Below are 66,616 nucleotides of genomic sequence, written 5' to 3'. Positions count from 1 at the left end.
CCACGTCGAAGCAAATGGTGGGTATTTGTGGTTTCTAATGGCTGAGGAATATTCCATTGTATACATAAACCACATCTTCTTTGTCCATTCCTGATGGTTTTTATTGCACTTTAGAATGGATCCCCAATTCCTTATTGCCTTATGGAGCCCTACATATCCAGCTGCCATATACTTTTCTCACTTCATATTTTACTACACTTTCTCTCATCCACTTCACTCCAGCTGCCCTGTTCTTCTTTCTGTTCCTTGAATTCTCCAAATATCCTCCTTCCTTGGGCCTTTGTATAAGATGTTCTTCCCCGTGGGCCACCTTCCTCGTGGCCTGTGTCAGGATGGCTGGATCTTCTCATGCAGACCTCAGCTTTGCTGTTACCTCCTTGGAGAGGCCTCCCTACCTACTCTCATCTATACCACATCAACTTCTTTGTTTCTCTGCTCTGCTCTTATCATCATTTAATATTGCTCTTGTTTCTGTATTTATTAATTTATTTATCTCTTTTCTCCCTCCCCTCCTGCAGGTAGAATGTGGGTCCCGTGAGAGCAGGGACTGTTTTTGTCTTAGCTCCGTCACTGCTTTCACCACTCTCAGATCAACATCTTGGGGCCCGGTTGACCCTGGGCTGGGAGCATCACCTGGCAGCATTTGATCCTGCTGGCTGTATCCATGGGCACCACCTATTGTTCCCTCAGATGAGTGGCCCAAGTAACATCTCTGCTATATTTAGCTATTATAGTTTTTATTTAGCTATTATATTAGCTTTTGTATTTATATTTACTACCTTCGCAGGGATTCATCTTTGAATAAATTCCTTGTCTGAAGTCTAGTGACCACATGGAACTTGCTTCAACAGTTCAACTAATCAACAGACTGGATTTAATATATTGACCAGATCCAGCCTTGGTTCATTCACTCTCCACCTCCAAACTATATCTGTCTCTGTTCATAGAATTACCAGAGATTTTCTAATACACAATTTCCATGACTAAGTTTATGAGAATAGCTAACAGTTATAGGATACTTATAAGGTGGCAGATACTGTGTCAAGTGCTTTCCATGTTTCAACTCATTTAATCAATTAAGATTCCCATTCTACAGATGAGGAAAATGAGGCACAGAAGGCTACGTAAATTGCCCAGGGTCACATAGGTAATAAGTGGCGACACTGGAATTTAACCTCACAGTCTGATTTTAGAGTTCTTGCTGCCACTCACAGTAGATGAACTTCTTGCCACTCATACTCACGGTAGATAATCTTTTGCAAAATCCCTCCATCACTACTTAACACAGAAACAGGCAGGTTCCCAGACCCATGCAATTCCCACCAGGTACTTTTTTCAAAAGTATGCACAACTTGGAGTCTCTTGATTTGTTTACTATCTTCATTAACTCTCTTTCTACCATTTTAGCGACTCTGTTTCAACTACCTGGGAGAGGGAGAGAAGAAATGTCAAAATGCAACGCCAGAGTGCTCATTGCAGCCACCATGTTACCCAGGGTGCAGACTGCCTCTCCCTATCTCTGAGATCCTCCCTGGCCTGTGGTCGTGGGAGGGCTTTCAGAAGTTTGTCTGGGTTTTTTGGCAGGAAGAGAGCAGCTGTTATCTTGGTTATAACCCGAAAAACACTCCCTTGCTCTAAAGATGTTATGGCTCAGCGATACTCCCCATGTTCCATCAGCGAACATTCCTCTTGGCTGTCCCCATGCAGGCTTTACTGTGGAATAGTTTCACTCCTTGTGCATGTGGAGCTATACTGACCCCCGTGGCTCCACCACCGCCTCCTTGCTCTCCTGCAAATTTCTCTCCACACACATTTGGAGGTTTAGCTAGTCATTATCCAGCAAAGAAATTTCTCCTGCCCTGATGATAATGATCAAATGGCAGGCAACAGGGACAGCACCTGTTGCCAAGTATTGAGATGGAATAAACATCGCCCAGCTTCTTCTGAGAAGGAATAGCGATGTCTTGAGAGTCAGGAAGAAGAAAAGTGGCCAAATAAAAATGGTTTATTGGAAAAATATTCAGGGTCCCTCAGGGAGGACTGTCACAACTGGAGTTATCTCCTCAGGGAGCCAGCCCGCCTGCCAGCTGTATGCAGAGGACCTGAACACGGGACCCATCTTCTTTGGTGCACACTGTCTCTGGGTAGGAAGAATGCTATTTTTTGTTTAGGCGGAACACTCACCTGAACAAATAGCAGATGTTGATGAATATTAATTTGTGCTCAGATTAATGCTTCAAAGTGTCAATTTAATTTCTGTTTTACTATTCAGCCCTTGATTGTAATGAGCTACTTCAGGATGTGGGGAGCACACACCTGGCTTGGGGGCAGGGCTGGAGGTCTCCAGGGAGTGTGGCTGGGTCTTTGAGCTTTTATCTCTCTTCAGTGGGACAATTCCAGCGGGGTCCAGGTGGCCCTCAAAAGTCACTCAGCTGCTCCCTGGCCCAGCGGAAAGCTAGCAACTCCTCAAGGAGAGACAGACAGACACACACACACACACACACACACACACACACACACATCAAATGGCCATTTGACTTTCAGGGGAGGCTGGGAGCTAAGTGCATGCCCCAGGTGGGCTCTGGGCTGAGTGGACTGGTGGCTAGATGACACCTTCACGGAGTCCTTGGACTCTACCTCAGGCCATCTCTATCACTGGATTTTCATGTTCCTGAGAAATTTCATTCTAACCGATATCCTTATAGGTCCACATGGTGAGGGGAACAGGGCCCGCTTTGGGAGGCAGGCAAATTTGGGTATAAATCCCAGCCCTGGATCTTGCTGTCTAAGGCACATTTCTTAAGCTTTCCAAGCCTTAGTTTTACTGCTTATAAAATGGGCCCATTTAGAGATGAAATGAGAAGTCTGTGTCTTCCATGCTTCACAAGGGCTTGGCACCAGGTTCCCATCCTCCTGTCCTTCAGATGGATAAACCTGTTCCCAAATAATGTGAACATTGAACTTGTTCCTTACTGAGTTTTCAAAATTCTGTTATAAAACGCTTCTCTGTGTTGCCTGATTTCCTAATCCTCTCTGTGCCTCATTAGTAACTTGGTAAGTAAACATGACAAATGTTTCTATTTTGAGTTTTCTGCCAAAACAATGTGAATGCTGTGATTTTTATAAAGAATACAAATGGCACCATATTCTACGTTTGCCTTGTTTCTCGTTCATCTATGTTGCTGTTTCTCTGTCAGTTGGACAAATGGAATGGATTTTTCCCTCATAGGAAATCACCCTCTGCAGCCCCAGCCTCTGGCCTGCCTGGGACTTGCCTTACCACTTCACCTTCTTCCTCCTACCTTGCCTGCTGTCGTTCCAGACACACTGGTCGTTGTTGCATATTATTAGCTGCAATCAAAAGAATCCTGAGTAGTGATAACGTGCAGAATTGCGAGGTCAAGTTGTCCTGTTGTCGAAACTGTTGACGGTAGGTTTAGGTGCACAGTATGGATTTCCACCTCCCTCTTGATATTTTTCTGAACTTAAATGTTAATTAGTTTCCCAGGGCTGCCTTGACCAAGTTCCCTAACTGGGTGGCTTAAAATAACAAATTTATTTTCCAGTCTGCCTTGACCAAGTTCCCTAACTGGGTGGCTTAAAATAACAAATTTATTGTGTCATAGTTCTGGAGGCTAGTAGTCCAAAATCAAGAAGTTGGCAAGGCTTCTTCAGAACTGTGTAGGAGAGAAACCTCCCTGGCTTCTGGTAGTGGCCATCCATCCTTGCTATTCCTCTGCCTGTGACAGCATAATTACAATCTCGACCTCCGTCTTCACATGGTCTTCTTGCTGCATCTTCTTATCATCCTCCCTGTGTGTGTCTGTGTCCAAATTTCCCCTTTTATAAGGACACCAGTCATTTTGGATTAGGTCCCACCTTAATGGGCTCATCTTAAGTTGGTTAAAGCTACAGAGACCCTATTTCTAAGTAAGGTCACATTCTGAGATATTGGGGTTAGGACTTCAACATACATTTTTTTGTGTGTGTGTGGGAAGGTGGTGGGAGGAAACACAATTCAACCCGTAACATGTGTAGATTCTTTTTTTTTTTTTAATGGACATAAGATTTATTTATTTTTGTATATTTTTTTATTGAGGTTTGATTTGCCAACATATAGTATAACACCCAGTGCTCATCCCATCAAGTGCTCCCCTCAGTGCCCGTCACCCAGTCACCCCCACCCCCCGCCCATCTCCCTTTCCATCACCCCTTGTTCCTTTCCCAGAGTTAGGAGTCTCTCATGTTCTGTCACCTTCTCTGATTTTTCCCACTCATTTTCTCTCCTTTCCCCTATAATATCTTCCACTATTTTTTTTCTTAGAGTTCTGGTCAATCCTTTAGGCTTTATGTCAGTTGTAAACCAGATCAACAAAACTTTTCACAATCTGGCCTTTATTCATTCATCATTCATTCATTCATATAAAAATATTTATTTAGTATTTTTGATACTCTTGGTCCAGAACTTCTGTATCCATCATCTCAAGCATCCTAGACTTTCAAGCATCCTGGAAAGATGGGTAGCACTGGGGATCCCTGGGTGGCTCAGAGGTTTAGCACCTGCCTTTGTTCGGCCCAGGGCATGATCCTGGAGTCCCAGGATCAAGTACCACATCGGGCTCCCTGCATGGAGCCTGCTTCTCCCTCTGCCTGTGTCTCTGCCTCTCTCTCTCTCTCTCTCTCTCTCTCTCTCTGTGCCTCTCATGAATAAATAAATAAAATCTTAAAAAAAAGAGGGGTAGCATTATTCCCATTCTACAAAGCTGAAAACAAAAACAAATAAATTAAGACTATGGCCTTTCTCCTCACAGTGGATGTCAGAGCTCAGTGTTTGAGCTGATGGCTCCTGACTACCAGCCAGTTGCATCAGGTCAGAACCATATTGACTCAGCAACATTCTTTACTTTCTATTTAACTATATCTCTCTACCTTTGACTGCCAGAAATCCTGTCTGTTCTTGATCTCTTCTCTCCCTCAGCACTCTCTGGTCACCCTCTCTCTGGCTATTCGGTAATGTTGGCCCCTGTCTCATGGCCAGCTCATCAATACTGGCCCCTACTGGCTGCTTTCTTCCTTGCCCTTCAGTTCTCTTCCCTTCCAAGGACTTTTTTCTTTCCTGCCTCTCCCCCTTCTGTCTTACTCTCTTTGTTCACTTAATTCTTTAAACATGCCAGCATCCTGACTCCTGGTGTCATTCATCCACACCTAAATTTAGCGGGCAGTCTCTATCCTTGACGTTTATATATTCTGGACATCAACATAGTTCCTTACCACTTGACACTCCTGTTTTTTTAAAGCAACACTCATAGCTTCTGATGTATTTTAAACAGCCTGAAGACACCACTTTATACTGGCACATAGCCCAGTTCTTTACCTCTGCTGCTGCTTCCAAACATGACATTGGTCCCCTGGGGGATATTAGGTGTTCTTTTCCAAGCACTGAGAGGTGGCCTCCTGCTAATGTTATTGTGCAGTGCTTTTTCAACACAATGTAAGGAGTCTAGGTGTCTGACCGCTCTTCCAACAAGCTTAGTGCTCTCCCTGGGAGAGCTACCTAAACTCATTTTAAAGATTACCTGGCAGATAGGTCTGCCTGTTAGAATGGCTACCCCAAACTACTGCAGGAAGATGAAAGCCTAGTGTTAAAAAAAAAAAAAAAGCCAGAAAAGGAGATTTAGTTACTCCCTTGATAACATTTTTTTTAAAACTCCCAACTACGGAGCTCCATATTTTCTTCTGTCTGTGTTGTACCTGTTCATGTCCTGAGTGATCTTGTCTTCTTTATTACTTTTTAGGTGCTATTTATACACAAAAATGTCAAATCTAATTCTTCATCTTGGTACCATCCCCACGCTCCAGATCTGTATTTTTAGCTCTCTGCTATCCTCCCGAATGTCCTGCAGGCATCTCCCAGCTAAGTGTCCTCTTCTTCTTCTAGTCTGTATTTGATGAGACTGGCGTTCATCCTCCATCTCTCAAGCTATGCACTATCATTCCTGATTCTGTGGCCAATCAGTTAAGGACAGCCCTGCCATTCTAGCTCAGAGATGCCTATATATCTGTCTGCTGTTGATCCTTATCCTCAATATTGCTCATCAACCTTGAGAACTTAGGTGGACTTTCTCTCCTGCATCTCTTTGTTCTGATCCCAAGAGACTTCTTTGGAGAAGGTAAATTTGACACCTGGCTGTCTTGTTTTTGAACTTGCTTCTAGCTTCCCAATGCCCTGGATAAATATCTAAACACCATAGGTTGTTATTCCAGGCCTCCATTAATCTGACTGTGACTGACTTCTTATTCCTCACACTCCGTCCTCCTAATCTCTCCCACCCCAAACATACCCAACTTCTGTCAAATGGGGCCTCTCATTCCCTTTCATGTTTTTGTACTCCTGCATGTGATGCTTCCTCTGCTGGGGATAACTTTTTCTTCTCTCCTTCACCCGATGAGTTCCTTTCCCTATAGGATTCCCTATAGGAATCCCCATAGATAGAGTTGGTGGCTCTTTCTATTTACATCATGGCATTTTGTTCATACTTAGGTAGTACCACTCTAAGCTCTATAATAATTTATGTTTTCTCATCTGTCTCCTCTATTGGACTGTAAACTCCACAGCAGCCAGTACGGTGCCTGGCATGCCATGAGAAAACACTAATGTTTCTGAATGATTGAAAGCTTCATAGCATCTAATTCAACTCTCTTTATCTCTTTCCACTCATTCTTCTTTTCTTTTTTTCCTCCATTGAGAAGGATCTGATTGATTATAAAAATCCACAGTGCACAAGCTATAATTAAATATGTAAATAAACAAAGAAACAAGCTGGAGTTAAAAACAGGAAAAGAAGGCAACAGGCTAAAGTCAAGGGTAGGGTGAGTGCTTCATCTGCCTGCCTAGGGCAGCACAGGTACTAGAGGCTGGTTGCAGGACTAATCCTGAGCTCCCCGGCAGCCCCAACAAAGAGTGCAAAGTTGGCTTATCCAGTTATTTGTTTCTGTATAATAAAATGTTGCTCTGGGGAAGAACAGTAACTCTAAGTCTTAAGACCCAAGAGAAATTTCTCAGAAAGGCACCATGAATCCAGATAGCACCACCATCCTCTCCCTCTGATAAAACAGCTAGCACATAGCAGGATAATTCCTAGCTGAGCTATGGGAGGGAAGTATAACATTTGCCCAGTGTCCACATTCATGAGTTTTAATTACAAACTGTGACTATATTTCCTCTTAGTATGTGTGTGATAATTAGGAACAAGAGAGAAAGCTGAGAGGGGAGGGTCCCGTCCTATGACTGAAGTCCTGACACTGTCACTCACTAACTCATTAACTCACTCATTCATTCATTCTTGCATCCATCAGGCAATAATTCTTAATTAAATGTCTATTTTATATAAGGCTGTCTGGAGGATTTTCCCTCCAGCTCCTACTGTGTGATCTCTCCCATCCGGAGTTTGGCTGGAAGGTGTATTACCATCTATCAGCTCTTTCAATCAGAGGCCAGTGGATGCATCTGCCTAAATTGCTTCATACAGGATTCAGCACTCGAGCTGGAGGTTTTTCAGTGGCAGCTAATGGTTGTCATAGGGAGGAACAAAAAGGGCTCTTGGACATGCTTCTTTTTAAGCGTCCAGGGAACATTTTCTGGCTCTGGAAAGACTGCTTTCACAGAGCAATTTTAGCCATTATCAACTGAGAATAAAACCTACTTTACGAAATTAAATTAGCCAGTCTTCCCTCCCAGATTCATTTTTCCTCCTTTAGTGTGGTGAAACCCATCTCTATTTAGCAGGCCAAGTAACCTCTCCTACCTCGTCGTTCAAATCATTTAGTAAAATAAAAAGGCTTTAAAAAAGGAGGTTGCAAATATAAACACGACTGCAATTAAGATCTCAACTCCATTACATTAATATAACTACTTTGCATGGAGTTCATTATGATGCGCATCAGGGTTTTAATGTTTTCTCCAGTTTAGTGCCATCCTTAGTTAGGAGGAAACATCGTGCTATAGAAAACAATTGCCTCTTGGGCTGGAAAATAGTTTGAATAGGATTCCATTGTGATTAATTAAGCTCACACACGATAAAGTAGAAGGAACCAAACAGTTGTTCTTCAAATTGACAGCATATTTGGTGAACAAAAAAGATTTATAACACTAAATTTAAATTTTCCTGATGTAATAATATATTATGGAAATTACTCATCTTTTTTTTTTCTCTCTCTCTCTCTTTTTTTTTTTTTTTTGCTGGAAACATAGTGAGCCCTTATGTTATTTTCTCCTGATGCAAAGAATAGAGCCACAAACAAGAGTGAAGGGAAGAGAAGCGAAGGAGACTCATTGAACAAGCGCAGGCGGGACAGTATGGATATAAGCCTCTATTTTCTCTTCATTACCCTTGAATTATTTCCCACATTTTATCTGACAATTCTTCTTTGGAGTCAGCTCTAAATGCAGGCAGCTTTCTCCTGGGATAACAGCCCCCCTTCCTGGATGTTACTCTCCAAATTAAAAAGCAGCTTGCTCCTTTCCAACCTTTTCCTTTCCAATCATCTGCTGGCCTCACCCAGGCTCTGCTCCACTCTACGGGCCCTTCAGGAAACAACCAGGGCCAGCCTGCAGCATCCGAGGCCTGCCACGTCAGTGGCATTAGAGACCTGCAAGTCGCATGTCTACAAAAAGAATAATGAGCTTTGAAAAACATTTCTGTTCAGTCTACTTGGTCTCTGCTTTGTTCCTTCTGTCTTCTCTTTGTATCTGCATCTCCTGTGTGTGTGCCCCTCTTCAGTTTGCCAGTCCATTTCTTTCCCTGACCCTCCTCTCATCCTGGCCTCCTCTTTTGCCTGCTTCCCACCCCCTCAGTCCCACCTCCTCTTCAATTGGGAGTCTTCAGTTTGCAATCAAGATCCTTGACGCCAAATAAGGAGTGATGGCTCAGGTCTCTGGAGAGTGTCTTCTATTAACTGGCAAGACTCAGGAACTGCTGTTAATGAATAAAGGCAGCTCCCCAGGGTTGGCCTGGGCTACTCAGGCAGCACGCTCAAATACTTTCCGTTGTTGAGAACACGACTGGGCTTCCAGCACTGATTTCTTGTCTGCTGGAATGATGCTTCCAAGGCTGCAGCAGGATCAGTGTGATACTTAAAAAGTCACCTCTCTTGGCACCATCCTTTGTCAGTGCTGTTGTCGTGGGGAGCCCCAGAGCTGATCCAGCGAGAGAGTAAGATGGGCCCAAGCTGGGTGGGGGATCCAAGGTAAACTTCCCCTGCATCTTCAGGAGGGACCAAAGCAATAATCCCCTTTAAACTAGTCTCCTATGTTTGGGGAGAAAGCTGACTTCTCACAGGAGGCTGGCAACTTTCGGATAAAGAGCCGAAGGGGCTAATCATCCTCATTTGCTCAAGATGTGCCAGCTTGAGAAGTGGAATTACCAAATCATTCTGTAAATCCAAAGAGATGAAACATGATAGAAATGTTATTGATTTGGCAAGCTTGTTGCTTCCTTGCTGAGCTCATGATGAATGTCTGGAACAAATGTATAACAAACATCCGTGGGCCAGCAGCTGGCCCCTGGTTCCTGACTCTTTCTCCCTCTGCAACCTCACAGGCCTTGTTTTACACACTTTTCAAGACAGTTTAAATCATCGATTTAAAAAAAAAAAAAATGAAATAAATCCTAAACCCAGGTTTCAGCCTTCTTTATCTAAGGAGTTAAAAATACTTTTTAAGTCAAACAATTAGCCTTCCTCCTTTGCTTTTCATCGTTTTTCAGTCTGTGATGCCATTTGTAAAATTAGAAAAAAAACAACAATTGGAATACCTCAGGTCAGTTTACTTAAATACTTATTTATTAACTATTATGTAGCAAGTATTAATGCAAAGCAGGGATCATGGGGTGAGGAGGACTTTGTTTTTATTCTCAAAAAGCTCATAGTCTTCATGGACATGGATTTTTTTTTTTTAATAAATGTCACATCTCTTCCCCACTAATTGCAAATGCCCCAATCTCACCTTGCCCCTAATAATAAGGACTTTCTCAGCAGGGTGAGCAAACACACCTTAAAATCCTTTCTTAGCTCAGATGGTTCAGTTTCTTCCTACTTCCTCTGGGTCTCCTTGGTAGAGCGGTACCATCTCTGTACTCCCATGAGACTGCATATATTTTTACCTTCCAACTGTGAGCAGGGGATGTTTATCGAATGAATGAGAGCCTGGATTATTTTTCAATTATTTGACCGATCTATCTTTCATTTTGGGTTCTCTGAGCTCTTTCAGCGAGGGAGAGCGTGTCTCTCTCATCTTTGTGTCCCCAAATTAAACGTGCTCTCAAAACTCCTTGAATTACATTCAGTTTTATGCCCTTTGTTTTTGGTAAGAAGGGAACATTTTTCTTCTTGCCCTCATTCCAGACCCTCTGGGGGTAGGGTCATTGTCAGGTCACATAAAGTGTGGATCTCAGCAGATTTGAGTTTGGAAGGTAGGGGGATTCCAACCGGGATCAAACATGGCAGCATGTTTCTGACCTGAGTGCTCTGCTCTGAAGCTTCTCTGTGGAGGCTGATACTTAGCAGCGATAGTGGAAGCATTTTCTTCCTTCCCCTGCCAGCTATGAACTGAGGGTATTGGCAACCTTCTGGCCTCCTCTAAAACTTCAGAGCATGCCCCTGTCTGGGTTGCAGAGATCCTTGTTGGTCCTCTGTAGCTGCTTGTTTCTTGGCTCCATAGAGTTTCTTCAGGGCTCTCCTCTCTTCCTTCTGCTCTGAAACTCTTCTCTAGTTGTAAGCTTCTGGCAGTTTTCCTCTCTCCAGGCCTCTTACTTTGTCTCACTCTTCTCTTCTTGCCTGACCTAGACATGGTAGCCTGATTTTGGAAGACTGGCTTTTTGAGTGACTTGAAAATTTTCAGGATACTGCTGCTACAGACAGCGCCTACACTTTACTTCCTGATAGTGACCCAGAGACATTGTACCCTACCCTCAACTCCAGTCCATGGGATACAATAAATAGCCTACACTCCTTGACCTTGTTCTGTATCCATGGAGAAAGCCACAGTTTCCCTAGGATAAGCTGTTTTCTCTACTGGTTCCAGCTTCCTGAATTATGGAGGGAGATAGTTCATGGATCTAAGATAAGCATCTCTTCTGTCTCACCTAAAGGACATGCAGTTAGCCCTCTTTCTCTATGCACATAGGGGGAAGAGGTTTGTGGGTGCTGTCTGCATCTGCCTGCTAAGGAGCCAGAAAGCTCACATGCTGGCTCTTGAAAGGAGCTGGGCAATGTCACAAAGGACCTTCTTGGTATAAGAAACTGGTGAGAATGCTAGCCTCATTCTAAAAAAACATTCCAGAATGGATAAGTATTTTTTTTAAAAAAGGTGACGGTGCCTGGGTGGCACAGTTGCTTAAAGGTCTGACTCTTAGTTTCGGCTCAGGTCATGACCTCAGGGTCCTGAGATTGAGTCCTGCATTGGCTTTAGACTCTCTCTGCCTCTGCCACTGCCCCCTGCACTCACTGTGCTCTCTAAAATAAATACATAAATATTAAAAGAAAGCCCCAACATTCCAGAATGGGACAAATATAAGGAGATGCATCTGACACTGGACTTTCAAAGTTAAACCCTCTACCCCCAATCATTTAATTCAGGAGGATAATCTCAAGGACAAAGGCAGAAAAAAAAAAAAAAGGCTCCGTGGATCTGGCAATGCAATACTTTTTTTTTTTTTTCATTTGGGGGGTTATTCCTTAGACTTTGGGAGGCCATCCTTGGATATCTGAAGAATGGGTTATGTGTCCTTCCAAAGCACTTCCCTAGCACACTGCGTCATCCTTTCTGCAGCGGCAGGGCCCGTGTGTGTGAGACCATAAAGACACTGAGTACAGGGGCTCACACAGACATACCAGGCACTCGGCATGGACCTGCCGAGTGAGCAGAGTAAGCCACCCCTTTATGGCATGGGTAGTCTACTTTGGGAAAAAAACCCCTGCCACCTCCAAATGTTTACCAGGTAACTTGTACCCAGGATGTGACTAGTTAAGTGTTGACTTTAGGATTTAATTTTTTCCTCCCAGTCTTAGGCAAGCTCTGTGAATGAGCACAGTACCTTCTCTTCATGGATTCATGAGGACACTCTATCCTAGCCCCTGGCAAGTCTTCAGTGAGTGGCAGTACCGTTCCTATTACATGCAAACAACCCTGGATGATGTGGCATTTCATAATGTCCAGCTGGAATGAGATAGCAATCTGGGGAAATTTATGGTGAAGGTTGTTGTATCAGCATAGGGCATGTAGAGAACTAAGTATTTGAAAAGCACACAGTAAGCACTATATGTGTTCGTTAAAGAAATAAAACAGTACTGCTACCACTATTATTACCAGACACTAAGACATCATGCGGGCCAGGACATTATTTCTTAAACTGCTGAAGTTCTGATGGTTTAAAGAAAAAAAAAACATATAGTTTACATTTTGGAAGCCAAGCCCCCAAAATAAAACATGGAAGCACTCTTGGCTCGAGGTTTATTCTATTTAACACCTTTCAATAGGGCAACATCTGGATGTTATCATGGCTTGGCAAGACGCGATGCCGAAATTACGAATTCTGAAAATGCTGTGCATTAGGCCCTCTTGTCTTTGCCTGTAATTGCCTTAAAGATATAAAAGAGCCTGATTGTAATAACTCCCCTAGTGTAACTAGTCTTTGTGTCTATTCTGCACTAGAAGATAGCAGGAAGTGGGATCACTCTAAGGGTGTGAGTGAGGAGAGAGGGGTGTTAATTCTTAAATACGTGTGCCCTGCATCTCAAATAAGCCACGAACAACAGTGCAGAAGAATTACCGGTAATCATATATATGTATATATATATGCCTTAACCTATTACCTGGAAAAATTGCTGCTCCAAGATAAGAAGCCCCTAAGTATTCCAGGGTAGGTGGCCCCAGGTCTGGAAGCATTTATTATTTATTTCTTAAAGTCCTGTTCCCCGGTGATAGAGATGGAAATTTGGCAGACTGGGTCTCCCCTTGTCAAGCAAGTGACATGGTTGTTTCATTTTTAATCTGGGTCCTTTGCCCTGACAGATAAATCTGAAGGGGGGCGTTAAGGATGTGATGAATTGGGCTCCTGGGGATGTCTGTGGGAAAGGGGGAAAGATATGACAGCCTGGGACATGTTTTTTGCCGGGTGGCTGCAGGCTTTTTGAAGTGAAACAGAGCCAGCCATATCTGAGAAGACTTAAACAAGGAGAAAAGTTTGTCTGCAACATGCCTCAAATTCTTCCAGTGGACTGTTATCTATCATTTCAGAGTGTGCTGAAGGCCTTTGGGCTGAGCTGGAATGATGGGGGGAAGCAGTACTGCTGTGGCTGTTTATCTGTGGGTACCCTGGAGCTTAGTGGGCAGTGAATGGGTGCTTCTGGATTGTGGTCTAAGGGCTCTGGCTGGAGGTGAGCTGCGGCAAACAAGGGGAGTGGAGGATGTCTGAGTGACCCCTGGTGGCACGTGGTCAAACGCCATGTCCACCAAGCACGAAAACAAGCAGCACTGTAATCCCAACTGGGTTCATCTGATCCGTGGTGACAGTCAAACTGTGTGATGTTAGACTTTTGTTTTGGACCCAAAGATAATTTAGATTTAATGTTACACACGATGAGAAGTCATGCAGAATTTTAGCGGGAGTTGAGATGATTTGATTTATATTTAGAACAGAAGTACTGAACCAGTGAGGATACAGCCAGGAGACTAAAAGCACAGTAGCAATTTGAACAGGGAAAATGTACTACTGCATACAAATTATTAGCTAGTTAAAGGGTATTCCCTCCTAAGAAGTATAAAGAGAACTCTTCAAGAATACAGGAGTAAGATGTAGGGAATAGTCATTTCTTATAAGGCTGAGAGAGCCTGTGAGCAAGGAGCAAACTTGGAAGAGGCATCGGTCTCCCACTGCCAAGGCTGTGATTCACCTCCTGTGGTCCAGGAGAAGGCAGAGAGGTAGCCTCACCGAGGGGGTGCAGGCTGGGCTGGCTAGCAGGAGCCACCTGCTGGAGTGCGGGCGGAACTCGTGGGAGGGTTTGCGTCACTGGATCTCCCACACACCACTTGCAAGGGAGCGGAGGGTAGGCAGGGAAGCTACGCACAATGCTTCTGGGAAGGAAAACTCTGAAACCAAGAAGACAAGTCCTTTCCTCTTGCATCCTCCCTCCAGCATCTCTACTCTTAAGGCCTAACATCGTGCCCCCTCGCCAAAGAGAAATGGTTACTTGGGTTCAGCTCGGGGTCTCAAAGAAGGGCAGGGGAGGATGGTGTATATTTGGAGCTTAGAGACAATAAATCCACAGGTGTGCGGGTAGTGAAGTCAAGGTGGGCTTGAAGAGAGGTGAGTCTGGAGGCTAGAGTGAGTGGGGCAGGGGGGAAAAGAATGATGTGGACAGACTGATGCCCTGACCTTGATCATGAGCCCAAGACAGTGGGGATGGCAGGAAGAGGATTAGAAGTAGTTCTAAGGAGGCTGAGGAGGTGGATTCTGTGGCTGATGAGCTGGAGTTTGCTAGAGGAGAGTCTGATGGGTGCCTGCGGGTTTGGTGGGCCTCTTAGCTGGGGAAAAGAACAGGTATGAGTTCGAGGGGAAGAGAATGAATTCTGTTTTGGACATGACAGATGGCACCTGTACCATACCCCGACAAGATTCAGAATATCCTGGAAAAAGTGCAGTGGAGTCACACGGGTACCAGAGTTATGAATTTCCACAATTGCTACAAAACTCACATGCGAAGGAAAGGAATGAAAAACAAATTTCTGCCTTAAGAAGAAGTTCAGGAAAGTTCTCTTTCAGAAATCAGCTTTCCTCAACCTCATAAAAGTCTTAAAAATTTTCAGGTAAATCTTGGAGCTCTGTTACCATTTCTTCAAAACATCCTGAAGCTTTAGTTTAGACTAAGGGTCAGAATTAAAGGTGTGTGTGTGTGTGTGTGTGTGTGTGTGTGTGTGTGTTTATTTCTATATGTTTTTGTTGTTGTTTTGTACAGAAAGAACTCTTTAAATGTATGTAATTTCCAAATGAGTGGAGTTTCTATATTAAGTCGTCCAGGAAATATTAGTGTTTTACTATCATAACAATTTGTTGCAGGTTAAAAGCTGGTCAGACAAACATGCATAAACTCAAAGGAAGGAAGGAAAGTCGATGTATTGGGAAGACACATGTATATAATCCCCCCTCCCTGGCATTCCTTCCTTGTGTCACACATCATGGCACTTACTTGTGTTCTGTATCCAGTTGTTTCTTGGACATAAGCTCCTCTTCTATGCTTCCTCTTCTATGCTAAGTTCCTAGAGGGCAGGAAAGATACCACATGTTGTTTATTCTTCACAGTTTAATAACAGGTTCTCAATAAAGACTTCATTTTCATTCAGTGAATGTTTGTTTATTAAGCACCACCAGAGCCAACATAGACGTAGGTGATCCTTGGAACCAACACGAAAAATATGCAGTCCATTTCCTTGAGGAGCTCATGATTTAAATGGAGAAAAACAGAGAAAGAGTCTCTTTGATAGAATACGGATAGATGTTTAGTGGTGATCCTTTTTCTCAGGCAGACCCTTCAATTTGGAGTGAGTCTCTGGACTAACAAGCTAGGAAGTAGCATCTCTTCTTTATGCCAAAGTTTTGGGAACTGCCTGGGTATCAGATGCCATGTGGGCTAATCAGAACTTCCATGGTGTTTCTGTGTAAAAATCAAATGAATGTTCCCATATTATATGGGATTATACTGGAGGGAACATCAGAACGGTCTAAAGCTTTATAGGCTTGACAAGAATGTTGGGAAGATTAACAAGTTAATATTTCAAAAAATGCTTTGAAGACAGAAAGTGCCAACTTAAGTGCTAATTATTATTATTAGCCCTATGACCTTTTCCCTTTTCCCTTTACTGTTAGATCTATCATAAAGCTTAACTTCAAGAGAAATTATTTTTCTGTAGATGAGCATTTTTTATTAAGTCAAATATTAATATATGCACTGATGGAAATAGCATTTCTTCCATTATTCTTTTTATCCTCCCTAGAGGGCAGAAATTGTGTCATTTGCGCATTTTGTAAGGCGTCCAGTAATGCAATGTACATTTTGTCACTCTGTCAGTATGTTGGCAATGGCTGGCAAAACCTGTAAGAGGGGCAAAATGTATGTTTGCAATCCTACAAACAGAGACTACAGACTAGTGAGGTTGAAAAAAAGGAAAACCCAATCAGAACTTAGGTAACTAAAAGATTTGCATTTTAAAGTGGTCACCAGGGGAGACTGTAGAGTCTACTCTACCAGAGATGCTGACATTACTCCAAATATTTTGGTTCTCCTCATTTGGAATTGCTTTCGGAAGTACTTTTACAAACCATATTAAGAGCTAGTGTCACTTCATGTTGCCTCTTCTATGTGAAAAGAGCATAAGAGACCAAGAGTGGGAAACATGCTCAAAGGGACTTCTCTATATTGGTGTGTGGAAGGTCCAGATAGTGAATGAGTTAGAATCCCACTGCAATAATAGGAAACAAACCATCCTAATGCTATACACACCCATAGAGCTTGAGAAAATTTCAAATACGAGCATTGAAAGGTTTTAGAGCATGTTAAAATTTATATTTTTTGTTAAATTTGGTTGTTCTGGGGGAAAAATAAAAACTCTGCATAAAAGACATTCACTTTAGGAGGAAAAAAGCAAACAGAATGACCACACACACGCACACACACACGCACGCACGCATGCACAGACACACACCCTACCGCTTTCCTGTCCTTTTCCAGTAGCTTGATCAGATTCTCTGAAAAACCTACCCGTGCACACACACGTTTCTTTCTTTCTTCCATCACTGGCAATGATAGCCAGAAATTTTTGGTTGCTTTCCACCTTTTCCTCATCAACCTGATCTGTTGCCAGTAAAGAGGAGGAAAGAGAAACAGATAATGGGCAGCTGGGACATGGACTTGGCTGAATAGTCACAGGCTTTTATTCCTTTCCCTGTCTCATGCATCTATTTAAGGCTTACACTGGTTCATTAAGGTTTCTGTAACAAAGCACCACAGCCTGGGCAGTTTAAACAGCAAAAGCGTATTGTCTCATAGTCCTGGAGGCTGGAGATCCATGATCAAGGTATCAGAAGGGTTGATTCCTGTTGAGAGCTGGGAAGAAGGATCTGTTCCATGCCTTTCTCCCAACTTCTGGAGGGTTTTGTTTTTGGCAATTTTTGGCATTCCTTGGCTTGTAGACACATCACCCTGGTCTCCACCATAATGTTCACTTAGCATTCTTCCTGTATGCATGCCTATCTTCACATTTCCCCTTTTATAACTTCACTGGTCATGTTGGATTCAAGTCCACGCTAATAATCTAATTTTAACTTGATTACCTCCGCGAGACCCTATATCTAAATAAGATCACATTCTGAGGTTAGGACTTTACTATCTTAATGCGGGGTGGGGGGGGCACAATTCAACTCATAACAAGTCTGGAGGGGAAGTGTAGAGAAATGAGAATGTGGGGAAATAGTAGCCGTAATGCTCGATTTTTTGCACCACAGCACATATGAACAAGAAATCATTCCTCTCACTTTCATAAATTGCCATACCCATAAGGACCTATGCTAAGACTCTTTATCACATCCATCTTAGGTAGATTTCCATGGTGCTTTACCTGGACCTATCTTATGATACAATTTTCTGCTTTGTGCTACAGTTCCTTACACACACAATTTATCTCTCCTGTGAAACTATAAACTCCTTGAAAGCAGTATCTAATTCATATTTTTTTATATTCCTTGACCTAGCACACTGCTTTGCACATGGCAGATACCCAATAAATTGTCACTGAATCTATGAATGACCATCTAGGTTTTATAGTTGCAGAGTCCTTAAATTATACATACTCATTGTCAAGCACGATCAGTCAAGATAGGTGTGGTTGTGTTTCTGGAGCAAACACCTCATAACTCAGTGATTCAACACAACAAAGTTTATTTCTTGCTTAGGCAAAATCTCATACAGTTCCAGGCTGCTCTCCAAGGTGGTCATGTTCAATGTGGGAGCATGGTATCCCTGGCAACTCAGATGAAGCTTCAGTATTCCTGTGGCAGGGGAAGAGATCGTGGATAAGCAGCACTAGATCTTAAGTGCTTCAACTGAGAAGTGCTCCCAGCCTATTGGTCTGAACTAGTTTCATGACCCTTAGTCCAACTACAGGAGAGCTAAGAAATATTATCTGCCATATGTCAGGAAGGAAAGGAGGATATCAAATGCTGCAGAACACAGCATTAATTTCTAACTCACCCATTTATCTCCCCCCAAAAGTGTCTCTTATATTAGCATTATGTTTTATATGGTATTTCTTGAGCCCTTACTATATACCAGGGAATGATCTAAATGCTTGTGGTTCTATAGAAAAAGACAGACTAAAGGTTATATTCCAGTGTGGGGCAAGGATAACAAAGGAGTGACCAAATAAACAAATATTTTCACACAGTGACAAATGCTATAAAGAAAAAAGAACAGGAAAATATGGTGGAAACTAAGTTTGCTAAGAGCCCAGCATCAGTATTTTCAAAGAATCTTAGTCTTCTACTAGAAAGTTAGTATTTGTTTTCTCATATAATTCAAAATGTTATATGGTCATTTTTATGCTATTTATATTAACTGAAACCCAACTGAACAGAAGCTTCAAGTTGTTGGAATTTGGAACCTTCCAATACACTTTTGGGTATTAAAGTTAAGTATTGAGAAAACTAAGTCATGTGGCATATTTATAAAAAGAAAAGAATAATTTTAAAAAATGGAAATGTACACACTGTTTCAGTTATCTATTGCTATATAATAAGCCTCCTCAAAACTTAGTGAATTAAAGTGATAGCAATCAGATATTGACTTATGATTATTCAACTTGGGCCAGACTCAAGGGAGGAAGCTCATCTATGCTCCATATTTGTTGGCCTGGAATAACGAAGATATCTTCTTTATTCTCTGATAATGGCTTACTTGGACGACTTACTGTGGTTGATAAATTTGCTCAGATAGATCTATCTCTCCACGTAGCCAACTGAGCTTCCTCACGGTATGGTAGCTAGCTTTAAAGATGGAGCATTCCAAAAGTATAAGACCAAAATGAGGTGCCTCTTAAGCCCTTCCGTGCAACATACTTGCTAAGGTCCCATTGATCAAAGCTTGTCCATGGTCAAGCCCAGAGTCAGTCAGGGAGGCTACTACACAAAGGCATGATTCATTGGCAGCTAACAAATTATTTCTTTATCACTGCCAACTCTCTGGATTCTAATAATTCTCATTCCTCCTCTACATTCTTCTTCTACAGTCTGTCTCTGAGACTCCTAAAGTCCCATTCCATTACAGCATCAGGCTCAGGTTTGAAGTCTAGAACCTCATCATCTAAATCAGGTCCAGGGAGAATAAAGACTCAAAGGTGTGGCTGCTTTCAATCTAAATAGTTGTAAAACAAATAGATAAGTTCTCTTTCTCTCTTCTGCCCATCATCATTGTGGTAGAGAAAAGACAGAAAAACTGCAATAAAAGCACCCATTCACAAAAGGGGAAGTGGGAGAAATATAGCAGTCACTAGTCTTGAGTAAATCTAAAATCCAGTTGGGTACATGTTGCCAGTCTCTTGGCTGGAGCCCAGGTTGGATATCTGGGGGTGGTTCTCTATGGCCCATGATTGTAGCTAAGCCATTTTTTTTTTTTTTTCAGTCTTCATCCTGCTCAGAGAAGGTTGAGACCACAGGGATTTCTTTTCATTTTGAAATTCACATTTCATTTTGAAATGTTTCTCTCTTTTGGTCCAATCTGGCAATGTTTAATGTAGTATAATTCTCTTAAAGACTTTGCAGGTTGCTTATAAATCTTATTATGGGTTCACTTTATTAGATATTCACATTCCTTTAACATTCTTCAAGATGGACCCTTCTATAATTTTGCCTGTAAATCACACTGCTGTGGGACAATGCCTTTAATATTTTTAGAGGATTAATAGAAGCCCTTTTGTCTACTTGACAGTTTATGAGGCAGTGCCCTAAATCTTTCTGAGTGCTCATAAACAACACCCTTGATTTGATATTTATTTTGAGACACCGTTTTACTGGTACTGCCTTGGATGTGATATTTTTCCTGAGGTGATTTCTTATTTTGAGAGTATTTTTCCAAAATACACTGGGGATGAGAATTAATTTTACTTCTGAACCTCCAAATCCTTTATATTTCCTCTACATTTTGACGAAAACCAAACAGCTCATTCATTTGCTCATCTTACTCCTCCTATGACTCGTCTCAAGCAACTACAAGATGCCAGGTGCTACTTTCCACACTCTGCATAAGGCCTTAGCTAGATCCACAAGTCAATTAGGTATCCTTTTTATTTTCCGTGTTTCTGTAGGTGACAGTTTTGCTAATTAATCTGCTCATATATAACTTAAGGTTTTGCTCCTCCAGCTTCCAAAAGCAATTTTCTTGCTGCCCTTCTGACTACCATGAAGCGCCATCTTGAGGTTGGTCAGGTCTCTGGCCACTCCACAAGTCCAGATGCCACACATTTAGGTTTTTCTGTAGCAGCTCTCCACTCTTGAGTACTCATGCCGAATTTTTGAGTTATCTCAAGTGAACAGTTTTACTAATTTTTCTGCCAGAACATAACTCAGTTTCTCTTCTCTCCAGCTCCCAATAGCTACTCCCTCATTGCCCTCCCATGTTCTCTATTCATACAGAAACACAAAAATCTCTTCCAAGTTATCTCCTTAGGGCAATAAGTACACATCTAATTCGATCTCCTATATCTTCTGAAGCGACCATTATAGCACTGACTAGCCATAATTGCAGATATTAAAATTTGTCGACTGCCAAAGATTCAGTTTTCTTAGACTTAGAAAAATTTGCAACCAACCATTTTCTTCCTTCTTTCCCTCCTTCCTTTCTTCATTCAACATTTACTAAGTACTTCCTAAGAGTCAGGCACACAGTATTTGGCATTAGGCTAGGAAAATCAATAAAACACTTTGCTTGCATTAAAATTTATATTCTGGTGAGGAACTTATTTCTTAGTTAGCCTAAAATTCACATGAACCAGAAATCCCCTCCTGGTTCTTGGTTAGCCCAAGTGAAAATTTCAAAGTGAAGGAAGTTTGCCTTTGATTTACTTCTCTTCACGTATTGGTCAACTTCTCTCCACCTTGAGAAATCCTGACCCTGGAGTATGTTGTCCTTATGTTTTTCCTAGGAAGCCTTGTGCTCTGCTTGGTTTCCCCTAGAAAGGGCCTCAGGATCCATACATGAGTTTTCCTACCTTCCTTTACACTAATACACGTATCTCTACGATTCCCCTAAGGCCTTTCTTCCGACTCGAATTTTCCAAACTCAGTTTCAGGAACATAATCTTGAGTAATCATTGCTTTCTCTCATAAATGTAATACTTAGATAGAGATTTTCTGGGAGATGTCATATTCCAATTCAAAGAATGTCTAAAATTATGCCCCGGGCTTAGGTGGAGATAGGTAGGGATATGTTGGCTTTTCAGGCTTTCTTAAGTTTCCATGGCAACTCCGCATGCCTTTTGAACCTCCTGAGATTCTTCATGTGAGCTAGGCATGTGCTAGAAAAGGCATGCTTTCAGGTGTGGGTAGAACCAGTAGCTGTACAATTAAATTTATCCTTTTTTTTTTTTTCAAAACAGATTTGTAATGTAAATCTGGCTTCATACCTCTACTTTGGAAAACATACCTTAGGACCTCTAAAGTTGCTGAAAGAACCTGATCAGCCCAGTGGTAAAATCTGTACCTCATGGCTACCAGAACTTTGACTATAAGTGCAAGTTACCTTGTGACTAGCATTTGCTTTTCATTTTGCTTAAACTAAATATATGTTAATTTATCTCTTCTGAATATTTAACACTTGAGAAGGAAGATTTCCAACCCCACCCTCTTTCTTTTTTTTTTTTAGTCTAGTGCAAGTTTTTTTCTGATTGGTTATGTCATAGTCTGCAACAGCCAGCCCGAACATTGGAAGGGGTGACAAGACAGTGAACATGATCCACTTGCAGGGTTTTTAGTTCCTCAGCCAGATGGGGATTTTTATTGATAAGGATCAAATAGAAGTATCTGAACCCAACAAAGGCAATTTGGCTAGGGAAGTTGGTCCAGAGCCTGGCTCTTAGGAAGGAGATAGAGAACAGAAATTATTGGAGTCCCTCCCTGCCACTCGATACCTCTGGGATCTGTCAGGCTTGGAAAATGCTTCATTTCTAAAAACACTGAATGTTATCAGGTGAAGAGAATAATGGGAAAGACTCAACCTCTTCAAATGGTAGTTTCTCAATGTATAAAATGCAGATAATAGTATCCGCTCAGCCTTCCCAAATATAAGTTATATTTATTGTTTTGGCAATCCTGGGAATGGAGGTGTTCATAAATTTCTGAAAGAGTTTCTGCGAACCAAAACTAAAAATATATTCCTGTGGAGAGGGGCAGGTCTAGCTGACTTTCTGACTCAGCTTGACTTGCTGTTGGTAGTTTCTCTGAGAGCAAGTTGAGATCCAAAGACAAAGAGGGACATTCTTTTGTACTTTCATTGCCACCTGGAAGAATTTTGTTTCTCTTTTTTTGTCGGAATAAAAATAGAATCTAAAAATGTTCCCTTTTTCTGGGGGTAGTTAGGTGTGAAACTGCTTAAAACCATCATCTAAACAGTTATGACAAAGCTACTTCTTTTTTCAGGGAAGGAAGGTATAATCCTATTATCTTTGTGTGGTTATCAGCGCCACTTGAAATTCCAATTAGTGTAGCTAATCACTGTGGGCTCCTCTGGTACTTAACTGGCAAGCAGCTAAGTCTAATTAATACTTTGGAGTGGTGAGTAAATGGCATTTATTTTACTCCTCTAGACACATTTTCCAAGTAAAATTCTGATTTGGGGCTTGTTTCATTGGAAATGAACAATTTATAAAAAGAAACAAAAATTCTATCTGAAGCTAACAAATGGGACCCTTAAGCATTCTTGTCAAATCGGAGAACTTAGTGTTCCAGAGGAAAAGGGAGGCTACTCAATGGTCAAAGGCATATTTCACATCCATTTATAGGTAAAAAAAATAAATAAATCTATAAAATAGGAGAGGCATTACTCACTTAAACTCAGGCTTGTAAAGAGAGTCATTACCATTTGACTCATTAACAATGATTCTTTGCTTAGAAACAGGATAAAGTATTAATAACCCAGGCCTCTGGGCTTTTAATTCAAATGGCTCAGAGCCAGTCGTCTCTGGCGAGTCCATTATAATTATCTGGGTGATCTCCAGGCAAAATAATAACTTCCCTGTGGCCAGTATGCATTTTAAGGGAATTAGGGCCTAGCAACCTCTATTCCTTTGTGCAGAAAATCTCTATTAGCACCTGCCCCCACCCCCCCAATTCATTGTCCCACCAACTCCTGTCCTCATGAGGTCCTGGAGTTGATTTGGAAGTGGGTCAGCTTCTCACGGGAGAAGCCTGGCTTGACCACGTGCCCAAGGTCGACCAACGTGGTAGTCTTGTGTCTTGGAGGAAGAGGCAAACACGCTCACAGCTGAGTCAAACCCACAGTGACTACTAAAAAATCCATTCTGTTGATTATTGTCCTCGCAATGCCTGAGGAAAAGCATCACAATATTAATATTAACCCAAGGAGTGGAGGGTCTGATTGTCTTTTAAGGATGTCTCTCTCCATAGGCCTGGGAGATTCCTATGCTTGTGTCCCAGAGTAACTTGTTTATAATTAAACAATTGCTTTGTTCTCCTCCCTTGAAAGAAGTCCATATTTGCAGAGACTACCAGAGTTTCTAAACCAGAAAAGGCTATAGAGAAGAATAAGCCTCAAAGAATTGCAAATTTTCCTTGGTTTTGAGCTCCAGTCTTTGGCTGGGCACTGGTCTGGGAAAAGGGGACACTTATTTTTTTAAGACAAGAATTCTGTGTTTAATTTTTAGGAATATGAAAGAGCTGAATGTTTACTTGAGAAAGGATTTGAAACCTTTTGTAGGCTTTTTGAGTTTTTCAGATAAAGGCAATCCACATCTCCGTTCTTAGGCAAAATAGTTCTGCAAGTAGCTCTCATAGGAACGAAGAACTGCTCCCCAATGTGTAAGCATTATTCTGTATAATTATGGATATTTTCTTTCCAAAAAAAATTTTTTTTTCTAGAAGCTGCTATTTCAAAGGCTTTCAATTCTGTGTGTCATTATCAAATAATCTTTTTTGTACTCGGGTGTTTATTATTGGATTGCAACAACGATAAAGCTCTAGGGGTTTTTGTCTCCTTTGGTATGCTAATTAGCCAGTTTCCTTTTGATCTTTTTCTTACTGAAAAGAGTGAAAAGCTATCTCGGTAGGAAATCTTAGTGCTGTACATTCATCCCCTCATCTCCATAATCTGAGGATCAGAGGAAGACAACAATTTCACTGCTGAATGAGAGCTTCTAGAAGCTTTAGTTAGAGCTCACTGCTGCCAAATAACTCTGCTGGCACTCAGAGGTGGGCACAGAGGAGGAAGACACAGGAGGAAAAAAGCACAAATATTTCATGCGGCCGAGTGAGCTCCGTTGCTTTTATTTCTTCTCCAGGCATTCAATCCATGTCATTTCACCTAATTTTTAACTTTTAGATTTCTTTCTCCTACTGATGTGTTTTTAGCGACAGCGACTGAATACTCAGTTTAAGGAAAATGACTTGAAGAGTAGGAAAAAGTACACAGCTGATAAAATCTGTCAGACTGCAAAGCCATCTTTTAAAAGACACAGTAAACTCACATATGCAGAGTACCTGGGGAAAGTGCTGCAGCTCTTAAGGGTCGGATGCACATATTTGCATGTTACATTATATTTGGGAATGGATAGAAGAGAGAAGTCCTTAGATTTTTAGTTTGGTCAATGACTGGTCTACTGTAGCTGTGAATATTTACCTTTTTATTAAGATTTAAGGATTTAGGACAAAGTCTGGAAACTTGAATGGGAAATTTCATCATCAATATCATCACCTAACATCTATCGAGAATGTTCTGGGGGCAGCGCTGCATTATGAGGACAAAGTACGTTGATACTCAAGTATCTAGTCAGAGGGACTGTGCCCAGTGCATCCAGCCAGCCAGACACAGACGCACACGCCCATGTACACCAGGTTGAACTATATGAACTCATTGTTTTTGCAAGTAAAAAGCAATTCCACATGCTCAGCCTGATACAGTTTACTGTTTGGGAGGTAATGTGGTTGATTATAAGGTGTGAGCTTTATTTGAAAAAAAGAAAAAAAAAGTTCATACATTCAAGAGTATTGACTCCTTTAAGATCATCCTAAGAGAGGTCGGATTCCAAAAATGCAGCCATGGCTAAGGGCAGTTTTAGAATCATCCTAAACCCGAGAGTTTTCATTTCTTTGATGTTTAGACAACAATCTCTACCCTTTGGAAATGACCCTGAATTTTGGAAATAAAGGAAAGTCATTCAAAACAACTTCTTGTGAGTAAAATAATTTATACTGAAAAAAAGCTATTTTGAATTTCCTTTTAAATAAGCAACATCTGAGTATAAATAATGCAACAATTTCCTCAGGTGCCACATGAGCCATCAGAGCCATATAATTTTTGATTTAGAGGGCACCTTAGAGATTGGCTAGTCCAGCATCCCTTACACTTTATTGAACCTAAAAATCCTCAGGGGAATTATTAATAATGCAATTTTGAGCACCTTGCTATAGAGAGTCTGATTTATTAGATTTTAGAAGAGACTCAGAAATCTACATTTTAAATAAGCTTGTGAGATAATTCTGATGCAGGAGGTTGTCAGCCATACTTGGACCTGCCACTCTTATCTATAGAGGTAGATCTTCAAGTTGAGGGACTTGCAGCTTACTCTATACAGGAGCTGGCCCAGAAGTAGATGCCCAGTCTCCTGGACTCCTGGGAGAGCCTTGGGAAGGGACTTCTGGGGTCTAAATCACAGATTGTAATTCAGTATTTATAGACTGAGTAGCATTCAACCACTTTTAAAACCTTTATTTTAAGCCCATTTTCTCATTTGAAAAACAGGGGTAATATTGATAGCAAGCTCAGTGTTGTGTCTGTACAAGTTGCTTACTACAGTGCCTGGCAGATAGTAACTGCTCCAAAAACATCAGCTACTCTGTTTTTATCCCCAAATCTTCATTCTGGCTTTTTGTATTTCTTTTTCTGTACTTGCCCCTTTTCATGGGACTTTTATTATTAATTAATTATTTTATTATATTTTTTTTTAGAGAGAGAATCTTAAGCAGACTCCATGCTCTGTGTGGAGCCTGACATGGGGCTCAAACTCATAACCTTGAGATCATAACCTAAGCTGAAATCAAGAGTCAGATACTTAACCAACTGAGTCACCCAGGCGCCAGCTTCATGGGTCTTTTTTAAATTGGCATTTCTGCTTGGCATTCCTTCCCTACGACATTGGTCACATCTTGGTTCCTGGTACCACCATCAGACTAGAGAGTTCTTGTTGAAAGGTAGCAGTCAGTTATATAAACCCTCTGGACTCCTCCCTGAGAGCAATAGCTGGGTCTTTGCACATTTTGCCTTTATGCCCAATTAACCCCTACCTATAGCCCTACTGGCTTGTGATGGTTGCAAACCTTTCCCCTTCCCCCAAACCAAACCAAAACAAAAACAAAGCCCCAAAACAAAACAAAAAAACCGAAAAGACATAACAAAATAAAATTTTAAAAAATCCTCAACTATGAAACCAAAGTGTGTAGAGATCAAGATGACAGCACAGAAAGGCCTTCGTCATGCCTGATGAGTGGAGGGCAAAGACTGGCTGGGGGAAGGGCAGCCTGAACAGCTGGTGGCATCTGCACTTGCCCACAGGCTCTTCAGACTTGGCTCAGAAGCCAGAGGCACTAATGATGGTGCCGGAGGGAGAAAGACAGCATGAGGCGTCCATGCAAGGTGCCAATGAAGTACTTGTATCTTTTCCCCATCTGTTCCTGTCACCCCTACACCCTCCCATTTGCTCACAAATAAATAGGCAATGGGTGACCAAATGCTGCCTAAGCTACCTGATGCTGCTAATTACTATGACTGTTTAGAGCCAATTATCTCCACAAAAGCAAAACATCTTCATGTAGCATTCCAAATGGATACTGTTTCGTCTGGGGCAGAGACAAATTGAAGGCTGTGGCTCAGCTTAAGCTAAAAGGACTCTACTTTGGCACAGGTTTCAAAGACCCATTAGAGTATTTTTGTTTTCTTTTAATTTGTAGTTTTGCAGATGCGACAATTACTAAACTGCAGGAAGTGTGATTGGGGTGAGATAATTCTATAGAGAAAGATTTGTATGTGTCTTTTCATCTGTGTAAAAATTATATATAAGTCTAAATATAGAGACAAATATAAATACACATGAGAGAGAGAGAGATAGAGAGAGAGAGAGGGAAATAGTTAAGAGGTATCATGTACCTGTACCAGGTAGGGCTTCACTGTAATGCAATCGTGCATATATTCATTAACACTTTTGTTGGGACTCTAGGATTTCATTTGTTTAGCACAAATGGTTGGACAAAAACCTCTAGGTTAATTCTTTTATCTTTAGTATAAGTGAAATGGTGCTTACATAAGACAAATGAGGTGTAAATCTGAAATAATTATCTGAAGTTCTGGTCAAAACATTTCAAACTGAAAGAAAAGGTAGGCTTCGGGTTGTGAATAATGCATATTTTCTGCTGCTCTGATTAGTGTCTTTGGACAATTGCTCAGCTCTTCCCACTGTTCATAGGTACAGGCTGAGTCACTGCTTTGCAGTGTCACTATGGAAAGGGACAAGAATAATTTGTATGAAAAGTATGTGAATGACTTTAGTCTCTTCTCTAAATAAAGGAAGCTTCCATCCTGAAGCCAAGCATCTGGGGAAGATGGATGCTGAGCAATGCATATCTGAGCTGTGGAAACAACCAGGAAAGGCTGAGTCTTTGTGAACAAGTTTCTAATATCCCCCTGGTTTCTCTAGAGAAGAGGACTGTGGTACGTCATGGAAGACGTCCACATATTAGCTAAAGTTAGTGTTAATGAGAGAGTTTTGCCACACTCATCGGGTCATCCATCCCTTCACTATGTGCTAACTGTGGGCGCTCTTTGGTAAGTAGAACACACAAGGACCCGTCCCTATGGGGTTTTGAGGACAGCTAAGGTGAATCGAGTGGGAAAGACAGGGGGAGTTTGCTTACGAACTGGAGTCAGAGAAGCAACACCAGATACTTTAAGGCCTAAGGAATTTTATTAGCCCCAATTCTGTGATTGCAACTTACTATTCTGAGATTTAAAAATATCAAGATTATTTCTGATACCATCAAGACCCACCAACTATCCTTCATATTTAGAAGAAATTTGTATGTATGTGGCGGTATGTGCTAATAGTAAACAAGACCTAAATTTCAGGGATGTGGACTGCTACTGAGAGCTACTGTAAAGTCCAACTGGTAACCCAGCTGAAACTGAAGACGTATCCCCTTTGAGTAATAGCTGTTCTGAAAATAATCTACTCACTGAGCCACTTCCCCTGTTTAATTGGGAGTGTGTGGGTGTGAGAGGGAGTGGAGGGGAGAGAAATGAGTGTGTGGGCATATGGGTGAACATGTGTGTGAATGTGCTTGCACACATGGCTGTGAATGTCCATATGCCTGAGTGTGTATGTCTCCATGTGCCAATGTGTACATTCATTATATAGGTCTCTTCATTCCCTGCAGAGAGTTTATGAGAGTCTTTTGGAGAAAGTTATTTATTTAAATTATACGGCAGTTGAGTAATTCTAGAAAGTCAGTACATCCCTAAATATTCTCTTACAAAGAAGCATATTGAAAAGAAGTAGACCTTTTTCAATAAGCTTTGGGTTCCTATCGTACTATGAGGTAACATTTGGACAGTGTCCATGGTAATCTGTGCAGTGGTCCATGCAGCGTTCATTTTAAATTGGTCCTTTTAAGAATAGCATTAAGTGGTTGTTCATAAACAGGACTGAGCAATTTCTGAGTGGGAGGAGAGCCTTCCAATCCTTACCCAGGTGATCTGTAACACTGATGTGGGTGTATAACGTTTATGTCCAGGATATAATTATGTAGTGCATGGGGATAGTTCAGAGTAAATATTTTTTTCTCATAAAAAAAAATGGGCCTATTTACTAACATTCCCTTGGAAAATGAACCAAGAAGAATAGAAAATTATGTTGTGTTAGCTTTTCTTCTAAGAGTTCTCTGCATTGACTCCACTGTACCTATTCTTATCCAAGGCTGATTTCATAACTGGTGTGTTCTGGTACGCTTCCCTAATTTCAGGCTGGGTCTTCCTGACATACAGTGAGAGGAGTACTATTAGTTGTCTGTCTAATTTCAGTACCTGGGGGCTTGATTTTTTTAATGTTACCCATTTGGATTTATTCAATATATGTTTATTAAGCAAATTTTTGCAGTACCTATAATGATAAGCCCTGGGGAGAAAATGATGGCTAATCCAGGCTTTCAAGGTGCTCTCAAAGTGGAAAGGGAGACATTCTTTAAAAAAGGGACTGATTAAGTGAGATGGGAGGACAAAGGAGAGAAAAGAATTCCTTTTGTGGTGTTAAGGGAGCTCTACAGAGGAAATGATGTCGAGGCTTGAATCATGAGTATGAATTTGTCATATGGTAGCCTATAGTGGGGGGAGTGGGGAAACATTCTAGACAAAGGTCTGAATTTGCAAAAATCAAAAAAACTGTTGAATTTCCATCCTAAGAGGAAGTCGTTCCAACTAGAGACCTACTTATCATTTCTCTGCCTTCCTCACCGATGATTCTAGTCTTGCTATTTTCCCTCATGTCTTGTACCTGATTTTCTTTCAAAGTCTTCTGAATCAAGCATTTCGTGCACTATAAACGTACAAGACATTCAGCCTAACAAAAAGAAACTCTATTCCGTGCTATTTATTATACTACTTTCTTTGTCTAGGACAAACTGATTACTTGGTTTGGATTTTTTTTTTTCCAGTTAGAGACCAGAACAATACTTTGTATTCTCCAGAGCTACCTTAGCCTCTACGCAATAACCCTGGAAAGGAACAAACCTTGCATTCCCATAGAAAAGACAAATAGTATAGGCAACCCATAGTTCTAGTGAGGTCTTGCTTCTTTTAGGCTGTGTATTACTTCAAGAGGCTCACATGAAGTAAAAACTAGTTTGAAATTGGTCTCCTCCTGGTTTTTTATTTTATTTAATGTTTTTGAATTGTGAGCCTTGTGGGGCTCAAGTGCCCTTTAGATAGTTCAAGATGGACAAAGCGATAAAACCGAACCAAAACAAAAACCAAAAACAAACCAGAAAGCAAAAAAGCACCTTGCCTAATATTGCAATAAACTTAGACCTTTCGTGTGTAGGAATGGATGACAAAAGTGCTCTGTGTGTAAACATAAAGTGAAGATTTATTGGAGTAAGGTAATGAAGGCATCAACAAGGGGCTAGAGCAAATATTCTTCTGAAAACATCAATGACATTCTGCTCCATTTCATAGTAGGTAGGACTGTAAATCTTCAAAGGTCAAAAAATGGCTTCCCTTCAGGCTCATAGGAAATGCTTAAAGCCATCAGTTGCACCAATCTTAGTTACAATGTTACACAGCAAACAAGGCTAAATTGTGATTTAATTCTTGCACGTGTGTTCTTGATTTCTGTCTTGATTTATGTGGAGCAAAGGATTCCTTTTATGACCCCTGAGATTATCTATTCTTGTACTAACACCTGTTTTCTCCTTTGCTTTGCATAAATGATAGTCTCTCTTTGTCTAGGAGATCATTTTTATGTGGTATGAGGAAAGAATTCTATCTTTTGCCTCTGGAACTTACAACCCCCCTCCCCACCATTTCCTCTAATTCCACACACAGTGTAATACAAGCATGGCAAATGTGATGTGGAGGCCTTAGGCTGATTAATATTATTTACTGTGATGCTTCTTCTGGTCAATTGCTGCAGAAATGAGAGGCAACAGACCTTACCTGGAAAGAGGCAATTAGAGCCTCTGGTTTCCATTATCTTCCATATATCTGATTTCTGCTTTGCTAGTGTTAGAAGAGTCTGTATTAGGTTGACAATGCTAGTTAGTTCCACTAACTAGCATTGTTTTTTCATTAAATATTTTTATTATTCCATTCTGCCTTTTTATTATCTTGTTTATTATAATTTTACTATTCCTTTAAGGGTTGCCCTACATTAAAACATGCATCCTTGACTTTGACCGCGACATAATGCAAGGATTTTAGACCAATATAGTTCTGTTTATCCATTTTCCAGCCTTTTGTTCTATTTTTGTCATGTGTCCACTCCCTAGGTATTTAAATTTTATTATTGTTATTGTTATTGTTATTATTACTATTGTGTTATGCTTTATAACTTTGTGTTATGCTTTATTGTGTTATGCTTTATATCAGTATCCTGATACTGATGTTATCAGGAACTTAATGAACATGATGAAAGTAAAGGGTAAGATGGAGAATTTAAGCAGATAATAACTTTAAAAAATAATCAAGTGGAAAGTTTAGAAGTGAAAAATAACAACTGAAATCAATAACTCAATAGATATGTTTAATAGCATATTAAAAAAAGACTTATGAGAAAATTTGTGATTTGGAAGATAAACCAGAAAAAATATTTATCAAATGAATGCATAAGACTTTGTATTAGGTATGGGTTGGAGAGGAGCTGTTGGGGTAAGGGAAGAACATCATGGGTAAAGATAAATAAGAACTAGTCCTTTCCTACAAAGACCCTTAAACTTTAAGGGGGGAATGTTGATGTGAATAAGAAGGAATGAAATGAGGTTTTTTTTTTTAAGATTTATTTATTTATTTATTCATGAGAGACACAGAGAGAAAGAGAGGCAGTGACACAGGCAGATGGAGAAGCAGATTTCAGGCAGGGAGCCTGATGTGGGACTCGATTCTGGATCTCCAGGATCATGCCCTGGGCTGAAGGCGGCGCTAAACCGCTGAGCCACCTGGGCTGCCTGAAATGAGTTTTATAGTAGAAGCATAAGCACTGTGCTCTGGAAATCTAGGGAAGGTGAAAGCTTTAGAAAAGCCAATTTCTCTTGAGCTGTAAAAATCCTTACAAACTGGAACTCATTACTTCTAGCTTGATATATTCTCTGGAGCTGTGATATGAATAGATCCAACTCCATTTCACATGTATATTTCAAAATTGCCTCTGGTTTTGGATTTTTGTGGCAATGTGTTTTATAGACTGAACTGGTTCCAAAGGCAGGTAGTACATAGTTAAATAGCTATAAAATTCAAAGTATTTAGTTTCCGAAACCCAACTTTTTCAAGTCTTCTTTTTCTGGGCAGCTTTATCTTGCATGCTGTCTTGAACATCAATACTTTTTGTTGTAGTTCAGGAAGTTTCGATCATCAATTCACTTCCCTTATTACACATTATGTTTTCTTAGTCATGAATGAACTTCAGGGAATCTACGTCTCACTGTAAGTGTATGCAAAAATCTCTTTATGGACATTTTTTCTTGGCAGAGTTCATTGTTTTCATTAGATTTTTAAAAAGATACAGAACCCAGACAATGTAAAACTATTATGTTTTCTCTTCATGATTTTATCTACTGTCAATATTTCAATGCCAACTAGATGTTGATGACTCTAAAATCTGTATTTCTAGCCTAAATATCCCTTGAGTTTTATTCTTATAAGGCCCAAAATTTACTATTTATCTTTGTTTCTTTGGGTCATTAGCACAAGCTCACCAATTCCAAGATTTAATTCACAATCTTTCATTCTAAATCTTACCTACATATTTTCCATCTTCACTGATGTCACCAACATTCACTCAGTCACCCAGGATAAAAAACTGAGAATCATCTGGCTAATTATCTACTTGTCCTTTAAGATAACTCAAATAGCAGTTGCTTCTAGAAGCCCCTCTTGACCACCCAGGACTGGCTGGTTGCTCTTTTGGGATCCCACAGTCCTGTGCATATCTCCATCATTGCACAGCCATATATTAATGATCTGTTTATTTTTTTCTGGTACTCTCATTAGTGTCCAAGTTCTTGAGGGAAGTAACCATTTCATATTTGGTTCGTGATTCAGCACTGAGGGCAGAGTTGAATGCTCAGTAAATGCTCAGGAATCAATTAAGAGGAGTAATTAGGACTCTTCAAAGAATATATGTTATACCTGGCTTCCTGAAATTCAGACACAGTGACAGTGACTTGAAAGACTCTAATTTCATGGCCCATGAAAGTGCAGAGGAAAGAAAGCTCTGTCTAATGTGGTCTGCTAAAATGAAATTATTTTAAAAGTCAGATCCTAATGTTGATTCTATGTCACTCAGTAGGGAAGAGGTGCCAACTGTGTAGTAATAGCCTATTTTCTATATGTTCTTTCTAAACTTGACAATCTTCCTCTCCAGAGAAAAAAATTCTATTAAGTTAAACATTTAGGTTTTAAAAATAATGTTTTAGAATCAAGCAATTAATAATTCATAGCATCTTGTGGCAAATTGTGTTAGATTCAAGTACAGAATTTCTGAGGCTTCATGAATTCTGGTAGAAGCATAAAAGGACAAGCATACCAATTCTTTGCCCACTGCATTTAAGACAGAAGCACTTTCAAAATATGGACTTCTTGAAAGGGAATTAGAGAAGGCCCCTTAGTCCTTCACCTACCAAACATCTTTTTAGTCATTATAGTTGAGTTCCATACTTTTCAAGTGAATCAGAATTATTTTGTTTCCCTTCCCCTCCTCATGGGTTGAGGGTGAGGGAATACCTCCCTCTACTCTGCCAGGTAAGAGGGACTTAAGAGAGAGTGGTGTTTGCCAGAAAGAGAGCCTGATGTCCTATCCTGGTGGCTGAGTTGTAGAATGGAACTCATCCATCCCTGTGTCACCATGGGAACGCAGCTGAGTGCAGAGAGAGTTCTAGAGAGAGGCTAACCTCTATCTTCTGGAGTCTGGAGCCAGAGATTGGGCCCCGACTCTGGCTTGGAAAATCCTAATGACAAGAGTAGATGACCCTAAACGTTAGACCAGTGGAAGAAGACTATAAGAGGAGTGTCCTATATGTACAGATTTTGGAAGGACAGAGAGGCAAATTTTCTCATGGGTTAATTGGACATTTGGTGAAGTAGCAAGTTCAGAGGAATCTTGAAAGGACTCTGTCTAAGAGGTCTGCTTATCAGGACAAGGTGTTTCCAATAAAGAGGCTGAGTGAGGTATACCACCAGGACAGCAGTGAGTGTTCTAGGAATGGTGTTGGAGGTACTATTGCATGTTTGTGTGTGTGTGTTCTGAGGTGGGTTCTTTCCCCTAATTCCATTCTCCCTCTCTACTACCCCAGTTGTTGAGCCAAAAAAATAAAAAAAAACCTGTTAGTAATGGGGCAGATAGGGGAATAGGGAAGACTGCAATAAAAACTGGAAAAGTAAAAACAACAACAACATTTATATTATTGAAGTGATCAAAATATCTATTGTACTCAGTGCTACTGATGCCCTCTTAGGTCTCCTTTCTGCCTGACACATCAGTCTGCCAGCTGCTGTGGATGCTGGCTGCTAATAGCTCACAGCTGCTCTGTGCTGCTGAGACTTGCCCTTGGCCAAACAGGAGCCACCTCACCCTGGAAGCTTATGAATCTCCCCTTAGTTAAACTAAAGACAACAAGTATTTTATAGGGATGGTCAAATTTCTGCTGCTGCCAAGATTGGATGTTAAAAATATTAGAAGTATTTTTGGGGGTTGGGGGGAGATATCTATTTCTGGTGATAGTGAAAAATCTAGAAAAAAATGTATCTAACAAAAAAGTCCATCAGAAGCTTTGAAGAGCTACTAAAGCAACTACAAATTGAAGGATCAAGGTCTTGGAGAGAAAAGTATAAGAGGTAAGTTTGATGACCAGGGCTGCTTTTCCCTTCATGGCATTTGCCGATTCTAAAGAAGTAGCAGAAGGTACCTGGGTGGCTCAGTCAGTTAGGTGTCTGCCTTTGGCTTGGGTCGTGGTCCTGGAGTCCTGGGATCAAGCTCTGTGTCAAGCTTTCTGCTCGTCAAGGAGTCTGCTTCTCCCTTTCCCCCCTGCTCGTGCTCTCTCTTGCTATCTTTCTCTCTCTTTCTCTCTCTAAAATATATAAATAAAATCTTAAAAAAAAGAACAACAGCAGAGAGGCTGAGAAATTGAGTGGATATTTGATAGCTGAAAGGTTGAGAAGCCCAACTGATGGTCTCATGGGCTAGAAGATGAAAACTGGAATTCAGGGCCAGCTCAAGGAGAAAGACTTTGGCAAACCTTCCAGGGTCTTAACTAGGCCCCTGGACAATGTATACTCTAGAATTGAAGATGGACCAGAAATAGCCCAGCCCCACAAATCAGATTACTCTCTGATCAGATTAAGATGATTTTTCTCTATTCTGTCAGAAGCAAAAATAATGCCATCTAAAACAAGATGACATAATCTACAGTCTCAAACTATTATTTCTTCAAATTTTGACATCTAGGATTTAATAAAAAAATTACTGGCAATTCAAGGAGATAAGCATATGTTTTTGAAAACAAGGAGAAAAAGCACAACAGAAACAGACTTGGAAAAGATCCTGATACTGATGTTATCAGGAACTTAATGAACATGATGAAAGTAAAGGGTAAGATGGAGAATTTAAGCAGATAATAACTTTAAAAAATAATCAAGTGGAAAGTTTAGAAGTGAAAAATAACAACTGAAATAAATAACTCAATAGATATGTTTAATAGCATATTAAAAAAACACTTATGAGAGAATTTGTGATTTGGAAGATAAACCAGAAAAAATATCTCAGCATAAGGGAAATGTGGAACCTAGTTAAATAGATCAAGCAAATTTTGAACATGTTTTTCATTGAGGGGTGAATGAAATGAAAAAAGAGATTGGAACAGGAGCCATATTTGAAGGAATGGTGGCCAAGAAGTCTTCAAAAATAATGAAAGATACCAAGAGTCAAGGAGCACCACAAATGCCTGGTAGGATAACCTACAGAATACCATACTAGGTATATCATAGTAAAACTACTGCAAACAAAAGAAGAGAGAGTCTTAAGAGCAGACAAAAACTGAAATAAGAAGTCATGTATTAGGTTAGCTAACAATGAAATTATCTATTCAAAGTTTTGAAAAATTATTTGAATTACTCAAAATTTTCAAAAAATAAACTTACCTAGAATTCTATCCCAGTTAAAAATGCCCTTTAAAAAATCAAAAGAAATAATTTTAGACTCTTGCACCCCCAAAAAATGAGATAATGTTATTATTAGGTCACCTGTGTTATAGTAAATACTGGCGTGAGTGCTTCTGAAAGATGATTCCAGGCAGGAGCATGGAGAGACAAGAAAGAATGAGAAGCAATATGAAGGGTAAATATATGGGTGGGTCTAGATGAATATTGAAAGCATAACACAATAGTAATAATAACAATAACAATAATAAAATTTAAATACCTAGGGAGTGGACACATGACAAAAATAGAACAAAAGGCTGGAAAATGGATAAACAGAACTATATTGGTCTAAAATCCTTGCATTATGTCGTGGTCAAAGTCAAGGATGCATGTTTTAATGTAGGGCAACCCTTAAAGGAATAGTAAAATTATAATAAACAAGATAATAAAAAGGCAGAATGGAATAATAAAAATATTTAATGAAAAAACAAAATAAGGCAAGAATAAGGCGAGAAACAAGAACAAAAGGAGCATGGAACATATGAAAGAAAGAAAAAAATGTATAGCAAGATAGTAGATTTAAACCCACATGTATCAGTAAGTGCATTAAATGAAAGGCTAAATATTCCAATTAAAAGAAATACTGTTACGTTGGATTTAAAAAGCTATTTATGCTGTCTATAGTAAGCAGCTTAAAAATAAAGGTGCAGAGGGGCACCTGGGAGGGTCAGTGGTTGAGCATCTGCCTTTGGCTCATGTTGTGATCCCTGGGTCCTGGGATGGAGCGCTGCATCGGGCTCCCTGCAGGGATCCTGCTTCTCCCTCTGCTTATGTATCTGCCTCTCTCTCTGTATGTCTCTCATGAATAAATAAATACAATCTTAAAAAAGGCACAGAAATGTAGACAGTAAAAGATGACAAAAATATTCTTTATGAACATTAACCCCCAAAAAGCTGTTTTGTTAAATGAATAACAGGCCAAGTAAGCATTAAGGCAAGAAGAACTACTAGAAGGATATTTTACAATGATAAAATGGTTAATTTGCCAGGAAGTAACACTGGAAAAATTTGCATGGATATAATAAGAAAATCTCCAAGTCCATAAAGCAAACACTGATAGAACCAAACTGAGTCAAAGGCAAATCCACAATAGTTTTAGGTAATTTTGATATAACTCTTTCAGTGACCAATAGGATAAACAGAGGAGAATAATTAGGAAGGACATCAAAGAGCTGAACATATTTACCACACCTGACCCAATTAACAAACCAGAACAATGCATCCAACAACTGCAGTGTGATCTTAAATGAAGCTCATTTAAGCAAATTTCCAGATATTAAATTCATACAGAAGATCTCTGATCACAGTGGAATGAAGCTAAAAATCAATCATAAAAGATAATTAGAAAAATCTCTAAGTATTTGGAAATAAAGCAATATGCTTCTTAATAAACTATGGGTCAAAGGAGAAATCACAATGGAAATTAGAACTTATTTAGGCTTTAGAAAGAGAACTGCTATCATTGTGCTAAAATCCTAACTGCAGCAGTCAAGGAGCCAGCCCAAGGAGCTTGAATAGAATCTTTCTTTCTCCTTCTCTTTCTATAAAAGCTTCAAGGAATTTTGTATCTGTGGCATGGAAATACCATGGTAGGATTTTTTTTTTTTAGGTATTTATTCTATAGTTTGCTGTATTCATCTTGTAGGTATATATGGTCAACTTACAGTGGCTTTCTTGGAAGAATCATGATAATAATATTAGAAGTAGTAAACACTGTGCCTAGGCATAGAAGTGATATTTCTATCATCCAAAAAGTCTGTCAGATGACCTGAGACTCCTTTCCTTATTTATATAAAATGTTACTCTTCCCTGGAACAAATCTGGCAGATGTTTGGGAGGACAGAGAAGCACTTCACACCGTTATTTAACCAAGCATACTGTGAGAAGTAATTAAGGATCCTGGTACCTATTTACTCACATATGAAAGAAAGGGATATATAAACAATATGAGGCAAATTAGATGTTTTTGTGTGCAGAATAAGGGCAAAGATGGCCTTTTAATAAAAACATTGTTTTTCTTCTCAGGTAACATTATATTATTAAATACTAATAATTAGGTTCATAAGCTAAGAAATGGAAGATGACATAGTGTTGCTCTTTCTATCCCTCTAATGAAGATCTTAGGCTTCCAATGCCAAAAGTATTCAGGGCTTGTCACATCAGAGACTTTTAGAAGCCTATGAGGCCAAATATTGTGTTAAGTTATACTAATGTTAGTTCTTTGCCCCGAGGGCATTAGCCTCCCATTGCAGGTTCTCACAAATTAAGTGTCATAGATTAATCTCCAGAGCTAGATTTAGGGGGTTAAGGAAATTGTTGGTTCCTCTCCTAGCCCTCCCATAGCTTTAACCTTCAAACCACCAGCCCATCAGCTGCAGAACACTGTTGGTTTCAATCGGAAATGCAAAATTCTTCCTTGATGTTAGGATGAAGGGGCTGTGTTTGTAATAGTGTGCTCATAAAACAAACTTCATTCTTTCCCCAGTAATTGGCTTCCTGCTGAAAGGAGTGCTAAAGAGATGTCTGACAAGAGTTTGAATTGGTGTGTTAGTACCTTTCTTATGTATCTCTCTCCATGTGCTGTTTATATTTTCTCGTGCTAGCACACCCTACACTTGCTAAAGATGAATTTGAATTTTCAATATCTTCTTGTACAATGTTATTAGTGATTTGTAGTTGCATTGAGTGCTCGTGGCTTTGTAACCATAAAATTCATGGTTAGGCTAGACCATATAAAATCATAAGGTCCTAGAAGTCGGAGTAGCCCCAAATGGTCTGTTTTTGTTTTTTTTTAATCTTTTCCTGTTCCTTGCCTCTTTGTTTGTTCAGAAAGACTTAACTTGGATTTTATAAGATGCAAAAGATAGTTCCATTTCCAGCGTCTTGCCTTTTATCTATTATGGAGTGCAATTTGACTCTTCCTTCAGAGGACAGTTCAAACCTGCTCTAAATGATTACTTTTGGGAGAAAAACATCCCCAACCCTCAAGTGCTGAGACTGAAGTAGTTCTGGGGCATGTATAAATAGGTAACTAAATCAGAATGGAAGGATTTCTGAGGATGACTGCCATGTTAAAGCAGTAAGAGGTGCTGAAATTTCTAGGTGTCAGGGCTTTGGGCTGCTTTTGCTGAAATAATGGGTGAGAGAATTTAGAAAGAGGATTTTCCATCTGTACTTTATAATAACACTCCTTTCTCATTCCCATCCACCCCTAGAACCATGAGATGGAATGGCAATGATGAAATAAGTTCCTATTACACTCTATAAAGAAAACAAAGTAGGAAATTCCAAATGTCTTCTCTTTATCAATTAAGAAAGTTTACATTTAAAGTCTGTGACTGGAATGCAGATCTTAAATACATAAACTAAGGCAGAAGTTTAAGAGATCGTCATCCACAAAGGCAGGACTAAATTGTATGAAAATCAGTTGCAGGATCCCTGGGTGGCGCAGCGGTTTGGCACCTGCCTTTGGCCCAGGGCGCGATCCTGGGGCCCCGGGATCGAGTCCCGCATCGGGCTCCCGGCATGGAGCCTGCTTCTCCCTCTGCCTGTGTCTCTGCCTCTATCTCTCTCTGTGTCTATGATAAATAAATAAATAAATAAATCTTAAAAAAAAAAAAAAAGAAAATCAGTTCCAATACTGCTTAATGAAGAGCACATTGGTTTAACAATGGGAAGACTTGGATTCCAAGCTTAGTTCTCCTACTTCATGTGTGACCTAATTAGAACAAATCCCTTGATCTGTCTGGGCCTCAGTTTCTCCAAGTATAACCTTAATGGTTTGGGCAAATGCTAAGGAGCCTGTGAGCTTGTGAATTATGTCTAGGGTACTTCTCAGATTTGGGTTAGTGTGTTGTAAGTAAGTGAGGTATATGGCAGGGTTGATATTCTAAATATATACAAGCCCCAGCGTAAGTCCTCACTGGTTAAATTGGAAGTTTGATATAAACAACCAGTAGCACTGTACCTGTACATGCTAGCTTCAAGTACACGTGTGGGAATGAAGACCTGACTATTTTGTGTCAAATTGCTAAGGCAAAAAAGACTTAGGAATCACCAGTCCTTCTTCTTGTCTTTCCAAGTTGTTGCATCTTCTATTATCACATTGTGATAATGAAGAATTGTTGCAGAAAGATGACACACATGCACCAGGGCGTAGGCACATGATTAGAGATCTCAATAACGTGGTGGGTTGTTAGAATAATGGCACGGGTGAATCATACCTCCCTGTATCTACACCCTCTATTAGTCTTTTCCCACACTGACTCTGGCCTTGTCTATGTGACTTGCTTTGGCAACAGGGCATTAAATGTGACAGAGACATAACAAATACTTTCTCATTAGGGCTTGCTCCATCTCTTGCTGCTTTTGGAACACAGCCACTATGTGAAGAAGTCTTCTGGCCCGCTGGTGACCTCTGGTACAGCTGACAGCTGGCACCATTCACCAGATGTATGAATGAGGCATGGACTACAGAGCCTCCTATGAACTGGCAGATGATGGTAGAAACAGGAGCAACCCCAGGGAAGACCAGAAGAGGAACTGCCCAACTGAATCCTGCCCCATCTTCTGACCACGGAATCCGAGCAAATAAAATGGTGGTTATTTAGGCTACTAAGTATTGGATTGGTTCAATATATTCATATAGCAATAGGTATTTAATACAACAAGAAAGGAATCTCCAAGTTAGGCGGAGAGGAGAGGCATTGGTTGGAGGAAAGAGAGTTGAGGTCTCCTTCATTATTTTCTTTTTTGAAGTTTGGGATCAAGGATTTGTTTCTAGTTCCTATAGATAGATCCTTGTTAACTCATGGGCCAAGAGCCTCCTTCTGACCTACCTGGTCAAGCACATTGGGTTTAAGGAAAAACATAGGTAGTTTTTCCCATTCCCTCTTAGTGAAGCACACGGGTAGAATTTTCCTCTTGTACTTCCCTCAGTCACAATTTTTCCCTTTCAGAATGCAGTAAGGATCAGTTGGCCTGGCCTTTTTTTGTTGACTCAGTAGGTGGTTACTATCAAGAAATTTCATGCAATATTATGAGAATTCAAGGGTTCTTGGGAAAGAACTGAGAAGATAAGATTTTAAAATGGCTGAGAAATAGGATATTTTCCAAATGCCTATATATAGCCTGCAACCATCTTGCCTTCAGCACATCTTTGAGACAATAAAAAAATCCACTTTATTTTTGTCCTGCTTCTGATATCTTCCCGCTTAGCAGCAATGAGTTAAAGGGTTCATATAAAACAAGGCCCTGAAGGCTTCTGCTTTTTGTCATAAATGACTGTAAAACTGGACAAATACACAAGGCAACCATTTTCAAGTATTGAACAAGTGGCACAATCCCCCAAAGAAGGAAAACTCTCTCCCTATGTTCATCCAGGTCTCTGCCCAAGTTTCCAACTGAAGTACAGGAAGCTGGAGTCCATGCAGAGTGTGGTGGTCCAGTTGGCCTAAAGATGCAGAGAAGGAGTTCAGGGCTACTCATGTGGATGGAAACTGTACACAGGGCACTGGGAAGGAGGGGACTGTGCTGGTGTGCTGGTTGGTGAGAGAAGGAGTGAGAAGTCTTTATGGGAGTTCTCATGAATTCTTCAGTGAGGACTGGGACACATCTTCTGGGGCAAGATCACACAAAGCTTACTATGGCCTGAGAGTAAAACAGAGGTACCTGAGGTTGAGCACTACTGGAAGGTGTTAGAGTTCTGATCTAGCCTAAGGAGAGAGTTCTTGTTGGCATCCTAGGCATTTATCTGAGACACCAGAAAGGTCCTACTTTAGTAGAAACGACCACGTCTTATAGTGAGACCTATTCCAGACCAACCCTGTTAAAGCCTAAAAATCCAAGTTTTGCCAAGATCTTCAGGAAGGACAGAGTTTGGAAATCGAGTCCACTAAGTTAGAGTGATGAGGAACAACTAAGGCTTTCCACATCCTAAAACCTAGACTAACAAGTTTAAATTTACTAGCCAATAATTAATTTCCCTATCAAAGGCATAACAAGAAAAAATTATAAACTAATGTCCCTCATTAGCATGGGTGTAAAAATAAAAATTTCAGCAAATCAAATGTAGCAATAGCTATAAAAAGAGTAATACCTCATGATCATGCAGAGTTGATCTTAGAAATATAAGGATAGTTTAACATTTAAAAACTAATTTATGTAATCCATTACCGCAACAAAATAAAGGAGAAATAAATAATTGCAATAGCTACAGAGAAAGCATTTGATGAAATTCTTACAACCACATATGAAATCTCTCAGCAAATTAGGAATAGAAGGAAAGTTTCCAACTTTGATAATGAACATATTAACTATATCTGTAACAAATATCATAGTTACTGATGCAACACTGAATGATGTTATCTAAGACTAAGAATATGGCAAAAATGTTTGTTTTCACCACCTTGCAGAAGTTATTTTTGTAAAATTGTAGAAGTTATTTTTGTAAAAACTGAGAAGCTGATTCTAACATTTATACAGAAATGCAAAAGCATAGTAAAACAAGAATAGCAAAAACAATTCTGAAAAACAAACAAAATTGGAGGAATTATAGACTACCTGCTTTTATGACCTTCTATAAATGCTACAGCAATCAAGACAATATGGAATAGCCAAAGTGTAAATATACTCAATGAAACAAAATAGAAGATTCTTAAATAGATCCACATGCATGTGATCAATTCATTTTGACAAAGGTGACAAGAAAGAGATAGGCTTTTCAACAAATGGTAATGTAGCAACTGGATATCCATATTAGAAAAAATAAGCTTTGGTCCATGGTCCATAACTCACAGAGAAATTAATTCAAAATAAATCACACATCTAAATGTCACAGATAAACTATAAAACCTCTAGAATATAGGTGGAAAAATATGTGTAATCTTAGGATAAGCATTTCCTAAATAGGACACAAAAAGCACTAATCCTCAAATTTAAAAATGATAATTGGAACTTCCCCCAAATTAAAAACTTCTTCAGGATATACCATTAAGAAAATAAAAAGCAATCTATTGGCTGGAAAAAATACTCATGCACATATGTATATCTGGCAAAGAACTTAGAATATACAAAGAACTCTTAAAATTCAATAATAAGAATGCAAACAACCCATTAAAAATGGGAAGAAGATATAACTCTAAAAATAAAACATATTAAGAACATATACACCTTAATAACAAGAAAGACAATCCATTAAAACAGGAATAAGATGTGAACAAACACTGCATCAGAAAAATATGGAAACTGCCAATTAGGATACCAGAAGATGCTCAACATCATTATTCTTCAGGGCAATGCAAATTAAAACCACAGTGAGATACCACTTCACATACACCTGAATGCAAAAATTGAAAAAGACTATGAATAGCAAATGTAGGTGAGTATGTGGAGCAACAGGAAATCTCACACACTGCTGGTGAGATGCAAAGTGGCACAACCATTATAGAAAATGGTCTGTCGGTTTCATATAAAATTAGACCTGCACTTACTATATACTCTAGCAATTGTTCTAGTAGGTATTTAGCCCACATTCTTTCAAAATAAAATCGTGTCCACCAAAGACTTGCATACTGATGTTCACAGTAGCTTTATTTACAAGAGCCCCATGTTGTCAACAACTCAAAGATCTACATAGGTGAATAAAAACAAAGGGTAATATATTCATACAATAGAGTAATACTCAGAAAAGAAAAACAGACTAAAAAGAAATACATGGAATAACAGGGATGCATTTCAAAAATATACTGCGTTAAAGATGACCGACACAAATAAGTACACACTGTATGATTCCTTTTATATGACATTTAAGAATAGGTACAGCTAACAGTGATAAATTTCAGGTTAGGGGTTGCCTGGAGTGGAACAAAGTAACAGCAAAGTAACACCAGAGATCCTTCTGGGGATGGTGGAAATATTCCACATTCTGACTGAAGTGATTTCATAGGGTCTGCACTTGTCAAAACTCACTGAGCTGGACACTTAAAACAAGTGCATTTTATTGCGTCTAAATGATGCTTTAATAAAATTAAAAAAATTGAAACCCTTTAGTGGTTAAAGAAAAAAACAAAACACAATAGCAAAAACAATAGGAAACCTTGAGAAATGTCTTGTTCAATTTTCTTTCTATTGATGAAAAATAATTTATTATTCATCTCCATTCAGTTATGGAGGATATAAAATACTGAATTGTATCATAAAATTTAAGGAGAGTGCAAATTTCGATTCAAATACAACTATGATTGGAGAGAGAGGCATTAATTGCCCCATTTTTATAACAGAGAAAATGAGCTTAGAGGTTAAATGGCTCACCTAGAGTCATAGTAAAGTAGAGACTGGGATTCAAACTCAGTTCTTTTGGCACTAAATCCTATCCTCTTTCCACTATACTAGGTTGTTTATCTTCTTACACATCCCTTTTAAAATATATTCAATAACCAAAGCTAACAATGTCCTTTCTGTTTCTAGGCCTTATACTGCATTTTCTTTGATATTATTAGATAGGAAAAAAAGGCTTTTTTTACTTGGTTCTGAGTTGGTGTGTGTGTGTGTTTCTTCCCCCCGAAAGTTTCCCAATCAATATCTTTCTAAAGATGTGGGGATCTTTATCTTTCTCGCAGGAGGTATGGAATCTTTGAATAGTTAAATTGAATCTTATGAAGCATTTTCTCTCCCCAACGTACATTGGTGATGAGAGTAGAAATTGGTACAGTATTTCTGGAGAACAATTTGGCAATAGGTGTTAAAACTCTTAAAATCTGGCATATCCTTGGACTGAGCAATTACCCCTTTGGGAATTTATCCCAAGGAAATTAGATGTGTGTATGTGTTTATGTGCAAGGATATTCATCACAGCATTATTAACAGCAGCAAAAAAATTGGAAACAAGCTCAAGAGCTGTATCAGAGGCTGTTTTTTTTTTTTCCTTCCATTGTCACATCTCTTCTTCCTTAGCAATAACTCTGGTTTGTTGATGGGCAGATTGCCACCTAGTAAAGCATTACATAGGTTGGCCTTCCCTTACAGCTAACTTATGGCCATTGGAAGCGTTGTGTGTGAACACTGACTAAGAAGTCTCCATTCTTTGGCTATTTCCCTTGGTTTACAGGATTGTGAGTGTAATGGTTGGATCTGAACCATTTTGGAACTTGAGGCAACACCTAAAGATTGCAGAATAGCAAGACAGAAGGAGCCTGGGTACTGGCCATATGGGAACCCCCATGCATGCCTTGAGACTTATTTTGCATGAAAGAAAATAAAGTCCAATTTAGTTTAAGCACTGCATTTAAATTTTTCTTTACAAATAGCCAAACTGAATCTAACAAACACTATGTTCAACAGCAAAGGGATGGTTAAATTACAATATATACGTACGATAAAATACCAAGCAACTGTTTAAATGACATCATACAAGACTCTGTTAACATGAAATAATTTTCACAATGTAAGACTAAGAGAAAAAGAATAGGCTACATTCAAAAGCAGGATATAGACAATATTTGTAAATATCATTTTGTTACATAAATATATATGTGTATACATTATATATATAGATGTTTTTCTATGTGCACACATATATCTTTCATATCTCTCTATCCAGAGAAAATATTATATGCAAATGCACACATATATAATATTCAAATAAATATATAACACAATAATAATAATAAATACAAAATGTTGCCAGCTGTTATATTTGAATAGTAGAATTACAGATTTTTTTTTAATGTGAGGTTTTCTTGTGTTTTTCACATTGGGCATGTATCACACTGGTTATAAGAGAGGAATAGCTGTCAAAATAAAATAATCTTTTTCCTAAAACAAACCAAGTTGAAGTGTGATTCACTAATTTCAGAGAAAAAGGCTATATATCATAACATAAATAAAAGAAATAGAAATTAAATATTGAGGAAGTCTTGTATTTTTACAGTGCATTTTAAAGTAGTGCTGCTGTTGCATGTCTTGTTATATTGATGCATGAACAGTTATGATTACTTTTTAAAACTGTATGTGAACCAATTATTTAGTAGATGGGTGAAAAAAATATGTACATTGTAGCTCCTACTCAAGTAAGATGTGAAGCAGAGGGACATTCTAAAGATGACATCTAGCGGTTGCTGGGGTAACCTTATGGGCTACATTTTAGTAATCTTTTATATCAATTTCTAGAGTTGGAATTGGCATATTCTTAGCTTTAACATACAGAAGGGAGACAGCGATTGGTGGTTATTAACCCTTACAGACTGTATTTGTGATTACGATTCAGCGTTAAAGAGAGTAGTGGAGCCATAGGAGAGGTATTGAAGAGCAGCCCTAAAATGATTAAAGGAATCTAAAACCTGTCTTAGAATTTTCATGGAAACTTTAAAGAACTGTCACTCCAGGTTATAATAAAAACTCATGATTATTATAGAACACTTACAGTGCAACAGGCACAGGGCTTAGTGCTTTATAAACACTATGTCATTTACATCTGTTCCCTGACTTAAACCTTAGAAGGGTCCGGCAAAGTGGTTTTATCATCATTATTTTATAACAGAAAATAAAACTGAGACTTAGAGAGTTTAGATGAGTTGTTCAGAGCCAGATGGTTAGGATATGGTGGTGCCAGGAGTCAAGACATCCACCCACACACTTAGCCTCCACTCTACGCAGTATCCAGGTGGTTGCCCATGATATCTGGTCTGTGTCTATTATAAATATTCCCTTTGAGGGAGACACTGCAGTGATGCTGGCTTATCCAGTCTACTCTCAATCAGCTACATGTATTAAAAAAAACAAAAAACAAAAAACAAAAAACAAAAGGTGGCTCAGCAGCTCAGCGCCGCCTTCAGCCCAGGGCCTGATCCTGGAGATTGAATCCCCCATCAGGCTCCCTGCATGGAGCTTGCTTCTCCCTCTACCTGTGTCACTGCCTCTTTCTGTGTCTCTCATGAATAAATAAATGAAATATTTAAATAAAAAATAATAAATGGGGAAATCACAGTTTTGGTAGGCAGGCAGTGGGAGAGATGCATCACAGCTGAGGCAGTGAGAAGGTGCTTCCCCCAAGAGCTAACCTTTGAATAAGCTCTAAAGCCTTGCTTCTCAGAGAGCAGCCCTGGAGGTGCATCCTGCAGAATCTCAGGCCCTGCCCTAGACCTACCAGATCCAAATCTGCATTTTATAGGATCCTCAGGTGATTTGCAGCCACAGTAATGTAGGGAAAGCGCTGCTTTAAAGAATGCATAGCATTGCAATGGGGCGGGCAGAAAGAACCACCCTGTAGGCACAGAGAACAAAGTGAGCAAAGGCTTGGCAGCGGGAATAAATAAAGCAGTTCCAGAGAAATCTCATATCTGGTTGAGCTGTAGCATAAAGAGTGGAGTGCAAGCTTCTGAGTAGGAGAAAGATAGGACTGAATTCACAGAGGGTCTAAGAGTTCTATATTGTTCTAGAGGTAAGTGGGGATAATGAAATGTTTTGATCAGGAATTGATAATTTTTATTTAATAGCTGCTTTAAATTTATAGAGTATTTAAGTTTTGTGATAAATTTAGAACCTAACCTTTGTGTAACATGTAATTCTTTCATATACTTCCTTTCATTTTCATACTACCAAACAAATGTATTATTAATAGGTATTAAGTTTATGGACTGTATTAAAAGACAATGGAATAAATCCTGAAGGCAAGCAGGAACACCTGAGAATTCTATAGCCATACCCATTCTCTGCGAAGGGTTGGTTGGTTAAATTGACCTCGGAGGTTTAAAAGTCTACACCATGTTGTCCTTCAGGAATAGACGGGGCAAGCAGATGAAGTATTGTCCCACTGTATTTTGCATTGGTAGGGCTCTCTGCTCTCAGTCTGCAAGGGACCTCACTCAAATCCCTTCCCCCAGGCTCCTTTGATGAGGTTTCCGGGAGAGACAGAAGCTATTTTGTAAAGCTGTCAGCTGTCCCGAATAAGGGAAATAGATAAAGCAGCCAGGAACAAGAGAAACAGATAAGAGGAGAATTCTCAGGAATGAGGGGGAGCCTTGTCTGCCTTGGATGAAAAGAAGGGAGGAAGATTTTGGAGGGGTAGGGGGTGAGTCAACTGATGGAATCTTCAGTCGCAGGCTGACAGCAATGTTACAGAGACAAAATGAGTCAACAAAGACATCCAGTAGCTCGCTGAGAGACAAAGGACAGGGGAGGGATAGGTGCAGCTGGACGTTTCATATCGGGATCGCTGCGTTTATCAGGGTGGATGAGCAGGAGGGAAAAGGGGAAAGATAAATAAATCAAACTTTCTGTTCCTGTATGTTGGGCCCTGTTAACTAGGATGTTCTTTGTTCCCTTAGGGAAGCTTAAAGACTGATATAGGATCTTGGAAAGATTTGCGTTGCTCCCAGTTAGGGCTGAGTATAACTGCTCATGGTCTGACAACCATCAGATACCCTTGACATCCCCCAACACATCTAAATGATGAAGAATTGCAATTAAAAACCCCATCTGGAAAAGGGGAAACCATACACAGTGGTCATTGCCCATAGCACATAAGCATATCCTGTTGGCCAGAAGGTGCAAAGACTCCCTTCCTCCACTGAGGTGTAGGTTCTTAGATCTGCCAGGATGGCCTCCCCAGATTTCGGTCACAGGGAGGATCTTTCTTTTTCTTTTCTTCTTCTTCTTCTTCCTCTTCTTCTTCCTCTTCTTCTTCTTCTTCTTCTTCTTCTTCTTCTTCTTCTTCTTCTTCTTCTTCTTCTTCTTCTCTTCTTCTTCTTCTTTTAGGGAGGATCTTTCTTAATCTTTGTCCTTTGTGACCATATCTGAGCTGGGCATGTGGAATATATATCAGGAGCTTTTCAAAGCTCTAATGTCATTTTTTTTGTATTAAGGGTTCAGGAATTTCAGTCCTTTGTTTGCTGGGCTAGTGTTTGGTGTTTATTTGCATATGATCAACTCCATAATCAAAGCTGGAAACAGTGCTCAAAATTACTGTCTAGGCTTCTCCATCTCCTGGCAACAGCTCTAGATGCTCTGTTTATGCCCTTCACCCTCAGCTTAAATGACTTCCACTTGGGCCTCACCAAAGCCATTCAGGACAATTTCTTAGGTTGGGAGTCATGGCTAGTTTATGCCCCTGGGCTCCCAGGTTGCATCCTCCAAATAGCTTTTTGTTGTGGGGAGAATGTCATTTTTCATTACTTGGATATTCTTAGAGGGAGTTTGAGGGAGTTAGACTTAGAGGGAGTTTGGGAGGTATAGGAGGGCTCAAGGCTCTGTGAGACCTCAGTATTATCTTCCTCATTACCTTTTGCCTGTGGTTTTTAAATTTTATTTTCTTTTTTGCATTAACTTTAGTTTGGTGGAGACAATTTTGTTTTCTCTATCCTCAATACTTGCCAAGATTGCCAATTTCCAGCCCTCTTAGATTACTGGCCTCAGAAAAGGACCGTCTAGTAACATAATTTCTTCTGTTTCTGCTCTCAGAGGGACTCTCTTTAGTTGGAGACAATCCTCTTCTTATAAATGTAGCCAAGCCCTTCCAATCCCGATATCCTATTCTCTAACTTTAATAGACCATGATCTGAATGGCAAACTATGAGTAATAGTTTACCAGTGGCTATGCAAATACATAACAAGAATGTAGGTTAACCTCTTAATATGGTAGGTCTCCATGGACTTCAGCTAATTACACTTTTAGAGTTTGTTGCTAACAGTTCCTTTCTCAATTTTGGAATTTGTTACAATTGTTGATGGAACAAGTAACAGAAATCCAACTGTTAATCGTCTTGAACATAAAAAGGAGCATTTGCTGTTACATTTAAATTAAAAGTTTAGTTGGAGATCAGGCATGGTTGCATCTAAGTGCTCAGTGTCATCGCAGCCTTTCTTTGAAAAATGTTGGCTTTATATTCAGGCAAGCACTCCCAACCTGGTGGTTCATATCCCACCTCACATCTTTTTAGCTCAGCAACTCTAATGGAAAAAAGAAATATCACTTTCTAAGTAATTACAGAAATAATCCTGGGACCTGATGCCCAATGGCCCCTGGTTGGCCAGAGTTGGGAAAAATGTACTTACCTGAAGCAATCACTGGGACGATGGACTGTTTTAGTTTGGCTAAACCTGGGTCATGTGGCCATCTTAGCACCAAGGGTTGGAGCATCTATCATAACTTTCTCACATGGATCAGATTCGGTGAAGAGGTGATTTCAAAAAGGAGAATTGGCTACTGAGCAGGAAGAAACAACAAATAACTTATATGCCCTGATATATCAGTTTTGAAATGGACTCAAGAAACCAGTTTTGTTCTACATGGCTGCACCCTGTCCTGCGTATTACTCAATGAGTCTCTTATTGCAGAAGTCTCACATAATATACTAAGTTCCATATACTAAGCTTTAGTAAGTTTTCTAGTTTAGAATTCAGATTATGCAGAAGTGGCATATAGTAGTGAGACCCTCAAAATATTCCACAAATAAAAATGAGCTCCTTTCATATAGTAAGCAATGTACTGGAAACAGGGATATACATTTGATAAAGACATGGTTAATACCTGGAAGGGCTCATAATGGAGGTAGGAAGTATGCCTTTGAACAAATAAATCACAACATTATAGGCAAAGGCATATTATAAAGGACACAGTTGGCTTTTAATATCCACAAAGTGGTAGGCATTGGGTTTTTTGCTCTTCCCACATTTTCTCACTTAAATCTCAAAGAAACCCCTCAAGGTAGGCATTATTCCCTAATGAAATTGAGATTTGTAGAGATAAAATTTTTTGTGTTTGGTCCATTCAGCTGGCAAGTAGCAGGAGACTTGGGGAAATCCTATTGGGAGCATTGTACTTTTGTATTTGGGGACACTGGGAAAGTGTGATCATTCTTTAAGCCATCCAATAACTTTAGAATCATTTATTTTTTATATCTTCTCCATCCCTTAGAGCTTATCTGTCATGAAGTCCTACCTCTTCCTTTGCAACGTTCTTCAGGTTCTCACCCTATACTTCTTCCAACTCATTGCTCAGGACTTTAAATCTTGTACTTGGATTGCAGGGGCCCTGTGACTGGTCTTCTCCTTTGCTTCCAGTCTTTCTTTAATTCATTCTGCTACAGGTAGATTTTGAGGTGGGCAGGAGTTATATACCACACTGCCTCAATCATTTATTTGGCATACATTTATGATAAGTAAGTCATTGTGTGGGATCATGGTTTAAATCTTCAATTAAAAAACAATCTGTTTTGAGGATTTTACTAATGTTGAGGGAAGGCAATTGACTACCTTATTTATCACAATGGAATATACATCACCAACTCCTTGCTCCACAAACCTCAATGCTTTCTCACTGCTGCCTTAAAAGTGTTTAAACTCTCATGTCTCCTCAGGCAAAGAAAACAAAAGCAAAATTAGACTAGTGGAACTATACCAAAATAAAAAGGTTTTGCTTATAATTAACAAAATAACAAAGCAACTCACTGAATGGGGAAAATATTTTCAAGTGAATTATCCAAAATATATAAAGAACCCACCAAACTCCCAAATAATCTGATTAAAAATGGGCAGAGAACCTGAGTAGAGATTTTCTAAAGAAGGCATACAAATAGTCAATAGATGTATGAAAAGATGCTTGACATCACTGATCATCAGGGAAATGCAAATCAAAACCACATTGAGATGTCATCTCACGACTGTCAGAATGGCTAAAATAGAAAACACAAGAAACAACAAGTGTTGGTGAAGATGTGGAGAAAAAGGAACCCTTGTGCACTATTGGATGGGAATGTAAATTGGTACAGCCACTGTGGAAAACAGTATGGAGTTTCCTCAAAAAAAAATTTTTTTTTCAAAAAATTAAAAATAGGGGCACCTGGGTGGCTCAGTGGTTGAGCACCAGCCTTTGGCTTGGGTCATTATTCTGGGGTCCTGAGATCAAGTTCCAAATCAGACTACCTATGGGGAGCCTGTGTCTCCCTCCACCTCTGTCTCTGTCTCTCTCCGTGTCTCTCATGAATAAATAAAATCCGTAAAAAAAAAAATTAAAAATAGAATCACCATATGATACAGTAATTCCACTACTAAGTATTTACAAAAGAAAATGAAAATGCTAATTTGAAAAGATATTTGCATCCTCATATTTATTGCAGCATTTAATCCAATAGCCAAGATATGGAAGAAACCCAAATATCCATTGATAGATGAATGGATAAAGAAGTGGTATATATATACAATGGAGTATTACTCAGCCATAGAAAAGAATGAGATCTTGCCATTTGCAACAATATAGATGGACCTGGGGGTATAAGGCTAAGTGAAATGCCAGTCAGAGAAAGACAAATACCATATGATTTCACTCATGCGGGGAATTTAAGAAACAAAGCAAATGAACAAAGAAAGAATAAAGAAAAAAGGAAGGAAGGAAGGAAGGAAGGAAGGAAGGAAGGAAGGAAGGAAGGAAGGAAGGAAGGAAACTAGACTCTTAAATACAGAGAACAAATTGGTGGTTACCAGAAGGGAATTTGGTGGGAGGATGGGTAAAATAGATAAAGGATATTGAAAGTTCACTAACCATGATGAGCACTGAGTAATATATAGAATTATTGAATCATTACATTGTATACCTAAAACTAATATGACACTGTATGTTATACTTCCATATGTATTCAAGAGTTGAGATTTAATAAAAATAAGAATTTCTACCCCTTCAAAAAATAATCTGAACTCTTTAGCTTAGAATCAAGGTTTTCAACTACATCACCCATTCAAACTCGTCCCTTAGTGTCCTCAAATCACCTACTCTAACCAACTAGTCTATTAGTAAAAGGCTCTGGGCCTCGGCCTGTCCTTCTTCACAACTTGTTCACATGATTCCCAGGTTTTATTTGTCCTTGGCAGTTCTGGCTGCCTGTGATTTCACCTGGAAAGTTGGAGATCACTTCTTTTTTACACTTGATGTAACTTTCTCCATGTCATTTAGCACTTGTGACCTTCTCTGAACACTGATGGTTTTATTTATTTATTTTTCTTAGCTTTCAAGTATTTTCTTCTACAGGGCTGCAAGCTTTAATGTATCACCAATAGTTGATCAAATATTTGTTGATAAAGCCCTGAAAGTGCTCTGACTACTGGGGGACATGAGCTTCTGTGTAGAGTAGGAATAGAGAGGATAAGCTAAAAAGAGAGATGAAGCTAAAATAAGGCAAAGATAAAAAGTTGCTTCTCAATTGAAAAAAAAGATTCTATTTATTTATTCATCAGAGACACACAGAGAGAGGCAGAGACATAGGCAGAGGGAGAGGTAGGCTCTCCACAGGGAGCCTGATGCAGGACTTGATCACAAGACCCCAGGATCACGACCTGAGCCAAAGGCAGACGCTCAACCACCAAGCCACCCAGGCTCCCCTGCTTCTCAATCTTTATTCTTTTATTCTTCTCTTGCTTTGCTATAATCTCTGGTGGGGGAAGCATGTATCCTCTCTATTGGGTGGCAAGAATGCAAAGTCTAAACCTTGAGCCAATGATGAAGTCAAGTACCAAAGTCAATTTCACTGGCTCACTTGGGGTTTGAGGCATCCCTGAAACAAAAAAGGTAAGATATTTTGCTTTATTCATTGATCTAATGTCCTTCATACAGCTAGACTAATAAAATCACAGTTTAAAGACTAATTTCATGTAGTATCTTAAGATTATATGGTTTTGATGATAATCTTTATTAACATAATGATCCTATGGGAAACTTTTCTAGGTAAAGATTATATCATTTAAATCTTTGTTTTATGTTAAGGGGAATTTGTGATTAGTGTTGATACTCTATCACGGTTCCCTCTGATTTTTTCCTACGTTAAAGCACTTAAATAGTTGATAAAATATCATTTGTTCTTACACAGTGCTTGTAGACAGTATTTTGGCTGACTTCAGGGTTGAATTATTTCCCCTGAAATCATTTGACAAAAAGGACCAGCAATTTGCTGATAACTTTTCTTATAAACGACTGCACAGTCAAGGCATAATTATACATTGATTATACAATGGAGTAACAGGAATGAGATAATAGTACTTCTTATGTGATAACTTAAAACAATTTCTCCATTTTGGGGGCTCATACGGCTGAAGATTAATTTTAGTTTTTTTTTAAGGTATGATTTTTAAGAAGGAAAAAAGGCTGTTAGGTTGATTTGTTTTCTTTCAGTCTTACTAGCTTCAATTTCTGGAACTTAACTCCTTGAAGACAGCAACATTGCACTTGATAATATTTTGCTCATTCGTCTATAGGATGTTTGTTCAGTTGAGAAATGAAAATGGGTCTCAGTATATCACATAGAATGAATTTGTTCTAAGTGGCAGAAAAAGTGTTTCCGGGCCAAGACAGGACATTAGTTCAAGGTCCTGTGAAAGTTGATGATTACTCGGATGCGTGGACAGCATGGTCTATGGAAATTTGCACATTAGGGACTTTCCTGAAGTTTCATTTCCTCCCCTGCCCCCAACCTATGTTATTCGTTTCATGTAATAGGAAAGAGGAAATATGCAAAGGCACAGACACTATTCTGAATTGGGGGACCAATTTTTTCCCCTGTGTTTATGATGAAAATTAGTTTATGTACAATGTGCTTTAATGTATAAAGGGACACACTGGGGTTAAGTGCTCAGCAAAACAAAACAAAACAAAACAAAACAAAAAACCTTTCTGGAAATGATTAGAATAGAATGCAAATGCTGTTTTATAGATCTGGTTTCCTGGCATTTTGGGGCAAATGCTAGTATATTTGGTACTTTTGTTTTAGAAACAAAAGTAAACTGTAGGGAGTTTACCAAAAGCCTGCCACCTTTTAAAACCAAACTGAGCAGGAAGACCAAATTGCTTTCTTCGCAGTTTGGTCTTCTTGTGGTGGTGGTAGTCCTCTGCTCCCCTTGTTTGTTTTGCTTTATGTTGGATGCCAACAGAGATCAAAACTACATTTGATGGACTTATAGTTTGGCAATATGCTGGCAAATGGGAAAACAAGCAGCATAAACCAAATTTCTGCCACAATGCTTTTAATATTGAGACAGATTTTTATCTAACAGAGCCAACAGAATGGAACATGAGAGCACCAGCAGCTCAGGGCTGTAAACACAGCTTCCTGATGACACATCCCTAGGGGGACAGATCATACAGTTTCTATATTATTCGGCTTGTCACTCTACTGGCACAGAACTGATTTTTGCCTCAGAAAATGTCTCTTTCCTGAAACTCCAGCTGTCCTTCATTCATAAAGCGGCGTTTTAATAAGGTGGTTGTTTACTAGGGAAACAATGCTAATGTTAATAATGAATCACTAACCATCTAGCATATTCCTTATCGTAGATGGTCTCCTCGCTGCCAAACAGCTGGAGGAAAAGTGAGGAAAAATGCAATCAAGCATTTAAACATCATAGCTAGATGTTTCCAAACATAAGTGTCCAGATGTTTAGCATTGTGGAGGTAATGTGTTTGATTGCTTGCCTTTTTCATATTTTATCTGGATCTTTTGATGTTCTGTAGATAGAGTCATGACTATTCTTCATTTTCAGTATGCTGAGCAGTTTTGCTCGTCATGAATAGCAATAGTAATGCTGAAGACTGGCAGAGGCCAAGCCTGGCAGGGATTGCTCGAGAGGAGGGAGAAGAGGAAGAAATGAGACTCAGACTATGGTTAAATGGGTCCCTCTCCTGGCTAATGTGTATGGAAGCATGTGCCTTTTAAAAGACATGGGCTGAGTCTGTTTTCATCCTTCGATTAAGGAGAAACTAGGAATTAAGAAGTTGGATGTGGGGTTAGATCCTCTTGTTTTCCTTGAGACCCAGAGGCTGAATAACCAGGTCCTCTTTAGGGATACCCACTTCCAAGGAAGAATGCTGTTTTTATGCCAGTGAGGGTACAGGCTTAAAAGGAATCTGGTCCAGCTAAACTGTAAGTAGAGTTGTTGTCTCCCTTAGACTGATGCCTCATCAGACAAAATAACAAGCCTAAAGTAAACAAAATGAAGCACCTTCTCCTTTTAGGATCTCAGAGAACCCAACCCAAATCAATTCATGCTTCCTACTGCAGACTTCTCCAACATTGGGTTATCGGTACTTATAATTAGACTCATTTTGCTAAATGCTCCACTAAATTAAAACCCCTGAAAATTAATTATCTCATCAAAGGTGGCTCAGTTTCAGAACTGGATTCAAAGATGCTGGTGCTAAAATAGATGCAACTCCCTCCTAAGAGTGAAAGAAAAAAAAAGTCGTTTACTGACATGTCCCTGCAGGAATCAATAACATTACAGATCATGGAGAAGCCAAGAATAGCCAGGGCATATTAATAACTCAGTCTGTTCACTGATTTTATTCAAGATGACTGGTTAAAGAATGCTGCACTGATGATGACTCCATGGCATGAGGAACAATGTCATCATTAACATGTGGACCTTTTAGCATTTAGAGCATTTCACACAAAGAGAACTTAACACAAGAGTATTTATCGTGCTTTAGACAGATGGTTTAATGTTTTTTTAGCCTTCAGCCTATCAGGCCACCCATGGCTTTCTTCAGCCAAGAGCTTTTAAAAAATAATTGGTCTATAGCAATATTCTAACAAGACTGACTGCAGTATATTTCCCTAAATCTTTTTCCTACCCTTAACTATCCCTTATAGTGGCTTGTGGTTGACAAACCTCCCTGACTGACACCGATTCTTCACATACAAGTAATTACTGACTCCTTTTAGGAGATGAAGGGGCTGGAATTTCATCATTAATGGTTTCTTTGCTACGGAAAAGCTATTTAGAAATGATTACTTTGGAAAACAGTTCTTCCCTGATTAGACACTGCCTGACTCTGGAGAAGCTGTTCCCCTAGAATCTTTCAATACAGGAAATGATACCCCAACATAGATGGGTAACTGTGGGTGGCAAAAGATGCATATAACCGTTGGTTTAAAAATGGTAGAGAAGAGTAATTGTATCTCTGTCTGAGGAATATGTAAATGTGTTTAGGAAGTGATACAGAGGCTGCAAATTCTCTGTTCCTACCATCAAAGTGGAATTCAAGCAGAGTGGAAAAAAGCAAGTGGGATGCATCCTGCTAGTGCAAACTTCTATGGGGATATTCATGACCCCCTGCACTGCTCTGGCCACTGTTCAGCTCCCCAGGATCTTCTGTGAGCTCTTTTAGGGGAACAACATGACCCAAAACCCAGAGACTCTGCAGATTGGCTCGGATGGATGCTTATTTGCACATTCCTCTCTATGTAACCTCTGTGATCGGGTTCAGAAGAAGCAAGCTTAGGCCTGAAGCACAAAAAAGCGATTACACAGCAGAGAGGGTTTAGTGATTAGATATATTTAGGAGGGCAAGTATCTCCTGCCTGCCTACTCAGGAGGGCATGAGGGGCTGCAAGTATCAGTGCAGAACCTCCTGTTGGCTTTTTTCTCCTTGAGGAACAAAGATGGCTTGCTGGAGGCTCAGATTTTCCGCTGACACTTTGTGCTGGACCAGACTGGAATTCTTGCTAGTTCTGCAGCTGCAGCTGGTGTCCGAATCTTGCATCAAAAATGTCAATTTCCGCACCTATGAGGAGGAAGCCCACCGCACCCATATCAGCCTTCTGGCTGTGTCCTGTTAGTTCCCAGCCCCAGGTACCATGACAGTTTTCCCTTTACAGCTCTTCAGCCTCTGCTGGGTGCTCTCGGTGGCCCAGAGCAAGACAGTGCGATACAGCACCTTCGAGGAGGACGCCCCCGGCACGGTCATCAGGACCCTGGCCAAGGACCTGGATATGAAAGTGTCCGGAGACACCAGCTTCTGCCTGATGAAGCAGTTCAACAGCTCGCTGCTCCGCGTGCGCGAGGGCGACGGGCAGCTGACCGTCGGGGACTTGGGCCTGGACCGCGAGCGGCTGTGCGGCCGAGCGCCACAGTGCGTGCTGGCCTTCGACGTGGTCAGCTTCTCCCAGGAGCAGTTCCGGCTGGTGCACGTGGAGGTGGAGGTGAGGGGCATCAACGACCACGCGCCGCGCTTCCCCCGGGCCCAGATCCCGTGGAGGTGTCCGAGGGCGCGGCCGTGGGCACGCGCATCCCCCTGGAGGTGCCGGTGGACGAGGACGTGGGGGCCAACGGGCTGCAGAGCGTGCGCCTGGCCGAGCCTCACAGCCCCTTCCGCGTGGAACTGCAGACGCGCGCGGACGGCGCCCAGTGCGCGGACCTGGTGCTGCTGCAGGAGCTGGACCGCGAGAGCCAGGCCGCCTACAGCCTGGAGCTGGTGGCCCAGGACGGCGGCCGCCCGCCGCGCTCCGCCACGGCCGCCCTCAGCGTGCGGGTGCTGGACGCCAACGACCACAGCCCGGCCTTCCCGCAGGGCGCGGTGACCGAAGTGGAGCTGGAGGAGGACGTGCCCGTGGGCTCGCTGCTGCTCAACCTGGACGCGGCGGACCCCGACGAGAGCCTCAACGGCGACGCGGCGTTCGCCTTCGGTGCCCGCACCAGGCCCGAGGCGCGCCGCCTCTTCCGCCTGGACCCGCGCTCTGGCCGCCTCACCCTGGCAGGACCCGTGGACTACGAGCGCCAGGACACCTACGAGCTGGACGTGCGCGCCCAGGACCGCGGCCCCGGGCCCCGGGCCTCCACCTGCAAGGTCATCGTGCGCATCCGCGACGTCAACGACAACGCTCCGGACATCACCATCACCCCGCTGGCCGCCCCGGGCGCACCCGCCGCCTCTCCCTTCGCCGCGGCCGCCGCCGCCCTCGCCCTCGGGGGTGCGGACGCGACCTCGCCCACCGGGCCCGGGACGCCCGAGGCGGGCGCCGTCTCCCTGGTGCCGGAGGGGGCGGCGCGCGAGAGCCTGGTGGCGCTGGTCAGCACCTCGGACAGGGACTCGGGCGCCAACGGGCAGGTGCGCTGCGCCCTCTACGGGCACGAGCACTTCTGGCTGCAGCCGGCCTACGCGGGCAGCTACCTGGTGGTGACCGCGGCGTCGCTGGACCGCGAGCGCATCGCCGAGTACAACCTGACGCTGGTGGCCGAGGACCGCGGCGCGCCCCCGCTACGAGAACGACAACGCGCCGCTCTTCACTCGGCCGGTCTACGAGGTGTCGGTGCGTGAGAACAACCCGCCCGGCGCCTACCTGGCCACGGTGGCCGCGCGGGACCCGGACCTGGGCCGCAACGGCCAGGTTACCTACCGGCTGCTGGAGGCAGAAGTGGGTCGCGCGCCCGGGGCGCCGTATCCCGCTAAGTCTTGGTGGACCCCACCACGGGGGAGCGGCGCGCACCGCGATGCTCTGACCGCGAGGAACCGGCCAAGTTGCAGCCGGAGCTGAACGCGCTCGACGGGTGGCTCTCTGCCGCGCCGGGGCCGGCTGTGCTGTGGCTACCTGTGCAGGACCAGGATGACCACGCACACTGCCACTGTCTTCAGTGGCTCAGCGCAGCTGCCTCTGACCCAGGGCGCAGTGCTGGGCTACTGGGTGACCCGCCTGCAGACCAAGGCCCCGACGGCGAGCTAACTGCGCCCCGGGGTGCTAGCGGGTGAGCTGTCTCTCCAGCGCCGCCTGTCCCCACAGCCCACTGGGCAGCCGACGGCGGTCATCGTGGTGCTGGATGGAGACCAGCCGGCTCGGTCCCGCGCTGCCACTTTGCTCCTGGTGCCGACGGCCTCAGCGCCACCTGGCGGAAAAGTGATGCTGGTGCCGCCGCCGAGGTCGCCGGCGAACCGGGGAGCGGAGGTGGGGCGGGGGGGCGCCCACCCACCCAGTGCAGGGAGCTGGGGCGGCACAGCTTGGCTACCCTGGCGTGTTGATCGGTGTTTTGGGCAGCGGCTGCGGCCTTCTGGTGGCCATTGCCACCCTGACTTATGCCAGCCAAGGCGAGGCGAGGACTGGGAGGAAGAAGCCCCGTGAGCACAGCTGGAGCAGATGCTGCGCAAGGAGTGCCCAGGCTGGCCCGAGTCCTAGAGCGCAGGAGGCCGACTCTGAGGGCTTCCACTGCGGTTCTTCAGGGAGACACTTCCCCTTTCCAGTTGTGCGGAGGCCCAGGAGGGCAAGGCTGCGGAGACTTCCCAGTCCGGGGATGGTGGCACGTCCTTTGCTCCTGGCTCAGGGAGAGGAGAGGGATCTTGCAGGAGGCCCAGGGGGACGACCCTAGCTAGCAGTCTTAGTGTCCTCATTTAGGAGATTTCCATGCTGAGGGCGTTATGAAAATTCAGGGCCTGCCCAGGTTTGGGACTTCAAAGGACTAATTTTTCAGGACTTGTTTATTTTATTTTATTTTTTTATTTGAGAGGAAGATTTTCTTCACAGATGAAGGCAGAAGGAGGCACGATGGTCATGTAGGCCTGGGTCTGTTTCTGCCCCTGGTAACTTCCTTGTGGGTCCAGTTGGAACATCTCCCTGGTGCTCCGGGTTTAAATGCTGTCTTCCCGAAGCACTCCCGGTGAGGGATGTTGTTTCTGCTCGGTCAGTTTTGATATCTGAGTGTGAAATATTAACTGCTGCTCTCACCCCTCTTTTTAAATAGGATTCAGGCCCAGGTCCTCTCCGTGCCCCATCCCTGCGTGGAGAGGATAAATCTGCGAGTTTAAGGTAATTTCAGAGTATGTATCGTTCTCTCTAAGCACTATGCTTGACGTTTTGTACATTTTTATGGAAAACAGAGTGGTTCTGTCCTTTTCATTCCCAGTACACATTCAAATCCAGATGAATTTAGTGTGAAAGATAACACAAGAGGAGACAGTGAATTGAATGATAGCAATTCTGATATTAGTAAAGAGGGGCCTTCAAGAAAGCATCTTTTTCAGTGATTGCAAAGTGAGAGGGTAAGTTCGGACCTGCGACTTTGAAGCTCTTCCTCAGAGTCATCATAATTCTGTATGCCTGAGTGAATTAAAAAAAAAAAAACTAAACAAGTGGTCCCAACTGTGCCTTCATAGAGGGGAGTATGCTGAGTGCTGCTGAACAGAGTTAACAGGTTTTTTTCTTCCCCCCAACCATTTCTTATTTAGCTGGTTCTACATATTTTAAATACATTACACTTACTGACTTATTTATTCCCCGTAAGAAGAAATCCAATGAAGTAGGAGACTGAGGCACAGAGTTTAAATAACTTGCCCAAGTGTCAGAGTTAAGATCTTAGCCCAGGAATTCCAGCTGTAGATTTCTTCCTCTCAATCACCTATTAAGCTGCTTCTATTAATGCCAAAAAGATTAAAACACCAAAAAAGAAGAATTCTGTGGTTAGTAATGCTAAAATAATTTCATACTGTAAGCACTAACAAAAACTTCCCATATGTAGGGATTTCAGAAGTGGAAAGCATACGAATAAATTTTTCATAGGCCAGGATGCTGCTTGCTGGGAGCATATGAATATGTGGTTTTGTTTGGCTGCACTTTGTTTCAAGAATCTTGCACCCACACAACATCATGCTAGTCAGTCTTACTCCTACAATGCTTGGGAGTTTTGTTTCAGGTCAAAATCTTTGTAATGGTGTCTAGTTCTATGGGGAGAGTCAATTATGAACTTTGTGTTAGTTTCCATGAAAGTGGGCACTAGATCGTTGGCCCCTCAAATAAGATACCTTATTCTCAAAGATGAGTCCTAATGGTATGTCCCAGTGATTCAAATATCTCTTCACATTATGGATATTTTTGTCCAATCTGTGTTTAGTTCCTTCAACACTTTTTTTTTTTAAAAAAAAAAACAAGATGACTTCTAGAAGCATCTGCATCCTGGTCCCCTTATGAATATTCTTTGGTTTGTAAATATCTTTCCTAAAATTAGACCCTTAGAGTTAGATACAGTACTGCAGAACCAGCCTGTCTCCTGAGTTCCAAATTAATATCTCCAGTTGCCTATTCAACATCTCCGTTCGGATGTCTAATAGACATGCTGTATGTTCAAAACTGAAGTCTTGATTTCTATCCTACAAGCTTGTTCCTTCTCTCATGTTTGTATCTCAGTAAATGACAACCCTGTTTACTTAGGTGCTTGCCATGGCCACATCCCTGTGTCATTCTTGATTCCTACACTCAACTTCCTACACTCAACCTCAGCCCATCCGCAAATCTGACTGGATTTACTTTGAAAATATATCCCAATCAGTGCTCTTCTCACTACCTTCTTTGCTGCTATCCTACCCCAGGCACTATCATCTCCTGCCTTGATAACTCCAAACTGGACTCTCTGCTTCTATACTTGCCCTCTTCCAGCCTGTTTTCCAAATCAGGTCACATAATTCAACTCTCTAAATTTAGATTCCTCACTAAAAATGAAATCTAAAAATCCTCATCATGGGGTCCCAATTACTACTGCTGTGTAACAACTTGTGACTCAAAATGTAGCAGTTTAAAGCAACTATTTTATTATGCTCATGGGTCATTTTGGACAGGACATAGCAGGGATGCCTTGTGTCTGCTCTAAAGTGTTTGAGGCGTTAGCTGAAAAGATGTAATGGCTGGGGGTGGGATTCATCTGAAGGTTTAGACGCATGTCTCGCATGTGGATTAGGATTATTTGAAGTCTAGGATTACTCACTCCGGGGTGGGAAGCAGGGTCTACAATGTGCCCTTTATAGGCACAGCAGACTTAGGAAAGTCACATGGGGGCTCAGCGTCGCAAGCATGAATGTTCCACTAGATAAAGCAGAAGTCACATCCTCTTTTATGATCCAGTCTCAGAAATAATATAGTCATTCATATTCTCCTGGTCTGAGTAGTCTTAAGCCTACCCAGATTCAAAGGGAAGGGACAAAAGACCCCTTCCTCTACATTGAAAAATTATTAAAGACTTTTGGGCCGTGTTTTAAAAGAAGCCACACACGACCCATAAAGTCCTATATTATCTGCCCCCTGGTTGCTTCTCACAGATGACTTCTTATCACTCTTCCCCTTGATAATTTATTTATTTATTTATTTATTTATTTATTTATTTAAAAATTTTTTTTAATTTATTTATTTGTCACAGAGAGAGAGAGAGAGAGAGAGGCAGAGACACAGGCAGAGGGAGAAGCAGGCTCCATGCACCGGGAGCCCGACGTGGGATTCGATCCCGGGTCTCCAGGATCGCGCCCTGGGCCAAAGGCAGGCGCCAAACCGCTGCGCCACCCAGGGATCACCCCCCCTTGATAATTTAGATCATTGTTTAGGCTCTCTTGTTTCTTGAATAAACCAAACATATTTCATCTCAGACTTCAGGGTCTTGCTGTTCCCTCTGCTCGGTTTGCTCTTTCTTGAGATATCCATAGTGTCTCCTTCTGCCTTCATTTATGGCTTTGTTCAAATGTCTATCCTCTCAAAGAGATCTTCCATGCCTCGAACTGTTTCCCCAACTGTCACTCTCCACCTTGCTTTATTTTCCTTCACATTATTTATCACTGCCTGACGTTACTTTATGTGTTTATCACTTGTTCCCTGTTGAATCATCAAGCATCAAGTATGTACTGAAAAAATGACTGACTGACTGACTGAATGAATGATTGAAAGGTGTAGTCTAGCCAGCGTATACATCGCAACTGTATGACTATTTCTTATAATCATATTGCATTTTAGATTAGGTAAATTATGCTGTTTTTTTTAGAAGTTCCATTGTGCTGCTTTACTTTCTAGATTTTTGAGTCATCTCAAGACTTGAAGATTTTACAGGAAGTTTATCTTTTCAGGTCATTTAATGTTAAATTACCCTTTTCAAAAAAAGATCAAATTCCTGGAGCTGCTATTGTTTATCCTCTGTTTAGGCAATGACCAGCTTGTTCTTGTCTTAGCTCAAGTTTTCTCTTCATAATAATAGGGCAGGCTCTCTGAATCATATGGTAGCTCACAGGGCTGCTAGGGCAAACAGGAAGGTGATCAAGATGATGCATTCAATCTGGGAGGATATAGCTACTTGGTAATAACAATTACAACATTTCCTCTCACCCATATTCAATGGCAACATTTTATCTATTTATTTATTAAATATTTACATAGCACTTACTATAAACCTAGAACAGTGCTAGGTGCTCCACAAATATTAACTCATTTAGTCCTCACAATAATTCTATAAGTAGGTACTGTCATTTAGCCACATTTCACAGAAGGGGAAACTGAAGCAAGAGTTATTAAGAGGGTTTTTGATCAAGGCCACCCAGCTGCAGGGGCCGAACTGGGTTTTCAATTCCAGAAATCTGGCTCCAGAGTTCATGCTTTTAATGTTCTGTGGTACTGCATTTTCAGTGGGGTTTTAAACACTTATTTTATGGGTCTCCTAAAACTTTAGGACCGATTTACATTCCTGAGGATGTTTCTGTCTTTGACTTTAAATGAGATGTTCTGATTTATGGTTTTGGCTTAAGCTCCAGCTCTCTGCTGCATTTTCTTATACAACTTTTAGTGAGATTATTGAAAGGATGACACATGGGTGATGGCAAGATAATTGAATTAGATGTTGATAGCTGGAGTTAAGTTTAGTGAGGTTATTTTTATTATTTTTTCATCTCACTCTTAATACTTAACACAGAATAAATGGATTAATAAACACATTGATACTCTTCTGAAACTTCACTTTGTTTATTTATTTTTCTTCCAGGTTTTAATTTAAACTCCAGTTAGTTAACATACAGTGTAATATTAGTGTCATGTGTAGGATTTAGTGATCCATCACTTCCATACAACACCCAGTGCTTGTTACAAGTGTCTGTTTAATACCCGTCACCCATTTAACTCATTCTTCCATCCACCTCCTTCCATTACCCCTCAATTTGTTCTCTATAGTTAAGAGTCTGCTTTATGGTTTTCTCACTCTCTTTTTCCCCTGTGTTCATCTGTTTTGTTTCTTAAATTCTACATGCGAATAAAATAATATAGCATTTGTTTTTCTCTAACTTATTTTGCTTAGCATGATACTCTCTAGCTCCATCTGTGTCATTGCAAATGGCAAGAATTCATTCTTTTTATGGCTGAGTAATATTCATACACACACGTATATATACACACACATATATAAATATTCCAATTACAACCTCTTTTATTATCCAGTATGTATATGTATATATATAAACCACCTCTACTTTATTCATTCATCAGTTGATGGACAGTTGGGCTGCTTCCATAATTTGGCTATTGTTGATAATGCCGCTATAAACATCAGGGTGCATTAACTCCTTTGAATTAGTATTTTAGTATCCTTTGGTAAATACCTAGAAGTGCAATTGCTGGACTGGTGGATAGTTCCATTTTTAAATTTTTGAGGAACCTCTATACTGTTTCCCAGAGTGGCTGCACCAGTTTGCATTCCCACCAACAGTATAAGAGGGTTCCCCTTTCTCTGAATTCTCACCAACATCTGTTGAGAAATTTCATTGTAGGTTGTAATTTTTACCATTCCTCTCACCAAAGCTATATCAGAGATTTCAGCAAATTACTTAATTTTGTTGCTTGAATTTTATTTCCATTTCATTTCATCGGTGCACCAGCAGGTGGAGGTACAAATCATTGGCAGAAACTCTAAAGGAAGAAAAAAAAAAACGCTAAATAACTAGTCCCTGAACAACTGAATGTTGTTTGCATTTTCAAGTATATTGCCACATAGCATTCTGACTTTTTAAATATTTTACGCTCTTCCATTTTATTTTCAAGTTGCCTCAGATCATTCAGAATGAAAAACACTTAAGGATCCTGAAAGATTAATAGAGGAATCTCAAACAGCAAGACTCTTTCATCACATCATGAAAATAGGCACAGGATTGCACTTTCTTCAAGTATCCTTTCCCCTCACATTTCCCAGATGAGAAATATGAATTTCCAACCAGTACACTCAGAACTCAAAGGATGTTATTTTCAAGTCTGTGAATCCCAAAGTGAAGGGCTGCCAAGTATATATGACAGAGTTCAAAACTGCAGGCCAGCAATGTCACCTCCCCCCATTCTCAGACAGAATGATGAATTAAATCATCCTTCAGTGGATGGATCACCTTCACATACTTCAGAAATAGCCACTTCATTCTGAAATGCTGCAACTCATATGGACAGTTATATTTTGGGAATATACACATTTATGTTTCTGTCAAGTATTTATAAGCCAAGCTGCATACACGACCCTCTTAGTTTTGATAGGCACTTCCCTAAATTATGTCAACAGTTAATGTCAGAGCATGTGATGATTTTATATAATCTAGGATATTTTTACAAAAAGTCTTAGATGCAGCCGTATTGCCACAAGAATAATAAATGAACGTCTATTTTATATTCTAGGATGATTTATGAATTTAAATGAAATATTCGATCTAGCTGTACATTGATGTTTGGGTGTTTGCAATTCTACTGGGAACACAATTTAACTTTGAATAATTAGCTTTAGGCTACATTAAGAATCTGGACCCCAACTGAGAGTGCCT

The 66,616-nt window shown here is 40.7% G+C and overlaps 1 protein-coding gene across 1 annotated transcript; it reads left to right on the top strand.

Moving 5' to 3' along the window:
* The first annotated feature begins 26,804 nt into the window (after positions 1-26,804).
* PCDH8 (protocadherin 8) lies at positions 26,805-60,152 on the top strand. The gene is given in 7 exon segments (XM_041731060.1): positions 26,805-26,975; positions 28,022-28,069; positions 57,879-58,284; positions 58,287-59,298; positions 59,300-59,459; positions 59,462-59,650; positions 59,817-60,152. Coding segments are annotated over 7 exon segments (2,322 nt in total).
* The last annotated feature ends 6,464 nt before the right edge of the window (positions 60,153-66,616 follow it).

Source organism: Vulpes lagopus, chromosome 16 (assembly GCF_018345385.1).
Source record: "Vulpes lagopus strain Blue_001 chromosome 16, ASM1834538v1, whole genome shotgun sequence".
NCBI classification, from domain to species: Eukaryota; Metazoa; Chordata; class Mammalia; order Carnivora; family Canidae; genus Vulpes; species Vulpes lagopus.
Note: the sequence above shows the minus strand (reverse complement) of the source record. Positions and strands in the feature narration are given on the sequence as shown.